The 64,461-nt window shown below is 35.7% G+C and overlaps 1 protein-coding gene and 1 long non-coding RNA gene across 2 annotated transcripts; both read right to left on the reverse strand.

The window, feature by feature from the left end:
- On the reverse strand, positions 7,449 to 7,823 carry LOC108660672. The gene has a single exon (XM_018114930.1). It carries the CDS (start codon positions 7,821 to 7,823, stop codon positions 7,449 to 7,451), a length of 375 nt encoding a protein of 124 aa, XP_017970419.1.
- On the reverse strand, positions 33,206 to 39,808 carry LOC108660855. Its single transcript, XR_001926551.1, has 3 exons — positions 39,772 to 39,808; positions 39,045 to 39,128; positions 33,206 to 33,245 (listed from the first exon to the last, which is right to left on the reverse strand). It is a non-coding gene; the product is annotated as an uncharacterized LOC108660855 (long non-coding RNA).

Below are 64,461 nucleotides of genomic sequence, written 5' to 3' on the forward strand. Positions count from 1 at the left end.
ACTTCGATCGACATTGGGTGTAAGCCTAACGATATGTGTGATGACTTCTAGACACATTGAGGATGATGATATGCCCTCATATTGGAGATTTATGGATAATGATATGCCTGATATTAGGAGATGTTTGCTAGAGCATGCAATTACATGGAAGGTGCATATGTTTTTTTTTTTATACATGTGTTTTATATAAACATATATGATTTTGTTTATCTGCACCACTTAGTGAGTATTATAGTACTCACCCATTTGTATACCATATGCAGATAAATAGGCCACAGAGCTTTGTGGTAAAGGTCATCCAACGATAGAGTGATTTTGGCATTTAGTAGGTTTTCCATTTTGGTCACTCTGCTGAGTCAGTTAAAGCCTTTCGCTGTGGATAATGTGTGTAGGCACTGAATGCCATGTTATATGGTGTATTAAGGGTTAATATGTATGAACCTATTTGGATGGCCAACGTATGGCCTTATTACTATTTATATGGAAATTTAGCCAGGGATATTGTATTTTATTCGAATTTATTATGAATATTTGATGATTAAATCCCTTGGCCTATGCATGTTTGAATATGAACTCTAAGGCTTACTGGGGTCTAGTGGGCTTGCTTGCTGGTCATGGCCTTCAGGTTTGGGTCATGACACTTTAATTCCATTAAGATGGGAAATGAGAAATGTAAATAGATTTATGAATGCTTAGGTGGAGGTAGACGTTCCTACCTTCAACCTTATGGTTTGCTTTATGTGAGAAATATTTGAAAATGTGAACCATGGTTCTTTGGGATAATATGTAATGTAGTTCCACATACCCTATAGGAAAGTTTAAAGGTTTAGCATGAGTTTACTTGAGTTGAATATGGGCTAAAAATATATTGAGATATGAGATAATGCTTTGTATGAAAATGTTTCACAGCATTTTCATACAATGTGAGGCAAACATTCCACACGTGGCAAATGCGTCTAGTATGATGGATAATGGTGTTTCACTCAGTGTGAGGTAACATTCCACATGTGGTGAATGCGTCTAGTATGATGGATGATGGCATTCCACATGGTGTGAGGTAACATTCCACATGTGGTGAATGCGTCTAGTAGGACGGATGATGGCATTCCACATGGTGTGAGGTAAGATTCGACATAAGGTAAATGTGTCTATATGATGGATGATAGCTTTCCACATTGTGTGAGGTAATATTCCACATGTGGTGCCAATGCCCAATGATGTGAGTAGAGCAATCCCCACTACATGATGGCAATGCTCAATGTGAGTGAGGTCGATGTGCCACTCACCAAGTCCTAGACGTGGGCCAGGACTAACTAGTAATCCTATTGCATTCATGAATTTCATATTACTCTTGTTTTTGTGATATTACTTGTGGTTGCTTCTTATGATCGAATGTTTGATTCAATGGTAGGTTAAGCTCTAAGTTGTAAGATAGCCAAGATATATTACTAGATAGATTAAGTTCTAATGCATTGGTTGAGTTTTACGGATTAGATATTGATCATCTAGTTTTATGGATTTATAAATGATTACTTAGGTTATATGGATCGAGAGATGATTACAAAATGTTGTAACTAAATTCTATTAGATGATCTTGAGTGCATGAGTAGTTTACATGGTTTACAAAAAGGTTGGAGTAAGTTACCCATAGTTTAGGGTTGATATGGATAAGTATCATTTCTCTTAGGGATGATCCGATAGCACAGGTAAAGTACAACTTCCTTGTTTTTCCTAACATTTTTTTGTAAGTGTTTAGCTTATAGATTTCATTATGAAAATAACACTGCTTATAACAACTCTATTCTTACGAGAAGCTTGAAATGAAGTATATTTATCTCAAGATGCATGTTTACACTAATGATGTAATTTCTTTAAAAACTCTCTCCCTTGGCTTGTCCCTTTCCCCGTATCTACTCAGAGTCTTTGGGATTGATAGTTATTTTTCGTAATTATTTTTGTATGCAGATCAATGATAGCACTCAGCTTCTGAGTGATGGAGGCATGATCCTTTCATCCTTCTTTGGTAGGTGTCTAGCAGGCACTTGATGCCTAAAGAGTCGGGTCATATTCTGTTAACAAGTCGGTGTCACATCCCATTAGTGATAGAACATGATCGATGCATGAACCTAGACAGGTATAGCGCTAAGCCCTAGCAAGCCCCATTTACATAAATTGCTGAACATTCATTAATATGGAAGCATACATAAACATCCATATGCATACAATATCCACTCATGCACATCGTCATACGCAAGATTGCACTCATATGGAACTTCTCAACATATTAGTGTAAGTGCAAACATTTCATTCATCATCAGAGTGCCACACTCCTAATGCACCATAATATTTACATGTCTCAACACCCTCGGGTGTCCATATGGGCTTTTGAGCCATTATATACATTTTAACATAACATTCATAATGTCAAGTGCCCAAACATTGGCTATATTAACATAACATGTTCATAATCCACCAAAAAGACGTTCATAGTTTGTAAACATAAACATAACATAGATGGACTCCTTAGCAGAACATAAACTGACTCACTAGGCATCAAGAAGCTAGTAGACTATGAGACCTTGACCTTTATAGAGTCATAGATAGAAGTACACGCGATACCCCAAATTAGGGGTAATTTCATCGTTTCCTTAGTAAGCCCATAAAAGTAAGATTTTAAACAATATTATGGCCTAAGTAGGCCTAAGGCATAAATGAATGATGAAAATATGGGTAAAATGACAAGGAAACAAAAATTTTGATGATTTTCATGGTAAGGGCAAAATGGTCATTTTTCACCTCGAGTTAAAATTTTTAAATTTTCATGAACCCAAGCATTTATAAACCATTATGGACCTTGTCCTAGTGTCAAAAGAGTAAAAGGATTGCATAAATGATTGGAAGAGAACAAGCTAATTTATGGAGGGGTATTTTCGTAATTTAAGTGAAGTGGATAAGCATGGGCTATAAATATCTTGTTCTGCCAACAGCTTCTTCATTCTCCAATAGCTTTTCTCCTTCTTCTTCCTCTCATTTCACGTTGCTTTCAACCCCCATGAAATCTTGATAAGAAAGCTCCACAACCTTCCTCAAATAGCTCCAAATTTCATGCTTTTGGTGCACCCTTTCCATAAACCCTTGTGCTCTTCCACTTTTTCTCCTTAAAACCCTTGAAAAAAATCTTATTTCCATACTCTCTCTCACTAGTTAGGTGTTTTAAAGAGAGAAAGAGGAAGCTTTAAAAATAGCTTGAAAGTTTTGGAAAGAATTTCAAATATAAGCTACCAAGGTGAGTAGTTTACTAGAATTGAGTTTTGGTGTTGAGAATGTTAGTGTTTAGATTTGGGGGTGAATTGGTAGTTAGGGTTGTTCATTCAATTTAGAGTGATAAGGGTAGTGAGAATAGATAGCCATTTAAATGCCCATTGAAAGCTATCTAAAAGAAAGCTTTTAGAATTTATAAGTATGTGGCTTGAATTAATGGTGATGCTAATGTGATAATAGGTTCCAACGAAGCCCCATCGGCCCATTTGGACAATTAGAGAAGTAGAGTCAACAAAAGGTTCAACAAGATATCGGTGAGCAAACTTGCATTTCAAAATTGTTTTGGGAATGTAAACTTATTTGCACAATATACTTGAATGATTTTATCTAACTTTCCTTAAAAATAAGTGCCTTGGGAACAAGCCTTTGAGAAATTGATTTTATGTTGTGACATGAGGTTGTTATGGATTCATGCACTACTACATTATGTTGGTATATATATAGATATATATATGTTGTGGATGATGGTTGATATTGTGTAATGATTATAACCGTGTGTGTGCACATGGGGGGATGCACATGCCAGTAATGGTGGTGGTGAGGGAGATGGATGATGATAGTGCTTGTGTGCACGATGTGGGGGGATGTACACGATGGCACTGATTGTGCACGATGTGGCGGGATGCACACAATGATTCCAGGTATGTGCACGATGTGAGGGGATACACATGAGCTGGATGTGATGATAGTGGTATTGGAATTTATCAATGTATGTATATGTATATATGTTTAGAGAATGAAAATTCATGTATATGGTTTATGGTTGAAATGCATATGAATTTGGCATGTTGAACTTTGGAAATCTTTATGTGTTTTATGTTGATTTTTTCATTTCAACAGGATGGCTTTTTCTTAAAAGGAAGGAAACTTTTTTCTCATTGCTCTGTTTCTCGCTGTAGCGAGAAACTCTCGGGTTAGAGGGGTAAGGCTGGCTAGAAATCTTGCTGCAGCGAGAATGTTATTGTTGCTTCTCGTTGCAACAAGAAACTTTCTGTTTTGCTCCTCATTTGGTTCGATTGCTACCCTATTTTCCATTTCTTTGATACCATAGTTGAGCATGGACTTCCAACATTAAGGAATAAATGAATTAAGTTTAAAATGAGGAGGTTTGGTGAGAAACCCTTGGCCAGTTAAGAAACCCTCGGCTAGTTGATAATTTAAGTCAAGTGTCACTACAACGAGGACCTGTTGTTTATTTGACCTGATTCGCATGAATGCTAGTAAAGTTTTCACTCTTCAAATCCTTTGTTGAGTATGGACCCTTTTCATAAAGTGATTTAGTCATGTGGGGTTTACATGAGGGATTTTAGTAAGAACTAAAACAAATCGCATTGTTTTGAAAAATGAATGCATCATGATTTCGTTAAACATTCCTTAATGTTTGCTTGTTCCATTCTTGTTCACTCACTGTGTTTATACTCACCATTTTCAACTTCATGTTTTTAGATTAGGAGGTAGTCGGTAATTAGGTCGAGGTGACCTCGTAAATTCGACTATTGGTAGGTGTCTCAACATTCAGTAGCTGTACATTTGCCCCGAGTCTCTCCACTGGAAATCGAGTCTTCTTTTTGAGATGTATAGACAACCCTGATGTAAATTATTAAGAAACATGTTATAGATAATGTATATATATATACTTGACCGATATGCCACTATGAGTTGGCAATGTTTAGTATTATTTTGATTCAAAGTTATGAAATATGACTTCAGTAATTTTGATGGAGTAATGAATAGATCATGTAAATAGGCTTGCTTGGGCTTAATGAGCTATGTCCATTAGGCCCATGCGCTGGTCATGGCCTAAAATTTGGGTCGTGACATAGACACCTACATATGATGAATGAATAGATCATGTCTCTATGACACAAGTTCGTAGTTAAAGAGCTATCATTGATATGTAACAAAATATTGAGGGAAACTAACATTTGAGTCACAAAGACTTCATGAGTGGATGCAAGGACGGGGACAAGCTAGGGGAAATGAGTTTTTTTGAAACCATGTAATTATAAATACATATGATTAACAAATCCTTTCACATTATTATGATATTCATGAAACATAGCATTTAATCATCCTTTGAATAACATTGCATTGAAATATTTTTGCATAAATCATTAGAAACCAGTTAATCTTGAAAACCTTTTCAAAATCACCTAAGAAGCCAATTCTGCAACAATTATATCGATATATTCTGGAATGTATTGATACATGCAAGGAATTTATCAATACCCTTGGAAATGTATCAATACATTTCACATAGAATGCCTTATGTAGCATTCTGTTGAAAATGTATCGATACATACTTCATATGTATCGTTACTTTTGCCATAAAGCCCACCTTTTTAGGCGTTTTCTTGAATCTAACTCATTCATAAGTCTTTCTAGAATTGAGGGATCATTCCTTAAGCTAAGGTTATGTGTAACCAAGCCAATATCACCACTTTACAGTGTGAATAACATCATCAATACTCATATAATCATAAACTAGGCATTTAAGCATAAATCATGAAGCAAAACTCATTCAATCGTTTCTCTAGCTCATTAATCTCATTTATCATAACATTCTAACTATAAATGGGTCTGTCCCATTCTAATGAATAGTGGTTTAACCCTTACTATTTTAGGTTCCTTGTGTGCTCTCGTGAATGGCACAATAGCCTCATCCTTGATCTATCAAGTGGTCTCATCCCACTTAAGCGGGTAGAAGACAAAGTCCTTACTACTGTCGAGTTCACTTTATGAGAACAAACATCATAGTCGTGTGAGTGGCACATCAGCCTCACCCACCATCATCATAAGATATATTAAGCTTAGGATCGTTCTCATCTTTAGCTTGCATCATGAACATATAACATTTCCATACATCATTATTATGCTTAGCCCATAGTGTATATGAATATCTCAACACATATATCTCATCGCAGGCATTTCATAACCTCATAAATCACTCACATGCTTAAGCCATAGTATATATGACTATCTTAACACATACATCTCATGGCATGCATGTTACAATCTCATAAATGGAACTCATGCATCCAACATTCTTATCATGCTACATCTATCTAACATGTGCATAATAACATTCATACATTAACCATAGAAACATCTCATACCGACACTGTCACTACTTGGTACTCTCCTAGAGCCCGTGACAACCGTTGCGATGTTCCGATAGACATTCATTACCCAAAATCCCAACCGAAATCCCGCAAGGCTTTAATATCAGATTTCGCACCTCCCCTGTGAGCAACAGTTGTTAAGTATCATGTTTTGAGAGATTATAAACTATTTTCAAATCAAAACAATAGAAAAATAATTTTTCGCTCACAGAGGCATTTTGGTCATTTTTCCTCGAAAGTCTCGAAACTAGCTAAAAATGTAGTATGCGAGTGGAAAACACATATTTCATAATCAAAAATAAGTTTAGATGTCTAAAACATTCATTTAAAGTGAAACTATAACTATTGGAATGTAATAAAAATATTCAATAAAATATTATATTTTATTATAAAACAATATTTATAGAGTTCCTGGTAAATAATTTTTGTAGCGTTTCCTTTCTTCCACCTCTACCCATCTAATAGTTGACGTACACCTTCATCCATATAATGCTTCAAATGGTGCCATTTTGATGCTAGCTTGGAGATTGTTGTTATAGGCAAACTCCACCAAGGGTAGCTATCGATCCCACCTGACCTCAAGGTTTATTACACAAGCCCTCAACATATCTTCCAATGTTTGTATCGTTCGTTCAAATTGCCTATCAATCTAAGGGTGGAAAGCCGTGATGAAATCCAACTTAATGCCCAATGCTTCCTGCAACTTTCCCCAGAACCGACTAGTGACTTGTGCTATTTTATCAGATACTATAGAAATGGGAATAACATGCAGTCATACTATCTCATCCACATAAACTCGAGCATACTGGGCAGCCCCGTAAGTAGTCTTAACCGAAAGAAAATGGGCTGACTTTGTTAACCGATCTACTATGATCCAAATCAAGCGTAGCCCCCTCTAGTTTGAGGCAAGCTCGTTACAAAGTCCATTGCGACATGCTCCCACTTCCATTCAAGCACTGGCAATGGCTGTAGTAGCCCTGCAGGCCTTTGATGCTCAGCTTTTATCTACTGACAAACTAGGCGCTTGGAGACAAACTCAGCTACATCTTTCTTAAGTCTTTCCCACCAATATACCTCTTTCATATCTTGATACATCTTTGTAGCGCCTAGATGTACCACATAGGCTGCCATGTGCGCCTCCTCTAATATTCCTTTCCTCAATCCATCACTTTCAGGCACATAAAGTCTGGTTCTATACCTCAATACTCCATCTTTGCCTTTAGTAAACATCTCTCCTTTCCTTCCTTGAGGATCCTCTAAAGCCTTAGCTACAAGCTCATCTTTACTTTGTGCTTCTTTAATCCAGTCCATTAAAATAGGCCTCACTCTAAAATGTGCTAGCAATGCATTTGCCTCTGAAACTTTCAAATGCACACCCATGTCTCCTTAACTATGGATCTCCCTAATCAAGGATCTCCTATCTGTAGAGATATGTGCCAAACTCCCCATAGATTTTGACTCAAGGCATCTGCCACTACATTTGCCTTACTGGGATGGTAGAGAATAGTATAATCATAATCTTTTAGGAACTCCATCCACCTACATTGTCGGAAGTTAGGATCCCTCTGCTGAAATATATACTTTAAACTTTTATGGTCCGTATATATCTCGCAAGTCTCTCCATACAAGTAATGTCTCCAAATCTTTAAGGCAAACATGATTAATGCCATCTCTAAATCGTGTGCGGGGTAATTTTGCTCATGCCTTTTAAGTTGCCTTGATGCATACGCAATCACCTTCCCATGCTACATTAATACACACCCTAAACCAACCAGTGTTGCATCACAGAATATCGTATAACCCCCTATGCCTTGTAGTAGGCTTAATACTGGAGTTGTGGTGAGACATGCCTTAAGCTTCTCAAAGCTATCCTCACAAGCACTTGACCACTCAAATTTTGTATCTTTACGTGTTAGCTTAGTCAGAGGGGCAACTATTTAGTGAAGTTCTTCATAAAACGACGATAATAGCCAACCAAACCTAAAAAGCTTCTAATATTTGTAACTGATGTTGGCCTTGGCCACTTTTCCACTACCTCAACTTTCTTTGGATTGACTTGTACCCCATCCTTGGATACCACATGTCCCAAAAATGTAATGCTTTCAAGCCAAAACTCACACTTGGAGAACTTGGCATACATTTGATGTTCTCTCAAAGTTTGGAGCATTATCTTAAGATACTGCTCATGCTCCTCTTGGCTCTTCGAGTAGATCAAGATGTTATCAATAAACACCACCATGAACTTGTCCAAATAGGGCTTGAACACTCGGTTCATCAAATCCATAAAGGCCGCAGGGGCATTCGTAAGCCCAAAAGACATCAAAAGGAACTCATAGTACCCATATCTTGTTTGAAATGCAGTATTTGGTATATCTTCATTTTGGATCCTCAACTGATGGTACCCAGATCGTAGATCTATCTTAAAGAAACATTGTGCTCCTTGTAGTTGATCAAATAGATCATCTATTCTTGGAAAGGGGTACTTATTCTTCACCATCACTTTAGTAAGCTGTCGGTAGTCAATGCACAATCTAAGTGACCCATATTTCTTATTTACAAATAATACCGATGCTCCCCATGGTGAGATACTAGGACAGATGAAGCCTTTATCCAACAAATCTTCTAACTGATCCTTAAGCTCTTTAAGCTCTGCTGGTGCCATTCTATATAGGGGAGTGGATATAGGTCTAGTGTCGGGAATCAAATCTATGCCAAATTCAATCTCCCGCTCGAGAGGCAAACCTACTAGTTCCTCGAGAAATACATCCATGAACTTGTTCACCATCGACACTTGGTTTATATCTCCAACCTTCGCCTGAGTATCCCTTAGTACAGCCAAATAACCTAAACAACTCTGTCTTAATAGCCTTCTGGTAGAAATGAGCGATATCAAATTGGTTGGAGCATTACTTTTATCCCCCTGAATACTAAATAGTGGCTCATTTGGGAAATCAAATCTAACCAATTTATGATAACAATCCACCCTGGCATGGTAAGGTGATAGCCAATCTATTCCCAAGATCACTTCAAAGTCTAAGGTGTCTAACACAACTAGATTCACCAAAGTGTCTTTGTCCTTGACTCAAACTACACATGACTCATATTCCCATTCGGCTACAAATACCTCCTTTAAAGGAGTAGACACCACTAAATGTTCTTCTCTCCTAACACTATCCTTACCTAGACGAAGTACAAAACATGGAGAAATAAAAGAATGGGTAGCACCAGGATCAAACAATACTCGAGCATCCATATTACAAACAGAAAGAGTACTTGAGACCACTGCATTGGATGTCTAGGCCTCCTGGGGTGTTAAAGCATATACCCTCGCTTGGCCCCTACAAGCAGAACTCTGATGTTTGGACCCAGACGGCCTGCTCTAGGAGGAAGTAACAGCACCTCTACCACTTGATCCACTAGCCCCCCGATCAGATGAGGTGGCTACTAAAGGAGCAAATAAAACTGGCTGAGTAGAGTTACGAGCAGAATCTTGTGATTGATGAGCCATCGGGCAATTCCTCTTAATATGCCTAGGTTGACTACACCCATAACAAACTCTCGTAGTATGGAAACATCGTCCACTATGCCACACTCCACAATTATTGCAATGATCAATAGATTGACTACCCTGCCTTGAATCTTGCTGCCTTCTCTGACTAAAAGTTTTCTACCTTGATCTAATGATGGCACTAGTCAAGTCACTCCCCTGTTGGGGTAATCATGAGTCCCTCTGTGGGCCCCGATGGTTAGAAGATGAAACACCGCTACTGAAGTCCCTGTGACCCTGATAGCCCTCTGTCTTGACCCTCTTTGCTCTATCCCTCAAAGCCCTACTATCACTGGTCCTCATCTCAATCCGTTGAGCACAATCCACTACTGTGGAGTAGGTATTGAAATCTCAGGATTCGGCAACACTAAACAATGGCTCCACTAGCCCATCCATAAACCTCTGAATCTTCATTTCCTTAGTGGAAACTAGATAAGGCACATACCGAGCTAGTTGAGTGAATTTGATGTCATATTCTGACACCATCATACCTGGGGTTTATACTAAGGCCTCAAACTCCCTAGCCCGTGCATTATGTACATTTAGTGGTAAGAATCGATCTATGAAGGCTGTACTAAATTCCTTCCCAGTTAATAGTGTTGCATCTGTTGGCCTACCTCCACACAACGAGCCATACTGCTCTTGCACTACGTCTTTTAATTTGAAGGTGACCAACTCTACCGATCTAATACTAGAGCATCCCAAGGCCTCACAAATTTTCTCAATCTTATCTAAAGAAAACCTAGGGTTTCTTCGATGCAGCAGACCCTGAAAATGATGGAGGCTTAAGCTTCAGGAAATTAGGAAGGGAAATCTCTAAATGACCCCTTTCAACCTCATGATGTTGGTGATCGGCTAGTCCTTAGGAGCTGGGGGATTCTTGTACTATAGGTCTCCCTTCCACTATCCTCTGTATATCATCTATACGGGTTGCCATCATCTCTACAACCCGGTTAACTCCCTGTAGGATTGTCATCAAGTCTTCGACGGTAATACCTCTAGTTGGTTGTCTACCCGCGTCACCTGAAGACTATCCCTCTTCGTGTCTGCTCACAGGGGTATCTGCCCTCACCAGCTTAATGGCCCCGCCACGTCTACCTTGCCCCCTACGGGTGCATGCCCGTGGCCTATTTGTCATCTCATTAGAGACATCTTTCTCCCCCATTTGTCTTGAGGTAGCTCGTGTCTTAGGCGGCATTCTTACCTAGACAAGAGCAAACAGCTTTTATTAAACACATTTTTCTATAATCATACATAAAGGAAAAGGTGGTTTCTAAGATAAGGAATCTATACGGTCCCTTGGTTGTAAAATGTGCTGCTGTTCACACTTTACAATTGAAGTTTCCACATAAAGACCCGACAATCTGCTGGATCAACAAAAAAGAAGTCTTAGAACCTAAACAACTTAGGGCTCTAAAACCAAGTCTGTCACAAACCAATTTTTGGGCCATGACCGGTGCATGGGCCTAATAGACGTAGCCCACTAAGCCCAAGCAAGCCTATTTATATAATCGTACTCATTATCCCGTTAACTATTCCTACATTTATATCTCATAATCTCAACACTTTAAGTACTTTAATAGTAAATTATAACAATCAAAACTGCATTTATATTATTCCGAAATAACATTAACTATTGCCACTCATGGTAGCTTTACCAATCAAAATGTACATATATGGTCTAAGGTATACATCTTAGTACTTTACATCACAGGTACATATTTCCAACAAAAATGACTTTGGGCTTCTAACGGAGTGACCAAGGTGAAGGTGCGGCTACAAAATGCCAAGATACCTACCAAGGATACGAATCTATGAGAATACTCAACCTAGTTACCAGCTGCCTTTTGATCTGAAAACATGAATTTAAAAAATGTGAGTATAAACTCAGTGAGTGAACATAAGAAGGGAACGAGTAATCGATAAGAAGAATTTGAAAATCATGATGCACTTGTTTCAAAAACAATGCAATTGATTTAGTTTCTTACTAAAAACCCTTCCTTTCAAAGTTTGATTAATAACCTCATAGTGTTGTAAAAACCCATGATCAATCCATGAAGTTAAATGGATGAAAAATATGTCAAAATCAAGCAAGGTAGCAAGCATGGCAGCAAGTTTCTCGCTGTAATGAGAAACAATGTTAATTTGCATGTGTTTTAGTTTTTCTAGTATATTCCCACTACAGAAAGTCTAATTGACCTAATTTTTTTAACATTAGAAAGATGAGAGGCAGGGCTACAACTTTTATGTTTACCACATTTCCCAGTTTGGACAGGAAGGTTGTCAAAATCTTCATCGAAGTGAAAGCACTACACCAGAACCTTGAGAGTTTCTTACTGTAGCGAGAATCTGGCCAGTGTGACCCCCAAAACCCGAGAGTTTCTCACTGCAGTGAAAATGAATCTCGTTGCAATGAGAAACAAAGCATTTTAAGTTAAATGGGTCTTGTTACATCAAAAACCATTTTCTTGTTGAAATGAAAAGCAATTTGAGAGCAATTAACAATACCAACACACAACACAATCACAATTATTTTCATAAACTTTCTATTGCATATATATATTTGTATATACATACATCATCATGCATGCCATCCCACCACACTCAACTCAATGCAATATTATCATTGTGTGTGCACTCCCTAGTCGCACACTTCAACATCATCATGTGTGCACTCCCTACTCGCACACTCTATCATGATCGTGTGTGCACGCACTCCTTACTCGCACACTCTATCATCATCATGTGTGCACTCCCTACTCGCACACTTCAACATCATCACACAACATTATTCATCAATACAAAACATATATTCATATATATACCTACCAACATAAAATAGAAGCGCATGGATTCATCCTTTTACATATTTCACATTTTTCATAGCATCAAAACATTTTATCATGGACTTGTTCCCTAGCACACATTTTAAAAGAAAAGTTGGATAAAATCATTCAAATGTTCATTCAAATACATTACATTTTCCTATGAAATTTTGAAATGCAAGTTCACTCACCAGTCTTTATTGATGTTTTGGTGGGCTCTAGCTTCGACTAACATTCCGAATGGAGGTGTAGGGTTTCGTTGGAACCCATCACACACAACAACATCACCATCAACCCAACTTGGTATTATTACTATTTCAAAGCTATTTTCTAAATTGGGTTCTACTAGTCATTCATAACTAGTTTCCAACTATTATTAAATGGCTATTATTTGCACCATCCTAATCACTTTAAAATGATTAAACAATCTCAACTACAAAACATTCCCAAGTCTCATCACTAGCTATTCTCAACACTTAAATATCAAATTCTAATTCCTTACTCACCTTGGTAGCTTCGTAGTTGAATCTCTTTCCAAATATTTCAAGCTATTATGGAAGCTCCTTTTTTCTCTCTCTAAACACCTAGCTAGTGAGAGAAAGTATGGAAGTAAGATTTTTTTTGAAGGGTTTTAAAGTGAGAGAGTGAAAGAGCACAAAGGTTCTATGAAAGGGTGCACAAAAGCATGAAAAGTGGAGCTAGCTTGAGAGAGTTATGGAAGCTTGAAGATAACTCCCATGGAGGATGAAGAAACGTGTGAGGGAAGAAGGAAGAAGAAGAAGAAGCTACTAGAAAATGTGAGAAGAAGCTGCTGGAAGATGATATTTATAGCTCAAGCTTATCCAACTCCACTTAAATTATGAAAATGCCCTTAGTACGTTAGCTTATTCTTCTCCAATCCTTTGTGCAATCTTTTTACTCTTTTGATATTGAGGCCAAGTCCACAATGGTCTAAAAATACTCAAGTTTACGAAAAATTGAAATTTTGACTTGAGATGAAATATGACCATTTTGCCCATACTTTGGAAATCATCATTATTTTTATTTTCTTAGTCAGTTAATCCTTATTTTCATCATTCATTTATGCTTTAGGCCTACTTAGGCCTTAAAAATGTTTGAAAGCATACTTCTAAGGGCACACTAAAGAAATAATGAAATTACCCTTGGCTCGAGTTATCGTGTCTACACCTAGTTATGAGGCTATAGAGGTCGAGGTCTCACAAGCCTCTTCTACAATCTCCTGTCTCAAATCATAAATATTTGGCACATGTACTCTAGATCCATATCAAAGAAATCCATCGATGCCTCTTGTAAACGTTTACCTTTTCATTCTTTGAGGGTCCTCTAATGCCTTCGCCACAAAATCATCCCTGTCTTGGGCCTTCTTGATTTGATTCATCAACATTGGTCTCACTTTAAAATGGGCTAATAATGCAGCAGTATCATTAACCCCAAATTGAAAGCCCACATCACCTAGCTCATGCCTACACTATATCAATGATCTCCTCCACACTAAAATGTGGGCTAAACTTCCCATAGATTTTTGACTAAATGCATCTGCCACCACATTGGCTTTGCTGGGGTGACACAGTATCATACAGTCATAATCTTTATCCAGCTCCATCCATCTACATTGCCTAAGATTTGTCGATCCCGTTAATATGTGCTAAAGGGGGGGTGAATAGCATAATTTGGCTCTTGACAAGATGTGGAACTAATTTTCAGAACTTAAGAAAGTAAAAACAAAGTACAAGGTCAACAAAAATTTAGAGTGGTTCGGTCCAAGACCTACATCCACTACCTTGATTATCGAAATAAGGATTTTCCCAACGATTCACTATGAATCTAGTGAAATTCACAAGCTTTCACCAAGCTTGTACAATGGCTTTTTGCAAGCTCAGCCAAAACCTTTACACTAGTTTTTCACGGGCTAAACTAAAACCCAAAGTGGTTTTTCAAGGCTTGACCACAACCTATAACATTCAAGCTTTTCCAAGCTTGAACAACCCCTTAGAGTGACTTCCTCACTCCAAGTATACAAGAAGAGAAGTTAAAGAAAGTGCCTATGATCACAACTTGATCTGATTGGTACAAGATTGAGTGCTAAATACACTGACAAAGAGTAGGCGTTTAAGTGCAGACAAGTGCAGTGAAGCTTTTTTGGTTTTTCTTCTTTCTAAAATTCAAATCTCATTCAAGGCTTAAAAAAAACTTGTTTCTCATTGTTGGAAGACCTTTTTATACTTAGAGATGCAACTCTGATGGCAGTTTGGCAGTTTATATCCGTTGAAAATAGTTGAGGATGAGTTCTATTTCTCAAACTCTTGAGCTCGCCATTGCTCCAATTTGAATTTTTGGTCAACTAGTGTTCTTCCTTGTTTAACCAATAAGCTTCCTCCTTCTTATTCAGTTACATCCTGTTGATTTTATTCCTCTTTTTCTTTCAAAAATTCTCTTTGATGATTTAAGAAATTAAATTCATATATTAATTTCCTGCACACTCAAATAAAGGAATTAGACACAAATAAATGAAAATGCTTTATTATCATCAAAAACTAATGGAGCCAACAATCCCCCCCTTTTTAATGATGATAAAACACTCCTTGATTAACAGCATAGTGTCATTTTAAATTCTTTTTAGTTTTCTGCAGGAATTGAGGATTGCTCCCCCTAAGTATAAGCTCCCCCTTAGTGTGTGCATATTTTGCTTATTTTATTTCAACAAGTTTTATTCTCATCATATAGAAAATGATATTGTATATTTAGAGAATATATATGTGCAGCAATATAGAGTGATTTGCATCCAGAATTTTTCAGCTGCAAGTTTTGACAGATTTTTATCTAGGTTCCAACAGCTGTCAATAGTCAATTGATTTCATATTGTGTCTACATCATCCACATTTCAATTGATATGCTATATGCTTCATCTATAACTTATTCTCATCAGATATTATAGAAATATCATCTATTCAGCATATAAATCCATATCAGCATATTAGCAGCAAATTTCGTTTATGATAATCAAAATATCAAAACATCAGCAGACTTTAGTTTACAGTAGTTAAATATCATAAACATATCAGCATTCATGTTTCATATACATCCACATAAATATCAAAAGTAGAGCTGAGTGTTTAAGTGCCACCAAGGCACAAATAACAGTTGAGTAAAAAGTATTTCGAAAATGCCCCTAGACCAGTTTTGCTTCCTATCTCCTATTTCTCTAATTTCATGCTCCCCTGATTCTACTTTCTTTCCTTTCCTGGGTTCTTAGTTCCTCTACCCTAACATTTTTTATTTTTTAAACATTATTCTAGGGTTTCTGCTCTCTTGGTACCATACTACTCCCTCTTTTAGTCAGCATCAAATGAGGGGGATTCTATTAATCAGATGAAGTAGAGGATGAGGATTCACTTCCATAGAAAGGGTTAAGAGGAAACGGAGAGGGTTCTCGAAAAGGAGATGACTTTCTAGGAGAGGATTTTGGAGAAGATTTGTTTGAAACATGAACTGGACTGTGAGGAGAAAAGGTTAAACTGGTTTGGACTTCTTTGCTAATCTGGAAGACTTTTTTCTTTTGAGAAAGGTTGTCTTGGTTGCCATAATCTTCCTTCCTTTGGTTGGTTGTTTTGCCTTAGTTGGTGGTGCTGTGGTGGCTTCTGGTTTCCCTGTTTTTGCCTTTAGTTTGGGAGTTGAAACAAGTTTCTTGCCTTTTCTTACATTTGCACCATCCTTCTGAGTTGTTGTCTTGACAGTGTCTTTTCAGCTTATTCCTCTCTGTCCATTTGATGAAAAATGTCCATAATGGAAACTTCCTCTGAATTTGGAGAAGAGGCCTGATGTTTCTCAGTTTCTGCACCAGCTACTTCAATCCCTTATTCTGAGTCATTTTTACTTTGAGGTTCAGAGCAGGGTGATTTGGCTGACTGTTCAACTCATTGTGGGGAGTCCTCAATTTGCAAAACAGGACTAGCAAACTTGTAGGTAGAGCCTTCAACTTCAGTGCCAGAACTTGCAGACTTCTCTACTGGCTCTACTGAACCTTCAGCACCTTGCTGTGCAGGTGCAGTGCTGGATGTGGCAGAACTATCTGCAGCCACAAGTTCAGATGCCATGTTTTATTTCTCCTTCAGCTTGTTTTCCAACTGAGTGATTTTATCTTCCATCTTCTGTAGCTTCACTCCTTGGTCAGTCAACTTACCATCAATCTTCATAAGCAGATTAAAAATCATCTCATTCGAAAATTTGGAAAAAGCTTCTTTAGGTTGAGCAAGCAGACTGTGATCTTTTCTTGGGCCAATTTTGGAGGTTTTAATAAACTTCTCTCCATCGAGCACATACCCCATCTTAACTAAGCTGCCATAATAAATGGCTTGGTCTCTAGTTTTCACCAGGTCTATATCATACCTTTTAGCCCATATCCCTTTCTTCTGCACAAGGGATGTAATCACATTCCCATATGGTAGATTTACCTTATCAAGTTTGCAGGCACTTCTTGTCACGACCCAATACTCCTTTCGAGCCAGTGACAACCGCCGCGATGTCCCGATAGACATTCATTACCTAAAATACCAACCGAAACCTCGCAAGGCTTATTATTAGTTTTCGCACCTCCTCTATGAGCAATAATTACTAAACATCATATTTTAAAAGATTATAAGCTATTTCCAAATCGAAACAATAGAAAAATAAAAATATATATTTTCTATCTCAAAAGGGCATTTTGGTCATTTTTTCCAAAAATTTTGAAACCTGCTAAAAATATAACACATGGGGGAAAATACACATTTCATAACTAAAAACAAGTTTTTATGTCTAAAACATTCATTTAGAGTGAAATCGTAGCTAATAGAATAAAATAAAAATATTGAATACAATATTATATTTTCTGATAAAACAATATTTATAAAACTCTACGTGAATAACTTTTACAGCGTAAAAGCAAAATAAATTCATATATACGGTAACACAGATAACCAGAGTATATAATTTAATTTACAATGACGTGTGGACCCTTGAATGACTAAAAGTAACGAAGGCTGTGAACCTACGATTTTTGAGAATGCAAATCCAACTGTAGCACTCGACGAATCAGCTATCTATTGACTATCTTGAGCCTGAAATGGGTGGAAAGGAGGGTGGTGAGTTTATATAAACTTAGTGAGTAAACAAACATCATCTAAATATCTAAAGTCGAGTAAATGGAGACAACTTAAAATAGTTCATTGTACTATGATTCATAACGTTTCAAACTCATTTCAACTAAATAAAATAAATTCATTTCACTCAAATAATCAACATGGCTTATGAATTTCTTAAAAACTTGGCTCATGCCAAAACTCATTCTCGAGGATACTTTGATCAGAGGCATCCAACCGAGTCTGCCAAGGCTGTTAAAGAAAAGACATATATCCATTAATCATATTTGTACGTTTTGAAACATAGCCGTTCCTTAGTGTTAGCTGAGTTCACCCTCACGTGGTGGTTTAGCATGTAGTGAACTCTAAAGCTTTACCTCAGGAGATACCCTCCACGCCTCTCATACTAAGGTAAATATAACGGGGTTTACCGTGCCCCTCTAATAGGCTAGTCCGCAGAAACCCGCCCACTACAGTAAACTAAATACATAACCCACCAAATCAATAATATTTCGACAACATAACATGGCTAATATAATACTATCCAACCTGTTAAGGCAAAACAAACAATTCATACAATTTCAACACAATTTCTAATTCAACCATTCATGCCAATATCACCATAAGCCATTCAATTCAAACCATAAATTTACAACACAATCAAACAGTCTCCAATTACTCAATTTCTAAAATCATCATTCAATTTCAAAATGATTTATAAAACTCATTTCATTTAATCACATTTTACTTATAAAACATAAGGATTTACCATTTAAACTCATTTTTCTATAAAATCACAAAAACGAATAAAAACTACTTTAGATAATTAAGACGATAATAAGGTTACTCACAATATCGGGAGTTCGAAATACCCTTATTCTTGGTCCTCTAGCACAATGTCTTTACCCTTGTTGGAGGACTCACCACCTATACATAATACACGACAAATAATTCAATATATTGTGTCATATCATTATAAATCTATTTCAGGCTCTATATGAATGCATGAGGTTGTTTCGATTGTCACTTAAAGATGGTGTTCACGTTGGTTTAAGGGTGATCGGAATGGATCGGTTTTCGACCTAATTCGAACTCTTCACCTTTGATTTAACCAAAACATCCAAATTGACTCCAATTTTATTCATCATGCTTCCAATGTTCCAAAATACACCAAAGCGCCTCAATAAGCTTGACTTTCTCATTGTTATTCAACTTATTCAACAATTTGGCAATATTTTATTGCCATAAATCATTAATATAACGGCATTAATAAAATAAATCATGAATTTTATCCTCAAGGGCCATGGTGGGTGCATAAACACTATGGTTTTTCGTACTTGATTTTTACACCATAAATCATTAATTCCTAACCAAATCACTTAAAATAAAATCAAATCCACCATCAACATACCATAAGGAAGATTCGACCAATGAGGGTGATGGAAGAACATGAATTTTTTCTTGTTTGCTTTTTATGCTACACATCACCAACCAACTAAAAACACTAGAATAACATGAAATCTAGCTAAATCCAAGATGAAAACCCCTCCCCCCATGTCCGGCCAGCAAAGGTATCTTCATGAAAACTTGATTCGCAATCATGGAAAATGAAAAAGAATGCATAGGAAAGGTAGATCACAAGCTAAAATCAAGAAATTTTACCTTTACTTGCTTAATTCCTTGAAATCCACCAATTTTCCCTTTAATTTTTACTCACTAGGTTTTGTTCTCTTCCTTTTTCTCTTTTCCTTGGTGAGGCAAAACATATGGGAGTGAAATGGGAAAGTCATGTGCTGATTTTAATGTAAATTATAAACAAATGAAAGCTTGCCACTTGTCACCATTCCATTGGTCCATGTTTAACACTTAACAATTAAGCTTTCTTTCTCCACCATATAAAATATCTCAATTATCCATAATATAAAATGTTAATGGATGAAATCCTTAGGCATGACAAGTGTTGGGTGGTGTAAAATTCCAATTTTGCCCTTGGGTGGCAAAATGACCATTTTGCCCCTACGTTATGAAAATTCCTATTTGACTCCAAATCAATCCTCGAACTCTGAATCACCATATTAAGTCATTTTGTGGTTTTAAAATTCTTAATTTCATCTTAAAATCTCTTTTTGGACTAGTTCAAGGCTTAATTCAGCTTAGTTGTACCACTAGGTTCACTACCGACTTTTAGCGATTTTTGGGCTTTCCAAGTATACAAATATATTATCAAGCACATGAATGACATGGCAATTATTTTATATAGTTGGGCTTGACACTGACCATTTTTTCAATCATAAATCTCCCAAATTTAGAGACACTCCATTAAAAGCATGCTCCATAAGCCAGAGATCTTAAAGGCTGATGTAGCTAAGACTTCCACTCCTCCCTTTAATATTTGCTGCAATGAAGTAATGCAGTATCCTAATCTATGGATTGATTATTAGACCTGAATTAGTTTTAGAGGAGTATTTTTCTTTCCTTCTAGTGATGATCTCCCACAGTGATGACGAATCATATTTTTCTAGAAGTTCAAATTCACCTACTTCACCCTCTAATTTTAGCAGGTTGCCTAAATCTCCAGCAGTCACAACAAACACTTTTCCATTCAAATAGACATTCAAGCCATCTTCTACATAGTCATCAGAATCTATTAATTCCTTTTCTTTTAGAGCAATGCCAGAGTAAAATTCTTTAACCAGACTTGGACTATATGACCTATTCTTAAAGGTGCTGTAACCTTTAAGTTTCAGCTCATTGAAGTACTCAGATAGACTGGTCTGGATTTCTATATTTTCCTCAAAACTCTTTCAATCAATAAACGTTCCGCAGGAGATTGGTGCATTTTCTATATTCTTGAATCTATATTCATGCAGCTTATTTCTAAATTTTGAAAAAGAAGAGAAATTGATACCTTTTTTGAGTGAGGGTTCTGTATCTTTCTTCTTGTGTATTCTTTACTTGTTTTCTCTTAGTTTCTCGACTATTTCCTTCACTGAGGTAGGCACAATTTTTTATTTCTTCTTTTGACTTTCTGTTCCAATTTCTTCCTCCATTGGCCTTTTCCCTTTCTTTTTCTCTGATACATCTTTACTCTAAGATGTTCTAGCCATTTTGGTTCTAGAAATTTCTAAATATCTGAGTTGGTTTTAGAGGCAACTAAGAAGATTTAGGTTTTTGTTTTTAGAGCAACGGGTTGCAAAGGAGAGGGAAGAAGAGGTTGGCAGCAGTTATTGCTCAGAAAACTTCTCATCTTCCTTTAAGAACTACCTTACTTTTATTTCTTTATATTTTCAAATCTCCCTATAAAATTTTGATTATTTACCTTTGGCAACTCTACTCTATTCCTCTTTACACCCGGTAAATCAAATTTTTACCACAATTTACTCCTATTTCATTAAACTTACTGAGTCTTAGTATTTAAGGATGTCAACCCACTCTTAGTTGACTAAGAATTCCTTAGTCGACTGAATGCATTCTATTTTCAGTTTGAGAGTCAAAGATTTTCTTATAATTCATTCACATTAACCATCCCCAAATTTCTTCTAATCTCACAAAATCTATCTTCACTCAGTGGTTTAGTAAAAATGTCTGCTAATTGATGTAGAGTATTCACAAAATCTATTTTAATGTCATTTTTCACTACATGCTCTCTAATAAAATTGTGTCTAATTTCAATGTGCTTTGTCCTAGAATGTTGTACTGGAATTTTTGATATGTTGATTGGACTTGTATTATCACAGTATATCGGTACATTATGCATAGTTATTCCATAGTCTTTTAACTGTTGCTTGATCCAAAGGATTTGTGCACAGCAGCTACCGAATGATACATATTCAGCCTCTACTGTAGTTAGTGCTACTGAGTTTTGCTTCTTACTGGACCAAGACACAAGCATTCTTCCTAGAAATTGGCATGTTCCACTAGTACTTTTCCTATCAGTTCTACTCCTAGCAAAGTCAGCATCTGAATATCTAACTAAGCTAAGAGTTGAGTTTCTAAAGTACCATATTCCTAGTTCTTAAGTGTCTATAAGGTATCTAAAAATTCTCTTAACAGCCGTTAGGTGTGATTCTTTAGGCTGTGACTGAAATCAAGCACACAAGCACACACAAAACTGAATGTCTAGACTACTTGCTGTTAAGTAAAGAAAAGAGTCGATCATACATCTATAGAGCTTTTGATCTACATCTTTACCTTTTTCATCTAAATCGAGTTTGGTGGATGTACTCATTTGTGTGGAAATTGATTTCAGGTTTAGCATATCGAACTTTTTGAGCATTTCATGAGTATATCTTTCATGGTTGATGAAGATTCCTTCCTCACTTTGTTGGATTTGAAGACCAAGGAAGTACTTAAACTCTCCCATCATGCTAATCTCAAATTCACCCTGCATTTCCTTTGCAAAGTTCTTGCATAAAGCTTCATTAGTTGAACCAAATACAATATCGTCCACATATATTTACACAACAATTAAATCATTTAGATATCTTTTTATGAACAATGTAGTATCGATGCTGCCTCTATCAATCCTTTCTCAACTAGAAATTTTGAGAGCCTCTCATACCAAGCTCTAAAAGCTTGTTTCAATCCATAGAATACTTTGTGAAGCTTAATGACATGATCAGATTTTTCAAAATCTTCAAAACCAGTTAGTTGTTCTACAAGAACTTCTTCTTGAATTAATCCATTTAAGAATGCACTTTTTACATCCATTTGGTACAACTTAAAATTCATGAAGCATGCAAAGGCTAGCAACAATCTTATGGCTTCAATCCTAGCTACGGGAGCAAATATTTCATCATAATTTATTCCTTCTTCTTGGTTGTAACCTTTTGCTACTAACTGAGCTTTGTTTCTAACTACATTTCCTTGCTCATCTACTTTATTTCTGAATACCCATTTAGTATCAACAATAGGATGATTTGAAGGTCTAGGTACCAATGACCATACATGATTCCTAGTGAATTGATCAAGTTCTTCTTGCATGGCCATTATCCAACTTTTCTCCTTTTCAGCTTCTCCAAAGTTTTTAGGTTCAATTAGAGATATAAAAGCTAAAAACTCACAAGTTTCTCTAGTTGTTTTCCTAGTTCTAACTCCTTGTGAAATGTCACCTATTATTTAGTCTTGTGGGTGATCTCTTACAAATCTCCAACTCCTTGGTAGATCATCATGCTGATTTTCTGCTCTTTGCAGATTTCCTAGAAATGGAGTTTCATTTTCTCTTTTAAATGAGCTTTCTTCATTATATTTATTGTTCTCTAAGCTCATTTCCTCAATTTATTTTTCTAGTATTTCTATATCATCATCATCATCACGAACTTCTTTTTGTAATGCATTTGACTCATCAAAAACTACATGCACTGATTCTTCAATGGTAAGGGTCTTTTTGTTAAAAGCTCTATAGGCCTTTGAGTTTAATGCATATCTTAAAAATATTGCTTCATCACTCTTTGCATCAAACTTCCCTAGAGGCTGTTTTCCATTGTTCAATACAAAGCATTTCCAACCAAAACTCCTAAGGTGAGAAATATTTGGTTTCCTACCTTTGTAAAGTTCATATGGAGTCTTTGAAATTAAGGGTCTTATTGAGACTCTATTAAGGATATAAGCTGCTGTATTTACTGCCTTAGCCCAAAGATATTTAGGTAGGTTGTTCTCACATAACATGGTCCTAGCCATTTCTTTTAATGTTCTATTTTTCCTTTCTACAACTCCATTTTGCTGGGGTGTTCTAGGTGCAGAAAAATTGTGATCCAACCCCTTTTCATTGCCAAATTTTTCAAACTCATCATTCTCAAATTCTCCTCCATGGTCACTCCTTACGCTAACTATGGCTAGTCCTTTTTCATTTTTTACTTTCTTACAATAACTTAAGAATGCTTGTAGAGCATCATTCTTATGAGCAAACAAATATACCCAAGTATATCTAGAATATTCATCAACTATTACAAAGCTATAAGACTTACCTCTTAAGCTAATTGTGCTTATTAGACCAAATAGATCAATGTGCAACAATTCAAGAGGTCTCGATGTTGACACTATTTTCTTAGTCTTAAAGGTTGTTCAACTTGTTTTCCTAGTTGGCAAGCATCATATATCTTATCTGTTTCAAATTTCAATTTCGGCAGTCCAACAACAAGATTTTTCTTTATTAATTTAGAAATAGCATGTATGCTCACATGTCCTAATCTCCTATGCCATAACCAGCTATCATTCTCAGCATTTGCAACAAGACATACTTTACTATTCACATCAAGGTCTTCAAGAAGGATTACATACATGTTCTTAAACCTGTTTCCTATAAATGAGATTTTATTTGTACTCATATCAATCACTTCACACTTGGTTGAATAAAAACATACTTTAAATCCTTTATCACATAATTGACTAATACCTAGTAGATTATGCTTTAAGCCTTTAACTAGCAACACATGACTAATTTGAGTTTGGGAACTCTTACCAGTCGTACCTATACCATGTATTCTGCCTTTTGAATCATCTCCAAAGGATACAATTCCTTCCTTTCTCTTATCCAACTAAGCAAACAGCATTTCATGTCCTATCATGTGCCATGAACAACCACTATCCAAGTACCAAGGCTGTTTCTTTTTAAGTTGAGCTCTTCAACATGTCTCTTTTAAGTATAGCTCATCCTACAAAATGGAATTTCAGTTTTTCTTTATAGGTACCCTTACTTTGATGGGTCCTTGAGTGTTAGTTGCAGCAAAGGATCCCTTAGGAACCTAAATTTTCTTAACTTTCTGTACTTTTCTTTTCTTAAAATAGTCATATGACAAATGACCATGTTTACCACAATTATAATAGCTAGGTAATACTTTAGCTGAATATTTATTGTGGTATGCTTCTCTTTTTGAAGATTCATTTTTCAAACATTTAAGAGCTGTGTTTTCATCAAGGGTTATTTATAAGGCTTTAGACTTGTTTTCCAACTCTTGTTTTAAAAACTCAAAGTATGTTTTTGAGTGTTCTAACTCAGCTTGTAAAATATTTCTTTGCTAAAAAATAGAGGTGAACTCTTGTTTGATTTGTTCCAAATCATTTTCAAGTAATGCAACTTTTTTCTTCAATGATTTTGTATTTGAAAAAAGTTTTTCAAATTCATCATAAAGGCGTTCATATTCATCTTGTAAATCATCATAAGAATTAATGCAAGGGGATGAGGATACCTCTTATTCATCCTCTTATCCCATTAAATGATGTTTGCTCTTTGCTCAGATTTTTCATCATCAGTTTCAAAGCTTGAAGTGTCATTGTTTGACCATGCAGCAGCCACCATTGCTTTCTTGGATTTCTTAATTTTCTTTGGTGTTTCATCTTTCAGCAATGGACATTCGGACTTGAAGTGACCAGGTTTCTTGCATTTGTAGCAGATCATTTCCTTCTTTTTGTTGGAGTCATTTTTGTTTCTTATTTTCCATGAAGCACCTTTGTCTTTCCTGAAACCTCTTCTAGTTAGCCTTCGATTTCTTCTGCTCATTAATTTTTTGAATTTTCTTGCAACTAGAGCTAAATCTTCATCATCATCACAAGAAAGCTCTTCCAGCTCTTCTTCAAGAATGTTGGTTTTAAGTGCAATGCTCTTTTTCTTTTCCTTTGCTTCCCTTCGGTCTTCTTCTTCTTCTTCTTTAAGCTCCAACTCATGAGTGAGAAGAGAACCACATATCTCATCGAGAGTGATGATATTAAGATATTTAGCCTCTCTAATGGTAGTCACTTTTGGTTTCTAAGATTTTGGTAGGCATCTAAGTAGTCTCTTAACTAATTTATGTTCAGGGATAGGCTTGCCTAGCTGACTTAATTTATTTGTAATGTTTGTAAACCTATCAAACATGCTGGTGATGTCTTCACCAGGCTCCATTTTTGAACATTTCATAATTATGTGTTAAGAGAGCAATTTTTGACTCCTTTACTTGAGAAGTCCCTTCATGGATTATTCTAAGTTTTTCCCACACTTGTTTAGCTATTCTACAGCTTGAGACTTTGTTAAATTCAGTGGGGGTCAAGGCACAATGTAATGTGTTGATGACCTTAAAGTTTATTTGAACTTTCTTAGTTTTAGCCACAGTCCATTCAGACCTTGGCTTGGGCATCAACTCATTTGTAACTACATTCACGGTTGAGGTCATAAAGGGTCCATCAGTTATGACATCTCACATTTCATAATCTATAGCTCTAATATAAATTGACATTCTAGTTCTCCAATAAGGGTAATTAGAGCCATCATATAGAGGTGGTTTGTTTGTTGATTGTCCTTCAGCAACTATGGTTTTTGTTGAGCCATTTGGATCCTCCCAAAAGACGTTAAGCCTTAAAAAAAGGGAACTAGCTCTGATACCAATTGTTGATCCTATTAATATGTGCTAGAGAGGCAGTGAATAGCATAATTTGGCTCTTGACAAGATGTGGAACTAATTTCCAAAACTTAAGAAAGTAAAAACAGAGTATAAGGTGCATAACAATTTAGACTGGTTCGGTCCAAGACCTACATCCATGCCTTGATTATCCAACCAAGGATTTTCCCAACGATTCACTAAGAATCTGGTGAAATTCACAAGCTTTCACCAAGCTTTTACAATGGCTTTTCACAAGCTTAGCCAAAACTTTTACACTAGTTTTTCACGGGCTCAACTAAAAACCAAAGTGGTTTTCCAAGGCTCAACCACAACCTATAACATTCAAGCTTTCCCAAGCTTGAACAACCCCTTAGAGTGACTCCCTTACTATAAGTTTACAAGAAGAGAAGTTAAAGAAAGTACCTATGATCACAAGTTGATCTGATTGGTACAAGATTAAGTGTTAAATACAATGACAAAGAGTAGGCGTTTAAGTGCAGACAAGTGCAGTGAAGCTTTTCTGGATTTTCTTCTTTCTAAAACTCAAATCTTATTCAAAGCTTAAAAAAAACTTGTTTATCATTGTTGGAAGACCCTTTTATACTTGGAGATGCAACTCTGATGGCAGTTTGGTAGTTTATATCCGTTGGAAATAGTTGAGGATGAGTTTTAGCCGTTAATCTATCTTGTAGTGCTCTGGCTCAAATTATAGACAGAGAACTCTTAGTCGACTAAGTTGATTCTGTTTCTGATTTGCAGATTTTGATAGAGGGCACTTAGTTGACTAAGTTGGTTATGTTTCTCAAGCTCTTCAGCCCGCCATTGCTCCAATTTGAATTTTTGGTCAACTAGTGTTCTTCCTTGTTTAACCAATAAGCTTCCTCGTTATTCAGTTACATCTTGTTGATTTTATTTCTCTTTTTCTTTCAAAAATACTTTTTAAAGATTTAAGAAATTAAATTCATATATTAATTTCCTGGACACTCAAATAAAGGAATTAGACACAAATAAATGGGAATGTTTTATTATCATCAAAAACTAATGGAGCCAACAAGATTTAGATCTTTCTGCTCAAAAATGTATTTGAGACTCTTGTGATTTGTGTAAATCTCACAAGTCTCACCATACAAGTAGTGCCTTTATATCTTGAAGGCAAATATTATGGCAACCATCTCTAAATCATATATGGGGTAATTTTGCTCATGCTTACTGAGTTGTCTCAACATGTACACTATCACCTTTCCATGTTGCATCAGCACACATCCCAGTCCTACTCGTGATGCGTTGCAATAAACAATATAGGCCCCTGAAACATATGGCAAACTCAACACTAGAGCTATAGTAAGTAAAGTCTTAAGCTTCCCAAAATTCTGCTCACATGAATCTATCCATGTAAACTTAGCACCTTTTTGTGTCAACTTAGTCATAAGAGCAACAATCTTGGAGAAATCCTTAATGAATCTCTTATAGTATCCGACCAACCTTAGAAAACTCTGTATCTCAGTCACTGAAGTAGGCCTTGGCCATTTCTTTACTGCCTCAATCTTTTTTGGGTCCACCATCACCTCATCTTTAAATGCTATGTGGCCCAAGAAGCGAACACTGTCAAGCCAAAACTCACACTTGGAGAACTTGACATATAGTTGGTGCTTCTTCAACATTTGTGGCACAATCCTCAAGTGCTGCTCATGTTCCTCTCGACTCCTTGAATACACTAAGATATCATCAACAAGCACAACCACAAACTTATCCAAATATGGTCTAAATACCCTATTTATCATATCCTTAAAAGCAATCAAGGTATTCGTAAGCCTAAATGATATTACCAAGAACTCGTAATGCATATATTTAGTATGAAAGGTAATCTTATGCACATCCTCTTGCCTAGTTTTCAACTGATGATAGATTGACCTCAAGTCAACCTTAGAAAAACATTAGGCTCTTTGGAACTAATCAAACAAGTCATCAATGCATGGTAAAGGATACTTATTCTTCGTTATCGCTTTGCTTAATTGTCAGTAATTTATACATAGTCTCATTGATCTATCTTTCTTCTTTACGAATATCACCGGTGCACTTTATGGTGACACACTATGATAAATGAAGCCTTTGTCCAACAAATCCTTTAATTGATCCTTGAGCTCTCTAAACTCTATTGGTGCCATCCGATACGATGATATAGAAATCGAAATGCTATCTTACACCAAGTCTATGCAAAACTTTGTCTCACGATTTGAAGGTAACTTGGGTAGCTCATCTGGAAATACATCTATGAACTCCCACACAAACATCTGCCATACCAACTGTCACGACCCAATTTTCGGGCCATGACCGGCGCATGGGCCCAATGAGCACGACCCACTAAGCCCAAGCAAGCCTTTCTTATGTAACCTATTCATTGTTCCGTCAAATATTTCTAAAGCACATACCATAATTCTTGATCATAAGTACCTTAATAATGTACTATGACAACTAAACACTTGCATTTATATCAACCCAAAAATGTCAATTGTAGCCAACTCATAGTGGCAACATTAATCTAAATAAACATATACGGTTTATGACATATATCATAGTAGTTTACATTACATATGCGTATACACAGGCAAAATACTTTTGACTTCCAACGAAATGAATTGGCTGAGGATACGGCTATCGAATGCCATGATACCTACCAAGGGTGAATTGCAAGTGGATGCCTGAATCTAGGTTCCAACTATTTACGAATCTGAAAACATGTAATTTAAAAGAGTGAGTATAAACCCGTGAGTGAACATAGAAAAGGAAGAAGCAAACGATAAAGAATATGTAGAAATCATGATGCACATGTTTTAAAAGCAATGCAATTTAGTTTGATTTCTTGCTAAAACCCCTCATTTCAAACTTGATTAATTAATCCCTTGATGTTGAAAATTCATGATAATCCATGAAGTTGAAAAGAATGAAAATTTCAATAACTATCAAAGCAAGGCAAGTATGACAGACCTAACAAAGGGTTTCTCGTTGCAGTGGAAAGGCATTCTCGTTGTAGCGAATTTTTGTTGTAGCAAAATTTGGAACACAATTTTTAAACCACCCAATGGTTTCTTGCTACAACGAGATTCACTTTCGCTGTAGCGAAATTCAAAGCACAGATTTCTTACCCAAACCCTAGAGTTTCTCACTACAACGAGAATTCATTCTCGCTGCAGTGAAAACCATGACAATATTTTTGCTGTAGCGAACCAGGGCCAATGTAATGCCCTCACCACCCGAGAGTTTCTCGCTACAGTGAAAATGCATTCTTGTTGCAGTGAGAAACAGGGCACTTAAGTAAAAAGGATCCTTTTGCAATAAAAAGCCATTTTGTGCTGCAATAAAAATCAAATTGAAAGTATTTAGTAATTTTCAAGATTCAACATGCAATACATTCAAATATTATAATCATAAACTTTCTATCATATATGCATATATAAACATTATAAACACGTATACCACCACCTCACTCAGCCAATGTGCACTCCTTACACGCACAAGGCACAATCATCATGTGCACTTCCTCCTCGCACATTTCAATATCATCGTGTGCACTCCCTACTCGCACAAGCAATATCATCATCCGAACTTCCGTACCCCATCATCACCGGCATGTGCATCCCCCACATCGCGCACACGCATGCCTATATTTATTATACAATATTATCTATCAATACACAATATATATATATCAACATAATATAGGAGCACATGGATTCATCATATTGCACACTCATCACATAACACGTTTCAATAAAGGCTTATTCCCATGCATAATTTCTAAGGAAAAATCAAATAAAAATCATTCACATGCTCCATCCAAATACCAATGCATTTCCCAAAACATTTTAAATGCAATTTCACTCATGGGTCCTTGTTGATTCTTAAATCGACTCCAACTTCTACTAATGGTTTGAATGGAATTGTGGGGCCTTGTTGGAACCTATCACACACAATAGCATCACAAATCAACTCAATTCACATAACCATAATTCTAAAAGCTATCCCTTAAATCATGTTCTACTAGCTATTTCTAGCTAGCTTCCAACTACCATTAAGTGGCTATCTATGTTCACTATTATTGTAGTACCCTGTACTTTTAGTACGGTGGCTAATAAAGTTTATGGATGCCAATTGAAGTTAATTACTGAGTTAAAAAGGGTAATTCAGAAGTGAACCTATGAAATCTCGATCTCTATAGACACATAACTACAAGTAGACGCGATAATGTAGACTTGGGGTAATTTCGTAATTTCTCTTGGTGAGCTCCTATGAGTGGGTTTTTTTGATGCTATAAGGCCTAAATAGGCCTAAGGAATAAATAAATGATGTGTATAATAGTAAATAAATGAAGAAGATAAAAATAATGATAATTTCCATGGTAGGGGCAAAATGGTCATTTTGCATCTCGAGTTTAAATTTTTATGTTTTTTTGAACCCGAGTATTTCTAGACTATTATGTACCTTGCCCTAGTGCAAAAGAGTAAAAGGTTGCAAAAAGGATGGGAGGAAGACAAAGCCACCATGCTAAGAGCATTTTGGTAATTTCAGTAAAAATTTGGATTAACTTGAAGCATAAATATCTAAGGTCCACTAGCTTCCACCAGCTTCTTTTTATTCTTTTTCCTCCCATGTCATGTTCCTTTTATCCTCCATGGAAGCTTGCTTTGCAACTTCCATAACTCTCTCTCTCTTTCTCTATAGCTCCAATTTTTATGCTTTTGTGCACTTTTTCATAGAACCTTTGTGCTCTTTTACTTTCTCACTATAAAACCCTTAAAAAGTCTTTGTTCAACACTTTCTCTCACTAGTTGAAAATTTTAGAGAGAGAAAGAGAGAGAGACTTTCCATGATCTCTTGAGTATTCTTGAGAAGGAATTCAACCACAAATCCACCAAGGTGAGTAATGAATGAGGATTGATTTTAGGTTGTTGATAATGGCTAGTAATTAGAGTTGTAAGTTGTTTTATTATTGAGGTTTGTTTATTTATTTCTAGAGTTACTAGAGTAGAAAGAATAGATAGCCACTTAATGGCAATTGAAAGCTAGTTAGGAATAACTAGTGGAACTTGATTTAGGAAAGAGCTTTTGGAATTATATTAATGCCAATTTAGGTTGGTTGTGATGTTGTGTGTGACAATAGGTTCCAATGAGGCCTCATATGTCCACTTGAAGCAATAATCAAAGTTAGAGTAAATTAAAGTTCAACAAATATCGGTTAGTGAACTTGCATCAAATTGTTTTTGGGAAATACATATGTGTTGGGATGAAGCATTTAAACGATTTTACTTGGCTTTTCATTAAATTATGCATGGGAACAAGCCCTTGATAAATTGTCTCTATGTTGTGACATGTGGCTGTTATGGATTCATGTACCACTACATTATGTTGGTATATATATATATGTTGCGGATTGATAATTGATATTGTGTGATAATTATAACCGTGCGTGTGCACGATGTGGGGGGATGCACATGCCGGTGATGACTGGGTATAGGAGTGTGGGTGATGATATTGCTTGTGCACGATGTGGGGGGATGCACACGATGACTCTAGCTATGTGCACGATGTAGAGGGATGCACATGAGCTGAGTGTGGCGAGATGGTATGCATGATGATGTATGTATATGCAAATATATATATGTTGTAGAAAGTTTATGAAAATAATTGTGATTGTGTTGTGTGTTGCCATTGTTAATTGCTCCCAAATTGCTTTTCATGTCAACAAGAAAATGGCTTTTGATGTACTAAGACTCATTTCAATAAAAATGCTCTGTTTCTCGCTGCAGTGAGATTCATTTTCGCTGCAATGAGAAACTCTCGGGTTTTAGGGGTCACACTGGCCTGATTCTCATTGCAGCAAGAAACTCTCAGGTTTTGGTGCAGTTTTTTCAATTCAATGAAGATTTTGACCACCTTCCCGTTCGAACTGGGGAAAGTAGTAAACATCAAAGTTATAGCCCTTCTTCTTAGCGTTCTAATGGTTTAAAAATAAGGTAAATTGAACTTCTGTAGTGGGAGATAAGATAGAAAAAATAAAACATATGCAAATTGAGACTGTTTCTCGCCGCAGCAAGAAACTTGCTATCATGCTTGCTATCTTGCTCTATTTTGACCTATTTTTCAGCGATTTAACTTCATGGATTGATCATGGGTTTTTGCAACACTATGAGGTTATTGATAAAAGTTTGAAATGAGGGGTTTTTTAGTAAGAACTTAAATCAATTGCATTGTTTATGAAACAAGTGCATCATGATTTCCAAATTTTTTCTATCGATTGCTTGTTCCCTTCTTATGTTCACTCACTGTGTCACGACCCGGTACTCCCCTTGAGCCCGTGACAATTGTCCCGATATCCCGATCGACACTCATTATCCGAAATGTCAAACGAAACCTCGCAAGGCTTTAATATCAGTTTCTCATTTCCCCTATGAGTAACCGTTGCCAAATATCATGTTCTAAAAGATTTTAAGCTATTTCCAACTTAAATCAATAAAAAAAATGATTTTTGTCTCACAGGGGCATTTTGGTCATTTTTTCCCAAAAATTTTGAAACCAGCTACAAATGTAATATGCGAGTATAAAACACATAATTCATAATCAAAAATAAGTTTAAACGTCTAAAACCTCCATTTAAAATGAAATTATGACTATTTCAATATAATAAAAATATTCAATAAAATATTTTATTTTCTTATAAAATAATATTTATATAGTTATCGGTAAATAATTTTTGTAGCGTAAAAGCTAAATAAATTCATACATACTGTAATACAGATAACCAAAGTATAAAATTTAATTTACAGTGACACATGGGCCCACGAACAACCAAAAGTATCAAAAGCGGTAAACCTACAGTTTTTGAGGATGCAAGTCCAACTGTAGCCCTCAACAAAGTGAGCTATCTACCGACTATCCTGAGCCTGAATGGGTGGAAAGGAGGGTGGTGAGATTATATAATCCTAGTGAGCAAACAAATACCATCTAAAATATCTAAAGCTGAGTAGATGGAGACAAATAAAATAGATTAGCATAAAAATGATTCACAGCATTTCGAACTCATTTTAATAAGATAAAATACATTCATTTCACCCAAATAAACAACGAGGCTTATGATTTCCTGAAAAGTTTGGCTCATGCTAAAATCATTATCATACTCAGTTATCAAGGATACCTTGGCCGAGGGCTATCCCAACTGAGCCCGCCAAGGTTGTTAAAAAGTTATGTATGCATAAATCATGTTTTTTATTTTGAAAACATAGCCATTCCTTGGCGTTGGCTAAGTTTACCCTCACGTGGTGGTTTAGCGTGAAGTGAACTCTAAAGTGTTAACCTCAGGAGTTATCCATCCGTGCCTTTCATATTGAGGTATGAATATAATAGGGTTACCATGCCCCTCTAATAGGCTGGCCCACGGAACCCGTCCACTGTAGCGACCAATTTATAACCCACCAATTCAATAAAATTCAACAGCATGACATGGCAATTATTTTATTTTACAACCTCTCAAGGCAAATCAATAGTTCATACATTTTCAGCACATTTACTAAATCCAGCCACTCATGCCCACATTATCATAAGCCATTCAATTCAAACCATAATTTACAGCATTGCAATTAGTCTCCAATTACTCCATTTTCCAAAACCATCATTCAATTTCAAGACAATTTTATAAAATCATTTCATTTAATCACATTTTGCTTTTAAAACATAAAGATTTACCATTTAAACTCATTTTCAATAAAACCAAAAAAAAGAATTAAAATTCACTTCAGATAATCAAGATGATGATAAGGTTACTCACTGTATTAAGAGTTTGGATTTCGGAGTACTCCAACTATTGATCCTCGGGTGTAATTTCTTTGCCCTTTTTCGGAGGATTCACCACCTAGACATAATGCAAAATCAAGTAATTACCACATTGGTGCTAAACCGTTGTAAAACTAATCTAAACTCTATATCAATGGATGAATCCATGATAATATTGGGTAAAATCCATGTGCTGGACAAGTGTTGGGTGATGCAAAATTACAATTTTACCCTTAGAGTGGCAAAATGACTATTTTGCCTTTATGCTCGAAAAAATGCTGAAATTAAAATTTTTCACTTCTCAAACTCAAATTATACTCCAAATGATCAATCTTTGTAAAAAATTTCATCCAACACTCATATCTTAACCTCAGGTAGCAAAATGACTATTTTGCCACTAAGTCATGAAAATTTTAATTTGACTCCAAATCGGTCCTCGAACTCCGAATCACCATTTTAAGTCATTCTGGGGTTTTAAAATTCTCAATTTCATCTTAAAATCTCTATTTGGACTAGTTCGAGGCTTAAATCAACTTAGTTGTACCATTTGGTACATTGCCATCCTTTAACGATTTTCAAGATACTCAAGTAAGCAAACATGCATTCTTATGTAGGAATGGCATAATAAACATATTGTAGAGTCGGGCTTGACAACACTACCCCCCTTAAAATAAAATTTTGACCTCAAAATTTCATGTACTAAACTCATAGAAAAGGTGGGGATATTGTTTTCTCATTTAATGCTCGACTTCTTATGTCCTCCAAGGTTAACTTCAATCATCCTTTGTTCCACTCTTTCATACGAATATAACATCATTCTCCCTTAGCCAATTTATAAATTGCACTTGAAATTACAAAACTTAAAACTAGATTCTCCTCAAGTACCTTTCAATGTTAATATGAATGTCACTCTCAACTTACAACTTTCTTTTTATAACCACATAACTTAGTGCTTGCTTTCACGAGATCCATGGCAGAACTTCTCTTGAGTATTTCCTTAGGGATATCTATCTTAAACTTATGTCTCACAGCATGTCATCACTTAACTCGTAACTTAGCCATTTATGTGGCATCCCTATCGGGGCCAACTCCAAGGTATTATTATGTCTGGATCCCCATCACTTGACTTACTCGGAACCCCGCGCCTAAGAGAGGCACCACAGGCCCTGCAGGTCCTTCTCGCCATGTTTCAAACCCCAGACCTTTTGCTTCCCCCCCCCCGAAAGGAACGCCTTTAACCATTTCAGCTTTAACTCATTCATATCGATACCTTCCAAAACCTTAAAACTCCAGTTAACAAAACTTAGAATCAAGTTCAATGACTTTAGGTTAACTCGTAAGTTCAACTTCACATCTGTCTCATTTTATTCATGCGTCCTAGACATGAAGTGTTCTTAGCACCGTGACACGATGGCTGTTGGAGTTTACTTAATCAATGTTATTCATCTATATTTAAGGTTACTACACTAATCATTTTCAACCGTTTGGTTTCCCTCCAAGCTTATGTCACAATTTCCATAACCGTTTATATTCTCTTGTACTTATCACATATAATAGGTAAAGTCGATATTTTCAAATTCGTCTCATCCTATAACACTTGTCAACAATCAATAAATCCCACTTTAGAATACTCTTTCCAAATTGTATAGTAACTTCACCATATAGTATCACGACACTATGTTCTTCCATTCTACTATCATGCATACTCCACAGAAATTAATTAAAAGATTTACGTGCCTTAACTAATGCTAATTCCATTTAATCATATCTTAAATACTCCAAACTTGTAAATTATAACTCCAAGTGTATGTCCATATATTGATAATCTTTATATATTTCATGATCATGAAAATTACAACTTACAAATTAGCTTTCTATCATATGCACACTATTAGAACATTAATTTCAACATGTTTAATTCTCCTTTGGTTGTATGTTAAGATCATTCCTGGATACATTTCCATATTAACATTGATATGCCATTACCATAGCATTTAGTGCAAATTTGATGAAGGAACTGTCTCCAAATAACTCTTAAATACATAATTATCAAATTGTATACCACTAAATGTTAAGATCTTGACTTTATTCATCAATAACCAATCACATTTATTAAGTGAATAATTTACTTAGTTATTACACCTTTCCTTTGCGATCATAAGATCAAAGTTGTCCTAAACTTAGGATGCAAAAGTTCTCTCTCTTAGAGTATATCCAAACATCAACATTTTCTAAATTTCTTACTCTTGGGAGATCGCCTTCAAGACTGATCAATCGTATCATAGGCCATACTTTAAACCGCATAAACTTTTAAATTAATTGATTTTTCAAGTAATTCGTATATTAGTCTCAATTATAGAATTTCATATGGCAGTTAGACTAGATTCGACATTTCCAAGTCATTTAACCTCAAGCTGCCAATTCCACATCTAGTCCTTTAATCCCTTGGCTCCCCCTACTATGCATAACAAAGTTCAAGCTCATCCTTAGAGCAGATTTGTTTACTAACTTCTTACTTCATGACCACACATCAATTATAGTAATCATTGATACTTACTCTCGAGTTAATTCACGTGCTTATATCCATGAACTATAATAGGTCCAATCAATTCTTGAAATCTCACAATCGCTTAATTGAAATCAACACCAGTTCCCTCTAAGCTGTTGTACCTATTCAACACATATTCACATATAAAATATTTCAAAATCCCAACACCACTTTTATATGGGCATAACAAGCTCAATTGACATAGTGTTCTTATCTTCATGCACATAAGTATGTGTTTACTCTTACCTCAATGCTTAATTTATACACTCCAAGTGAATTACAATAATCACTATTCATTCTAATCAAAGTGCGCCCCTTATTACCATTATCACATGTGCTCCTTTATATTAACCCCAATACAATCCATAGTCTCCAAATCTTTTTCCAATTGACAACCATGAGTTCAATTATAACTCCACCAAATGAATAAATTATCACAGCCTATTAATCCAACTCCAAAATTCTCCATCCTTAATCAGAGGGATATATCATTTCATTAATCTTTCATTAGAAGCATTCGTTTTAAGATCTCTCTGACACTGGCTCGTGTCACGGGTGGCATCTTAAACCCGGACAATGACCCTACTTATGACCTTTGCATGACATTAACAAGGAAGTGGATTACTGCGAACAAGAGTTCATATAGCTCACTGTCTATGACTTATGCTTCCATAAGAGCTATAAGAAGAAACAGAATGAGTCGAAACAACTCCAAATTCTATATGCAGATGCACGTATTCTATTCTATCAAACCTAACTTAACTTAATTTAACTTGGGCCACACTGACATTGTAGTTTTTCAAACAACTTTAAAACAACTTTAAACCGAAAAGGTCTAATCTTTCAAACCAAAAGCTCTGATACCACTCTAATTGTCACGATCCGGTACTCCCCTAGAGCCTGTGACAACAGCCGCGGTGTCCCGATCGACACTCATTACTCGAAATGTCAACCTAAACCCCACATGGCTTTAATATCAGTTTCTCATTTCCCCTGTGAGTAACCATTGCCAAATATCATGTTCTAATAATTTTAAGCTATTTCCAACTTAAATCAATAAAAAAAATTATTTCTGTTTCACAGGGGTATTTTCGTCATTTTTCCCCAAAAATTTCGAAACCAGCTAAAAATGTAGTATGCGAGTATAAAACACATAATTCATAATCAAAAATAAGTTTAAACGTCTAAAACCTTCATTTAAATGAAATTATGACTATCTGAATATAATAAAAATATTCAATAAAATATTCTATTTTCTTATAAAATAATATTTATAGTTACCGGTAAATAATTTTTGTAGCATAAAAGCTAAATAAATTCATACATACTGTAATACAAATAACCAAAATATAAAATTTAATTTACTATGACACGTGGGCCCATAAACGACCAAAAGTATCAAAAGCGATAAATCTACAATTTTTAAGGATGCAAGTCCAACTGTAGCCCTCAACAAAGTGAGCCATCTACCGACTATCTTGAGCCTGAAATGGGTGGAAAGGAGGGTGGTGAGATTATATAATCCCAATGAGTAAATAAATACCATCTAAAATATCTAAAGCTAAGTAAATGGAGACAGATAAAATAGATTAGCATAAAAATGATTCACAACATTTCGAACTCATTTTAATAAGATAAAATAGATTCATTTCACCCAAATAAACAATGAGGCTTATGATTTCCTGAAAAGTTTGGCTCATGCCAAAATCATTATCATACTTAGTTATCAAGGATACCTTGGCCGAGGGCTATCCCAACCGAGTCCGCCAAGGCTGTTAAAAGGTCATGTGCGCATAAATCATGTTTTTTATTTTGAAAACATAACCGTTCCTTGGCATTGGCTAAGTTTACCCTCACGTGTTGGTTTAGCGTAAAGTGAACTCTAAAGTGTTATGCTTAGGAGTTATCCATTCGCGCCTCTCATACTAAGGTAAGAATATAATAGGGTTACCGTGCCTCTCTAATAGGCTGGTCCACGGAACCCGTCCACTGCAGCGACCAATTTATGACCCATAAATTCAATAAAATTCAATAGCATGACATGGCAATTATTTTATTTTACAGCCTCTCAAGGCAAATCAATAGTTCATACATTTTGAACATATTTACCAAATCCAGCCACTCATGCCCACATTATCATAAGCCATTCAATTTAAACCATAATTTACAACACAACAATTAGTCTCCAATTACTCCATTTTCCAAAACCATCATTCAATTTCAAGACAATTTTATAAAATCATTTCATTTAATCACATTTTGCTTTTAAAACATAAAGATTTACCATTTAAACTCATTTTCCATAAAATCACAAAACGAATTAAAATTCACTTCAGATAATCAAGATGATGATAAGGTTACTCACTGTATCAGGAGTTTGAATTTTGGAGTACTCCGACTATTGATCCTCGGGTGTAATTTCTTTGCCCTTTTTCGGAGGATTCACCACCTAGACATAATGCAAAATCAAGCAATTTACCACATTGGTGCTAAACTGTTATAAAACTAATCTAAACTCTATATGAATGCATGATATGGAACGCGAATTGTTCGGATTATCGTCTACATGCGGTGTTGGCCTAACTCGATCTATCACCCGATTAATTGGCCAATACGTCCAATTCAACTCCAAATAATTCCATTTCTCTCCCAATACTTCAAATCACCAAACACAAGTCAAATAACATAAAATTTAGCAAAATCATCCTCACATTTCTTCTTGAGAATTTCGGCCATGGTGAGTGCATCAATACTATAATTTTTCCTACTTGATTTTCTCACCATAATTCATCATTTCCTAACCAATTCACTTGAAATAAAATCAAATCCACCATCAACACTCTACAAGGAAGATTCGGCCAATGATGAACTCATGAGGAATATGTGAATTTCAAGCTTAATTCTTACACTTAACACCATAAACAACTAAAAACATCCATATATCTTAAAAATCTATCTAAATCATCATCAAATTCTCTCTCCTAGGGTTTGATCAGCACTCTATCCTTCATGATATCTTGTGATTCAACCAAGAAAAATCCAAAATAATGCATAGGAAAGATAGATCACAAGCTAGAGTTAAGAAATTTCACCTTTGATGGCTTGATTACTTGAAATCCATCGATTTTCTTTTGAATTTTCACTCTAGGGTTTTTGTTCTTCTTTTCCACCTTTGTTCTTGCTATGGCCGGCCATGAGAATGAATGTCGAAGAGTTCAAATTGGCTTTATAAAGGAAAATATTAAATGGACAAAAATTTACCATTTGTTACCATTCCATTGGTTCATGTGTCATACTTACCCATTAAGCAATCTCTCTCCACCATATAAATTTTCTCAATTATCCATGATAATATTGGGTAAAATCCATGTGTTGGACAAGTGTTGGGTGATGTAAAATTACAATTTTGCCCTTAGGGTGGTAAAATGACTATTTTGCCCTTATGCTCAAAAAAATGTCGGAATTAAAATTTTTCACTTCTCAAACTCAAATTATAATCCAAATGATCAATCTTGGTCAAAAATTTCATCCAACACTCACATCTTAACCTCGGGTAGCAAAATGACCATTTTACCCCTAGGTCATGAAAATTTTAATTTGACTCCAAATCAGTCCTCGAACTCCGAGTCACAATTTTAAGTCATTCTGAGGTTTTCAAATTCTCAATTTTATCTTAAAATCTCTATTTGGACTAGTTCGAGGCGTAAATGAACTTAGTTGTACCATTTGGTACATTGCCGTCCTTTAACGATTTTCGAGGTACCTAAGTAAGCAAACATGCATTCTTCTGTAAGAATGGCATAATAAACATATTGTAGAGTTGGGCTTGAAACACTGAGTTTTTTACTAACGCTTTTAAGCTTCATGTTTTCAGATTCGAAGGCAATTGGGACATAGATTGAGTGTCCACATATGCTCATCCTTTTGGTAGGTACTATGGCATCTTAGTAGCTGTACCTTCATCCACGGTCGCTTCGCTGATGGCCAAGAGTCTTATGCTTGTGTACATGTATAAGTAACGAAGACCTCTAAGATTCATGTTAAAAATCAAATATGTATATTTGATTATTGATGCCACTATAAGGTGACAAATTAGTGATACTATGTTAGCATAATACAAAAGTGAATATGGATTGCTATAAAACGTTACTGAAATATTTATAGTTGAGAATTGTAATATGTGGTTTTAGAAATGATGATTAGGATTGCATAAAAAAAAGAAAAAGGCTTGCTTGAGTTTAGTGGGCTATGCCCATTGGACCCATGCGTCGATCATGGCTTGAGGATTAGGCTGTGATAAAATTGTTATTAGAGCTCTAGGTTTAGTCGAGTCCTAGAGATTCTCGTGTCAATCAGTGGAGTTGTCAGAGTTAATGTAGAGTCTTGTTTATGGTTTGTGATTGCAGCACAATTCATAAATAAAACGCTATATAAACTTCTATTTCCAGTAACCTACCCTCTTGCTAACATTACGCAAAGGTCATAAGTGGTACCGTTGTCCGAGTTTAAGATGCCACTTGAGACACGAGCTGTTGTTGGAAAGATTTTAAGCAAATGCTCCTAATGAAAGGTTAATGTAATAACAAATCCCTCCGATTAAAGATGGAGGAAATTGGAGTTGGACTAATAGGTCCGTAATGACTTATTCATTCAGTGGAGTTATAACTTGAGCCTATAATTTTCAATGAGAAAAAATTGGACGATATTGGATCCTTATTACGATCAATATAAAGAAACATATACAATAATGGTACTAGGGGCGCACTTTGATTAGAATGAATAGTGATGATTATGATTCACTTGGAATTTATAAATTTAAGGATTGGGGTAAGAGTAAGCCAATTCTTATGTGCACGGAGGTAAGTGCACTAGGTTAATCTAGCTTGTTATGCCATATATAAAAGGAGTTGGTTTTGATTTTAATTAAGTAATTGCAAGATCCCAAGGTTCGATTTGAACTATTATGTTTGATAGTTATAAGTACATGAATTAGCTTAAGGGTGAAATTCAGTGACTATTATAATTGATGTGTGGTCATCAAGTAAGAGGTTGATAAACAAATCTTCTCTAAGAAGGAGCATGAACTTTGTTATGCTGTGCGTGAGGTCAAAGGATTAAACGACTAGATGTGGATTTACCAGTTTGAAATTAACTGACATGGAAATGACAAAATTAGTCAAAGTGCCATATGGAGTTCTATATGAAGATCGATATACGAATTGCTTTAAAGGTTAATTTAAAAATATGCTTGGTTCAATATGCAACCTATGATGTAAATGATTTGTCTCGACCCAATTTCTGGGCCATGACCGATGCATGGGCTCAATGGACGTAGTCCACTAAGCCTAAGCAAGCCTATTAATATGACCTGTTCATCATTTCATCAAAAGCTGCTAAGTCACATTTCATAACTTTGAATCAAATTAATACTAAGCATTGCCAACTTTTAGTGGCATTACCAATCAAATATACATGTATTGTCTAAAACATATGTCTTAATAATTTACATGGGGTTTGTCTATACACAACAAAAGAGTACTCGACTTTCAGCAGAGAGACTCGGGCGAAAGTACAGCTACTAAATGCCGAGACACCTACCAAGAGTTAAATCTATGAGGACACCTCGTACTACTTATCGACTACCTCATAATCTGAAAATATGAAGTTGAAAACAGTGAGTATAAACCCAGTGAGTGAACAAAGGAAGGGAACAAGCAAACAATAAGGAAGACTTAAAGAAATCATGATGCATTTATCTTTAAAATAATGCAATTTAGTTTAGTTCTTATTAAAAGCCCTCATGTAAACCCAAAATGAGTATATAACTTGATGAAAAAGGTCCATGCACAACAAAGGTTTTGTAGTCTTAAACGAAAGAAAATGGGCTGACTTTGTTAACTGATCTACTATGATCCAAATCGAGTCATAGCCCGTACTAGTCCGAGGCAAGCCCATTATAAAGTCCATTGCGACATGCTCCCACTTCCATTCAAGCACTCGTAATGGCTGTAGCAGCCTTGGAGGCCTTTGATGCTCAGCCTTAACCTACTAACAAACTAGGCACTTAGAGACAAACTCAACTACATTTTTCTTAAGTCTTTCCCACCAATATACCTCCTTTAAATCTTGATACATCTTTGTAGCCCCTGGATGTACCACATAGGCTGCCATGTCTGCCTCTTCCAATATTTCTCTCCTCAATCCATCACTATCGGGCACATAAAGTCTAGTTCCATACCTCAATACTCCATCTGTGCCTTTAGTAAACATCTTTCTTTTCCTTCCTTGAGGATCCTCTAAGGCCTTAGCTATGAACTCATCTTTACTTTGTGCTTCTTCAATTAGGTCCATTAAAATAGGCCTCAATCTAAAATGTGCTAGCAATGCATTTGCCTCCAAAACTTCCAAATGTGCACCCATGTCTCCCAAGCTATGCATCTCTCTAATCAAGAATCTCCTATCTGTGGAGAGATATGCCAAGCTTCCCACTGATTTTTGACTCAAGGCATTCGCCACTACATTTGCCTTATCGGGATGGTAGAGAGTAATACAGTCATAATCTTTTAGCAACTCCATCCACCTACCTTGTGGCAAGTTAAGATCCCTCTGCTAAAATATATACTTTAGGCTTTTGTGCTCCGTATATATCTCACAACTCTCACCATACAAATAATGTCTCCAAATCTTTAAGGCAAACACGATTGCTGCCATCTTTAAATCATGTGCGGGGTAATTATGCTCATGCCTTTTAAGTTGCCTTGATGCATACGCAATCACCTTTCTATGCTGCATTAATACACACCTTAAACCAACCCGCGATGCATCACACAATACCGTATAACCCCTTGTGCTTTGCGGTAGGCTTAACACTAGAGCTGTGGTGAGACATGCCTTAAGCGTCTCAAAGTTATCCTCAAAAGCATCAGACCACTCAAATTTTGTATCTTTACATGTTAGCTTAGTCAGAGGGGCGACTATTTTAGAGAAGTCCTTCACAAAAAGATGATAATAACCAGCTAAACCCAAAAAGCTTCTAATCTCCGTAACTGATGTTGGCCTTGGCCACTTTTCCACTGCCTTAACTTTCTTTGGATCGACTTGGACCCCATCCTTAGAAACTACATGCCCCAGGAATGCTACGCTTTCAAGCCAGAACTCACACTTGGAAAACTTGGCATACAATCGATGTTCTCTCAAAGTTTGGAGCACTATCTTAAGATGCTGCTCGTGCTCTTCTCAGCTCTTCAAGTAGATCAAGATGTCATCAATAAACACCACCATGAACTTGTCCAAATAGGGTTTGAACACTTAGTTCATCAAATCCATAAAGGTTGCAAGAGCATTCATAAGCCTGAACGACATCACCAAGAATTCATAGTGCCCATATCTTGTTCGAAATGCAATCTTGGGTATATCTTCATTCCGGATTCTCAACTAATGGTATCCAGATCGCAGATCTATCTTAGAGAAACATTGTGCTCCTTGTAGTTGATCAAATAAATCATCTATTGTTGGAAATGGATACTTATTCTTCACCCTCACTTTATTAAGCTATCGATAGTCAATGCACAGCCTAAGTGACCCATCTTTCTTCTTCACAAATAGCACCGGTGCTCCCCATGGTGAGACGTTAAGACGGATGAAGCCTTTATGCAATAAATCTTCTAACTGATCCGTAAGCTCTTTAAGCTCCGTAGGTGCCACTCTATATGGCGGTATGGATTTAGGTCTAGTTTCGGGAATCAAATCTATGCAAAATTCAATCTCTCATTTAGGAGGCAAACCTAGTAGTTCCTCAGGAAAGACATCCATGAACTTGTTTACCATCGACACTTGGCTTATATCTCTAACCTTTGCTTGAGTATCCCTTACCACAGCCAAGTAACCTGAACAACCCTGTCTTAATAACCTTCTGGTAGACATGACCAAGATCAAATTGGTTGAAGCATTACTCCTATCCCCCTAAATGCTAAATGATGATTCACCAGAAAAATCAAATCTAACCAATTTATGATAACAATCCACACTAGCATGGCAAGGTGATAGCCAATCCATTCCCAAGATCAGGTCAAATTCTAAGGTGTCTAACACCACTAGATTCACCAAAGTGTCTTTGTCCTTGACTCGAACTACACAAGACTCATATTCCTATTCAGCCACAAATACATCCTTTAAAGGAGTAGACACTACTAATTGTTCTTCTCTCCTAACACAATGTTTATCCAAATGAGATGCAAAACATGGAGAGATAAAAGAATAGGTAGCACCAGGATCAAATAAAACTCGAGCATGCATATTACAAACGAAAAGAGTACCTGAGACCACTGCAATGGATGTTTGGGCCTCTTGGGGTGTTAAAGCATAAACCCTCGCTTGGCCCCTACGGGCAGAACTCTGATATCCGAACCCAAATTATTTACCCTAAGAAGAAGTAACAGCACCTCTACCTCTAGATCCACTAGCCTTTCGGTCAGATGAGGTGACTACTGAAGGAGCAGATGAAGTTGGCTAGGTGAAGCCGTAAGCAGAACCTTGCAATTGACGAGCCATTAGGTAATTCCTCTTAATATGTCTAGGTTGACCATATAAGAAACAAACTCCCGTATCACGGAGGCATCTTCCTCTATGCCGTCCCCCACAAGTATCGCAACAACGGATAAGTTGACTTCCTTGCCTCGAATCTTGCTACCTTCCAACACTGAAGGTTCTCTGTCCCGCCCTAATACTAGCACTAAACGAGTCTCTCCCCTGTTGGGGTAATCGTGAGTCCCTCTAAGGACCATGATGGCTAGAATACGAAATACCACTGTTGAAATCTCTATGACCTTAGTAACCCTCTATCTTGGCCTTTTTTGGTCTATCCCTCTCAGCTTTACTCTCACTAGTCCTTATCTCAATCCATTGAGCGCAATCCATTACTACGGACTAGGTATTGAAATCTCGAGATGCCATAACCCTAAACAATGGCTCCACTAGCCCATCCACAAACCTCTGAATCTTTATCTCCTCAGTGGAAACTAGTTAAGGTGCATACCCAGCCAGTTGCGTGAATTTGATGTCATATTTTGACACCGTCATGCCTAGGGTCTGTACTAAGGCCTCAAACTCTCTAACCGGTGCATTACATACACTGAGTGGTAAGAATCGACCTAAAAAGGCTGTATTGAATTCCTTCCAAGTCAACGGTGTTGCATCTGCTGGCCTACCTCTTCGCAATGAGCTATACCACTTTTGTTCCACGTTCTCTAATCGAAAGGTGGCCAACTCGACTAATCTAGCACTAGAGCATCCTAAGGCCTCACAAATTATCTCCATCTTATCTAGGAAAATTTGGGTCATTTTTGATGCGTCAGACCCTGAAAATGATGGAGACTTAAGCTTGAGAAAATCAGGAAGAGAAATCTCTAGATGTCCCCTCTCAACCTCATGATGTTAGCGGTCGGCCTGTCCTTGGGAGATAGGGGATTCTTGTACTGTAGGCATCCCCTCTACTATCCTTTATATATCGTCCATATGGGTCGCCATCATCTTTATAACCCGGTTGACTCCCTGTAGGCCTACTGCCAAATCCTCAACTGTAATACCCCCAGTTGGTTGTCTACCCACATCACCTGAAGATTGTCCCTCCTCGTGTCTACTCATAAGCGTATCCACCCTCACCGGCCTAATGGCTCTGCCACGTCTACCTCGGTCCCTAAAGGTGGATGCGTGTGGCCTATCTGTCATCTTATTAGGAGCATATGGCTCCCCCATCTGTGTTGAGGCAGTTCATGTCTTAGGCGGCATTCTTACCTAGGTAATAGCAAACACCCATTATTAAACACATTTTTCTATAATCATACATAAAGGAAAAGGTGGTTTCTAATATAGGGAATCTATGTGGTCCCTTGGTTGTAAAATGTGCTGCGATTCAAACTTTACAACTGAAGTTCCCACAAAAAGACCCGACACTCCGCTAGACCAACAAAAGAAAGTCCTAGGACCTAGACAACCCAGGGCTTTGATACCAAGTTTGTCACGACCCAATTTTTGGGCCATGACCAGCGCATGGGTCCAATGGACGTAGTCTACTAAGCCCAAGCCAGCCTATTAATATGACTTGTTCATCATTTCATCAAAAGCTGCTAAGTCACATTTCATAACTTCGAATCAAATTAATACTAAGCATTGCCAACTTGTAGTGGCATTACCAATCAAATATACATGCATTGTCTAAAACATATGTCTTAATAATTTACATGGGGTTTGTCTATACACAATAAAAGAGTACTCAACTTCCAACGAAGAGACTCAGGTGAAAGTACAGTTACTGAATGCCGAGACATCTACCAGGATTTGAATCTACGAGGACACCTCAACCTAGTTACCGACTGCCTCCTGATCTGAAAACATGAAGTTGAAAATGGTAAGTATAAGCCCAGTGAGTGAACAAAGGAAGGGAACAAGCAAACAATAAGGAAGACTTAAAGAAATCATGATGCATTTATCTTTAAAATAATGCAATTTAGTTTAGTTCTTATTAAAACCCCTCATGTAAACTCCAAATGAATAAATCACTTGATGAAAAGGGTCAAAAAAGAATGCCTTTCCATTGCAGTGATATTAGGCTCCAATTATTAATTGGCCGAGGGTTTCTCTTTAAAATTCCTCATTGAAAACTTAATGAAATAAACCCCTAAATGTTGGGAGTCCATGATCAATTATGGTGTTGATGAAATGGAAAAATATGGCAAGAATCAGCAAGATAGCATACCGGACAAAAAGTTTCTCGCTGCAGCGAGATTCAAGTGGCCAAAACAGAAAGTTTCTCGCTGCAGTGATAACCAGGTCAAGCAAACCCCTTAAACTCGAGAGTTTCTCGCTACAACGACAAACAGAGCACCAAAGAAAAGTTTCCATTCTCTCAAGAAAAAGGTCATCCTGTTGAAATGACAAAATCAACTTGAACATGTTTTATATATCAACATGATATAGGAGCACATAGGTTCGTCCTTTTACACATTTCACATTTTCACAACATCAAAACAATTTATCAAGGGCTTGTTCCCCGACACACATTTTTAAAGAAAAGTTGGAATAAATCATTCCAACGTTTCATACAAATACAATTATATCTCCCAAAATGATTTTGAAATGCAAGTTCACTCATCGGTATTTTGTTGAACCTTTAGTCGACTCTAACTTCACCAATGGTCCAAATGGGGCTATGGGGCTTCGTTGGAATCTATTATCACATTAGCATCACCATTAAGTCAATTCACATACTTATAAATTCTAAATGCTTTTTCTTAGCTAGCTTCCAATTGCCATTTAGGTGGTTATCTATGTTCACTATCCTAATCACTCTAAAGTGAATGAACAACCTCAACTACCAAAATAGCCACAAGTCTAAACACTAATAATTTTCAACACTAAAAATCAATTCTAGTTCACTACTCACCTTAGTAGCTTTGTATTTGAAATTCTTTCCAAAAACTCTCAACCTATTATTGAAGCTCCTTTTCTCTCTCTCTAAAACACCTAGCTAGTGAAAGTATGGAAATAAGATTTTTTTCAAGGGTTTTAAAGTGAGAGAGTGAAAGAGCACAAGGGTTCTATGCAAAAATGCACAAAAGCTTGAAAATTGGAGCTATTTTGAGAGAGGTTATGGAAGTTTCATATTAAGCTTCCATGGAGACGGAAACAAACGTGAGATGGAAGGAAAAAGAAGAAGAAGAAACTACTGGAGAATGAAGAAGCTACTAGAAGAAAAAGATGTTTATAGTTCAAGCTCATCCAACTCCACTTAAATTACGAAAATGCCCTCAACTAGTTAGCTTGTTACCCTTTATGCAATCTTTTTCTTCTTTTGACACTAAAACAAAGTTCATAATGGTTTAGAAATGCTCGAGTTCGTAAAACTTAAAAATTTTGACCCAAGATGAAAAATGACCATTTTGCCCTTACCATGGAAATCATCATCATTTTTATTTTCTTTGTCATTTTACCCTTATTTTCATCACTCATTTATGCCTTAGGCCTACTTAGGCCTTAATATTATTTAAAAACTTATTTTTAGGGGCTTACTAAGGAAATGACAAAACTAACCCTAGCCCATGTTATTGCGTCTATGCCTAGTTACAAGCCTATAGAGGTCGAGGTCTCACATGATTAGTCTTGAATGTGATTTCTCCAAAGGTAAGGAACTTAGAACATGTGGATTTTTAGATATGCTTTAACAAAAAGCTTCTGCATCTTAAGCTTAAAAAATTTTGATCTTATGACTGCAAAAGCAAGATACAAAAATTTAGTTAATTGTCTATCTTATGGATGTAATTGATTAAGAATTGATGAGTAAAGTCAAGATCTTAACACTAAGTGGTGTACAATTTGATATATGTGTACCTAAGAGTAAATTTGGAGATCATTGCTTAATCAATTTGCACTGAATGTTGTGGTAAAGGTATATGAATGTTAGTAGTGAAGTATGTCCAAAGTGAGATATGTGGAGACTAATGTTCCGATCGTAAACTTGGGATAGAAAGCTAGTTTTGCAAATTGTAATTTTTTTACCATGAAATATATGGAGGTTATCAATATGTAGGCATACACTTGGAGTTGTACATCTTGTGATCCCCATGCATCATATGGAAAGAGATATCTTGTAGGGGAGTTTACCCTGATTTATGGTTACATGACTATAGGCTTGGCATGAGATTGAGAATGCCTTGGCATAAACGTGGAATGTATTGTGAAAGGTTGAAAAGTCACATATATACCTTAACAAGGTTAATAACTTGAATGAGGGGGAAATATGGATGTTGATATGCTAAGAGCTTAAGGATAATTAATGCAATTATACTAACTTAGATGGTATGATCCGAACTAAGAACACGAACACCTTAGGAGATTTTAAAATAAAGTCCAGTGGGGTCAGTGAGCTAAAGTGTTATCGGGCATATAATGAACGATTAAAGTTATGAGTGGCTTTAAAGATAAGCCTTTGATTGATTAAGTTCTCAATGGAACCCTATTAAAGGAAGTGTTTAAATGTTTTGGAAGTGTATGGAATAGCATAAGAGAATATATTAGCTTGACTTGCTATAGGAGGTTGAATTTTGATGGCCATGAGTGGCTTGTGAATAATCAAGCAGTATAAACTATGTGCTCATAAAAGGAGCTATGATTGGTAGATAAAGGTGGAACTTTAGAATTTCACTGTCATAGTTATTAGATTATATTTTGTATTATATGATATAGTGTAGAACTTTAATGATGGGATAGTGTTAAATGCTTTAAGCCTTGAACTGTAAGTTATGGACACGTATCCACCTTGTGAATACCCTGATGAGATAAATTTGAAAGATTTTTCACAATGAGAAAACATTAAAGCTCAAAGAGCAAATGGCTATATAGTCAAGTTAGGCTCATGACTGATATGTCACATAAGTATGAAGATATGACACAAGCATAAGTATACTTAGAAATGCTAATTTGAGGCAATGATTATCCTACTGTTTTATGGACCTAATGAGTTTCTGGTCTTGACATAATTGTAGACGCAAGGCATAAATTGTGAAATGTGCTTCCCCCACAAGTTCCAATTTATTTTGAGTAATTATCAAGGTAAAGTGCTTGGTAAGGGTAGGCAAAGGTTGAATTGTGTTTCAAATGGTTAGAGAACGAGGGTGACACGGGTTGATTAAATGATACTACTACTAGCGTGGGAATAGAAATATGCTACGGGAATGGCAGAGATCTACTTAAAAAATATTTAATGATTTGAGAATTCAACTACTCATATACGAGTAAAGATTTGGTAATGGGACATGACCTAAAGTTTGAATACTGTAATATGAATTTTGACTAAGAAAATCGACTTATAAAAACGTGGTGTTTGGAGATGGTGCCAATTAGTGGTTGACTCTTATATGAGAATAGAATATTGAAATCAACTTTATATATTCACCACAAATGATGAGCATGATCTAACCAACCAAGAGAAGAAATGATTCTAAACTTGGTTGTTGGTTATTTTAATTTTACAGATGGCTTATTATGCTTGAAATGCCTAAGGCTACCCGAAGTTAAAAATTTTTGGAAATATATATGTTGCATATTGGTATAAAAGCTCATGCAGAGTTAGTTATAATTTGATTCAATGATGATATTCTATCAATGTTTATAGTGCTAGACAATGATTAAGATGATTTATCGCTAATTTTGGCAGTGAACAAGTGGATTATAATGTTGTTAGCTTAAAAGTAAGTGTTTATACTTTTTGTATGAGTTCATTAAATTCTATTATATCGTGATAAAACTTGGTGTTTTGATATAGCCTGAGAGGCTTGACATATGAACTAGCTTAATTGTGAGCTATAAATTGTTAGGTTATTATGAAGTACACAAATAGAGAAGTATGACACGAATTTAATATCCTAAGGGGCAATGAAAAATGATGTATCAGTTTTTGTATAGCTTCAATATATATAGTTTTGATATATAAAGATGTGGGGAAAGGTTTATAGCTTATGTGTAAAGGTGTGCATTTGAATTTGTATAATTAAAAGTGTAAAATCTACCTTGATTGGTATAAAGCTCATGATTCAAAATGAATGATTATGGATTTAATTTTCTAAGGGAAAAAGGACTAAAAGAAGTTAATATCAGAAACATCTTAATAGATGATTCTTAAATTTTAAAGTGAACTTAAGGAGAGATAAATGTTTAATTTGATCTTCGGATTCATAAACTAATGAGGCCATGAGATCTGAAGTTTAGAGTAAATTTGAGAAATATCAAGTTAGATCTGTTGTAGGTGATTGATGACGAGCAAATTAGCTATGACATTGGAAATATAGAAATGATTAGTAATCAAAATGAAACTTGGAAAAGGAACTTTAAAGGAAAAATTTTGAGCAACTTTAACCTTGAGAGGTTGAGTTATTGATTAAAGAGATTGGTTAAGATTATAAGGGGTTATGTGGAATGTCATGATTTATTGAAATGCCTTGTGGTATAAGTTGAGATTTATCTAGTGAGCACTCGACCATGAAGGTATTAGAGTTTGTTTTTGGGAATATGATGACTAATGGTTGCTAGATTTGAATCATCTTTGATATTAAAAAAAAATAGATGAAATGAATAAAGAGCATTTGATCCTTATGTATTGTGAAATACTTAAATGGAATTTATATGGGAGAATGAAAAATGAAATAGAGATTGGTTGACAAATTATACCATAGTCAATGGTGGAATAGATGCTTGAATATTGGAAGGTTTGATAAAGAAGCAAGGCAGAGGAGTTGTGGATGGTTAAGTAAACATGCATAATTGATGATTTAAGGACGATTTGATTGAGGTGTGACCAGAATTAATAGCTTATTTTAATTCTCTTCATAAGATGAAGGATGATATTGTTTCTATCCAACAAGAGTAATGCACATAACCATATACTATGACATTGTCGAATTTTTTATAAGATTGGAAGTCGATATGATGCATAAACCAAGATTCTATGCTCAGAATGCCTGACAAAAGTGATGTGGTAGAACTTTAGAACTTCGATTATTCAACCTACGTCGATTTGAATTCGAGGACAAATTCATTTTAAATGGGGGAGATTGTAGTACCCCGTATTTTTTATATGATGGCTAATAAAGTTTACGGATGCCAATTGAGGTTAATTATCGAGTTAAAAAGGGTAATTCAGAAGTGAACCTGTGTAATCTCGATCTCCATAGACACATAACTAGAAGTAGACGTGATAATGCAAACCAATGGTACTTTCGTAATTTCTCTTGGTGAGCTCCTATGAGTTTTTTGATGCTATTAAGGTCTAAATAGGCCTAAGGAATGAACAAATGATGTGTATGATGGTAAATAAATGAAGACGATAAAAATAATGATAATTTCCATGATAGAGGCAAAATGGTCATTTTGCATCTCGGGACTAAATTTTTATGTTTTCGTGAACTCGAGTATTTTTAGACTATTATGTACCTTGCCCTAATGTCAAAAGAGTAAAAGGTTGCACAAAGGATGAGAGGGAGACAAAGCCACATGTTAAGGGCATTTTGGTAATTTCAATGGAAATTTGGATTAACTTGAAGCATAAATATCTAAGCTCCAAGAGCTTCTTCTTCTTCCTTCCATTTCACATTCCTTTTATCCTCTATGGAAGCTTGCTTTGCAACTTCCATAGCTCTTTCTCTCTAGCTCTAATTTTTATGCTTTTGTGCACTTTTTCATAAAACCTTTGTGCTGTTTCATTCTCTCACTTTAAAACCCTCAAAAAGTCTTTGTTCAGCACTTTCTCTAACTAGCTGGAAATTTTTGAGAGAGAGAGAGAGAGACTTTCCATGATAGCTTGAGTATTCTTGAGAAGGAATTCAACTATAAATCCACCAAGGTGAGTAATGAATGAGGATTGATTTTAGGTTATTGATAATGGCTAGTAATTGGAGTTGTGAGTTGTTTTATTATTAAGGTTTGTTTATTTAATTCTAGAGTTACTAGAGTAGAAAGAATAGATAGCCATTTAATGGCAATTGGAAGCTAGTTAGGAATAACTAGTGGAACTTGATTTAGGAAAGAGCTTTTGGAATTATATTAATGCCAATTTGGGTTGGTTGTGATATTGTGTGTGACAATAGGTTCCAATGAGGCCTCACATGTCCATTTGAAGCAATAATCAAAGTTATAGTCAATTAAAGATTCAACAAATATCGGTGAATGAACTTGCATCAAAGTGTTTTTGGGAAATACATATGTGTTGGGATGACGCATTTAAATGATTTTACTTGGCTTTTCATTAAATTATGCATGGGAACCAGCCCTTGATAAATTGTCTCTATGTTGTGACATGTGGCTGTTATGGATTCATGTACCACTACATTATGTTGGTATATATATATATATGTTGTGCATTGATAGTTGTTATTGTGTAATAATTATAATCGTGCATGTGCACGATGTGGGGGGATGCACATGCCAATGATGACGGGGTATGGAATTGTGGGTAATGATATTGCTTGCGCACGATGTTAGGGGATGCACACAATGATATTGCTTTGCACGATGTGGGGGGATGCACATGATGATATTGCTTGTGCACGATATGGGGGGATGCATATGAGCTGAGTGTGGCAGGATAGTATGCATGATTATGTATGTATATGCAAATATATATATGTTATAGAAAGTTTATGAAAATAATTGTGATTGTGTTGTGTGTTGGCATTTTTAATTGCTCTCAAATTGCTTTTCATGTCAACAAGAAAATGGCTTTGGATGTAATAAGACTTATTTCAATAAAAATGCTCTATTTCTCGCTACAGTGAGATTCATTTTTGCTGCAGCGAGAAACTCTCGGGTTTTGGGGGTCACATTGGCTTGATTCTCACTACAGCGAGAAACTCTCAAGTTCCAGTGCAGTTCTTTCACTTCGATTGAAGATTTTGACCACTTTCTGTCCGAACTGGGAAAAGTGGTAAACATCAAAGTTGTAGCCCTTCCTCTTAGCATTCTAATGGTGTAAAAATTAAGTAGATTAGACTTCTGTAATGGGAGATATAATAGAAAAACTGAAACATATGCAAACTAAGATTGTTTCTCGCTGCAGCGAGAAACTTGCTACGTTGCTTGATTTTGACCTATTTTTCACTCATTTAACTTCATGGATTGATCATGGGTTTTTGCAACACTATGAGGTTATTGATCAAAGTTTGAAAATAGGGGTTTTTTAGTAAGAAATTAAATCAATTGCATTGTTTTTGAAACAAGTGCATCATGATTTCCAAATTTCTTCTATTGATTGTTTGTTCCCTTCTTATGTTCACTCATTGAGTTTTATACTCACGTTTTTAAACTTCATGTTTTCAGATTCGAAGGCAGTTGGGACCTAGATTGAGTGTCCACATATGCTCATCCTCTTGGTAAGTAGTATGGAATCTCAATAGCTGTACCTTCACCCATGGTCACTCTGCTGACGGTCAAGAGTCTTATGCTTGTGTACATGTATAAGTAATGAAATCACTAAGATTCATGTTAAAAATCAAATATGTATATTTGATTACTGATGCCATTATAAGGTGGCAAATGAGTGATACTATGTTAGTATAATATAAATGTGAATATTGGATTGCTATAAAACATTACTGAAATATTATAATTGAGAATTGTAATATGTGGTTTTAGAAATGACGGTTGAGAATGATGATTGGGATTGTATATAAACAAAAAGAAGGCTTGCTTGGGTTTAGTGGGCTATGTCCATTGGGCTCATGGGTCAGTCATGGCTTGGGATTTGGGCTGTGACAATTCTAGTCACATTAAATGAATAAACCACCTCAACTACAAAACACTCACAAATCTAACCACTAGTCATTCTCAACAACCAAAAAAAAATAACTCAATTTCATTTCTCACCATAGTAGATTGGTAACTAAATTCCTTCTCAAGAGTCCTCAAGCTATTATAAAAACTCTTTTTCTTTCTCAAAAAAAAGTAGCTAGTGAGAGACAGTATGGAGGTAAGACTTTTGAGGGTTTAAGGTGAGAGTAAAAGAGCACAAAGAACCTTGTGAAAAGGTGCACAAAAGCATGAAAATTAGGGTTAACTTGAGAAAATTTATAGAGGTTTAAAAGCTAGCTTCTATAGGAGGTGAGAAAATGTGAGAAGGGGAAAAGAGGTGGGGAAGAAAAAGAAGAAGCTGTTGGAAATTAGATATATATATCTAAATTTTATCCAATTCCTCATATAAATTACAAAAATGCTCTTAACAAAGTCACTTTCTCTTCCGTTTGCCTTTATACAATCTTTTTGCTTTTCTAACACTAACACAAAGTCCATAATAGTCTAGAAATACTTGGGTTCACAAAACTTAAAAATTTTGACCTAAGATGGAAAATGACCATTTTACCCCTACTATGGAAATTATCAATATTTTTATCTTCTTCATTCATTTTACCATCACTCATCTATCCCTTAGGCCTACTTAGACCTTGATAACATTAGAAAGCTACTTCCAAGAGCTCATATTGAGAATGACGAAATTACCTTAGTCCGTGTTATCGCGTCTACTTCTAGTTATGGGTCTATAGAGGTAGAGGTTCCTCACCAACTGCTTCCACTTAGGTGTCAGTCACCATGACCAAAAATCTTGGACATCCATGTCTTATTTAGTGACTAGTAGTCATAGCCGATATCATGCTACTTTAGGCCACGCTGCATTATCCCTATGTTTAAAAGGATGTCTCTTCAAGGTAGTCAAACTTAACCCTTTTGTGGTGACAATCCACATTGCCAATCCATCCTAAGAATTACCTCAAACTCTAGTATGTCCATCAATATCAAATTTGCTTGGGTATGCTTTTTCCTTAACTTGAAGCACACAAGCTCTACATTCATATTTTGTCACAAATATCTCTCTTAGGGGTGTGGTGACTACCAATTCCTCTTCATAATCAATATTTTTCTTTATCTACAATGTCATGACAATACCTTACGCCATGATTTATAATAAATATTGGAGACTTACATAGTTTCCCTAAAATAAATGGCTACGATCCACATAACATCACAAACCATGATCCTTGAGATCTAACTTGGGTAATACTACCCTATATAGTTAATGTTACCATAGAGCAATTTAATCGTTTAATAACCATAAGGCCAACACATTACTTATGCATGGTTGGAAACGAAGCTCTATTATTGCACTATGCCATTAATACCATTTAGAAAACAAGATTGATAATATTCCCAATTGTCAAGCTCAACATTTCACACTTAAAACTCTCATGAGTCATTAATTTATCTATAGTGATATCCGTTGAAATTTTATCAATAAAGGCTAGTCCTACAGAAGACCTTTGGATCAAAATCCTTTTCTACCATGTCTTTAGCACAAGGTATCTATCTCAACAAGAATCAAGTAAAAACATCCTAGTCCTTTATCAACCAATCAAGCCTTTCAACTTCCCATAGGTTCTTATTAGCAATCTTTTCTCAAGGGAGTGTGTACTCTAATCCTTGAAATCAGTAATAAAATTTTCATTATGCTTCACATCTAGGTTAACATGAAGGTGTTGTGTATCTCTCATACACTAAAATTAATTAGTGTCTACGTTTTAATGCCATTATCAATTACCCATAATTATTCATTTAATCATCCACGGTTGTACTCAACCTAAGGGTCATCATTGACACCTCTTGACCAAAATAAATAGCTTTACCTTTTTTGTCTATGCTCAAGCATTTCTAGCAGTTCTACCCCTCTATTTGGTCACCATAATTCACATATATCACCTTGTCGTTGTATCATTAAATGTCTTATACTCTAAAAATTTCTTTTAATCATGGCTTGATTTCTAGGTGACACCTTCGCTTAAACTATCACATGTAATTCATGAGTTCAAACTATAAGGAACATCAACTCATCACAATCTCAACTACTACCTCAAGACACTGTCCCTCTGTCTATGCACTAGTAGGGTTATTGGTCATCCTCAAATTGGCGACCCTACGGCGTTTGCCATGGCCTTAAATAGTACGCATATGTGGCCTATCTATAACCTTTACGAGAACCTCGCATTTTACTATGTCTACCAGGACCTCTCTTTATAGGCATACATGGTCTAGCTGTAGCATTTGTGAGAATCTCAAGTTCTACTGCATCTTTAGTACTAGCTCATGTCCTAGGTAGTATATCTCACCTAAACAAGAGCAATCATATATTGTAAGAGTCAACATTAAAGACTTACAATAAATTAGACATAACTCTCAAGCATGTAATGGGTAGACAAACAAGGAATTATATGTGGGTCTCATGTTCTCGATTTATGCCCAGGTACACAAAACAAATACAGGATTCCTACACATGACTCCAACATTCCGCTAACAACCAATGAATACCTAAGACTCTATGAACCTAGAGCTCTAATACCAACTGTGTCACATCTCATTTGTGATGGAACATGACCAGTGCATGAACCTAGACAAGTATAGCTGCTAGGCCTAAGCAAGCCTCATTTATATACATTATTGAACATTCATCAATGTGGAAGCATACATAAACATCCATAGGCATACAATATTAACTCATGCATACCGTCATATGCAACATTACACTCATATGGAACTTCTCAACATATTAGTGTAAGTGCAAACAATTCATTCACCATCAGAGTGCCACACTCCTAATGAACCATAATATTTACATGTTGCAACACCCTTGAGTGTCCATATGGGCTCTTGAACCATTATATACATTTTAACATAACATTCATAATGTAAAGTGCCCAAACATTAACTACATTAACATAACATGTCCATAATCCACTAAAAACATGTTCATAGTCTGTAAACATGAACATAACATATATGGACTTGTTAGTAGAACATGACCCTGCTCGTTAGGCATCAAAAGGTTGTAGACACTGACCAATAAGGAATAAACAGATCACATTTCTATGACACAAGCTGTTAGCAAAAGAGCTATCACTAATCTATAATAAAATAGTCAAGGAAAATAACATGTAAGCCACAATGACTCTGTGAGTGGATATAGGGAAGGGGACAATCTAGGTGTTATGAGTATTTTGTAACCATTCAATTATAAATACATATGATTCACAAATCTTTTCGCATTACCATGATATTCATGAAACAGAGCATTTAATCATCCTCTAAATAACATTGCATGGAAAACATCTTTGCACAAATCATTAGAAACCACTTAATTTTGAAAACCTCTTCAAAATCACTTGAGAAGTCAATTCTACAATAGTTGTATTGATACATTCTAAAATGTATTAATACATGCAAGGAATCTATTGATACCCTTGGCAATATATTGATACATTTCACACAGAATTCCCCCTACAACATTTTGTTGAAAATGTATCAATACATACGTTTACCACAAAATCTAACTTTTTGGGTATTTTCTTGAATCCAACTCATTCATAAGTCTTTTTAGCACTGAAGGATCATTCCCTAAGCTAAGGTTATATATAACCAAGATAATATCACCACGTTACAGTGTGAATAACATCATCAATACTCATATAATCATAACCTAGGCATTTAAGCATAAATCATGAAGCAATACTCATTTAATAATTTCTCTAACTCATTAATCTCATTCATCATAACATTCTACCTATGAGCAATTCCACCCTAATTTGGCAAATAGTGGTTTAACCGCCACTATTTTGGGTTCCTAGTATGTTCTCATGAATGGAACATTAGCTTTATCCATGACCTATCGTGTGATCCCACACCACTCAAGTAGGTAGTGGACAAAGCCCTCACTATCGTCTAGTCCACCTTGTCTAAACAATCATCATACTTGTTTGAGCAACACAATAGCCTCACCCACCATCACCATAAGATCTCTTAATCTTAGGGTCATTCTCATCCTTAGCATGCATCATGAACAATAACATTTCCATACATCATTATCATGCTTAACTGATAGTGTATATGACTATCTCAACACATACATCTCATCGCATGCATTTTATAACCTCAAAAATCACTCACATGCTTAGCCTATAGTGTAAATGACTGTCTCAAAACATACATCTCATGGCATGCATTTCATAACCTCATAAGTCACTCACATGCTTAGGCCGTAGTATATATGACTATCTCGACACATACATCTCATGGCATGCATGTTACAATCTCAAAATAGGAACTCATGCATCCAACATTTTTATCATGCTGCATCATATCTAACATGTGCATAATACAATTCATACATTAACCATAAAATAACTCGTACCCACACGAGCTCGAAGGTCGGAGTAATCGACTGTACCACAGACATGAAAGGATTTGTCCCTCATTGTCGAAAACTGATACATAGTAAAATATTTACATACATGGTAGATTTGTAAACAATTTGAAAATCATTGTGGCACACATATCACAATCATTATCAAATCAAGTCATTTGAACATTTCCTTGCAAACTTCGTAAAACCATGTAGTTCAAATCCTTTAATAAACCATTTATGGAAATAATTTTTCAACATGCTTAAACAAACATTTCCATAAAAATCGTGCTAGCTTTACATATTAAAATACTTGAAAAGGTATAACCACTCACCTAATTGGACAGTCGATTCCTAGCTCCAATCACAACTCTATTTTGACGATATTCATGGAGTTTTCAATTGTTCTTATCATACATCAATCATCACAATCATTTCCTAGAATAAAAATCTTGCAATAATCATTATAGGTACTTTTGAAACTACTTGCTTTTAGCTAAACTAATTTTTTAGCTAAAATCTATACTTCAAAACCCATAAATCTTTCATCCTTACCTTAGATGAGCTAAGATGCTTAAGAAGATTATAAAACCTTTAAACTTTAATCACTAACTAAAAATCTAGGCAATAAAACAACAATTGAAGTTCTAGAAATCCAAAACCAAAATATTATAAGCTAAAAATGTTATCCTTTTCCATAAAAACCCAAAACTAAGCTTTAGAATCATAAAAATGGAGTTTTAAGTTAAAAATGAGTTAGAAAAGGTTAAAAGTTAGGGTTTTACCATGCCAATGAGGTTGAAGGATGCCAACCTTCAAAAAATGTGGTATATTTATAAGCTAAGGTGTGAAAATACGTTTTTACCCCTTTTTGTTTTTCTGAAATCGACAAAATGTATTGATATCTTCGAAATGTATCGATACATTGGCCCATGGATCGATACATTTGGTTTTAAAGAAAATATGTCAATAGATTATGAACATTTATCAATACATGTTCATCAAAAACCCATTCTAGGCTAAATGTATCGATACATCGTGAATAATTATTGATACATTTGAGATAGAATGCACTTTCTAAGACAGATTACCTATAAAACCTTCTTAGCTTAATTACATTAAATATGATTTTTTGTAAATGTCTCCATTTTTACTTTTTCCCTTTTTACTCTCCATTTACTTAAGATATTTAATGTAAATAAGCAAACAAGTCCCAATTTGGGTTCAATAAAAATATCAAAAAAATCAAAATCCATTAAAATCAAAATCTAAACTTTTGTTTCACGAACAAAATTGAAAAAAGTTCGATTGAAATTAAATTTTTGGCTCCCATTTGCCATAGAAACATACTTCAAAAATTATGGAAAAGTCATTTTTGGTCATCTAAAAATCAAGGGAATCATTATCGTCATTTTTTATTTCCAAAAAATTGTTCTATAAAAATCACATGTTTTGACCCTTTCCAAACTTAGAAAATTTTCTGCTTCAAAAGTGAAAGACAACTAAAAGTGTCAATGAATTCTTTTGAAGGTTAAAACTAAGTTTGATGTTCAAAATATGTAATCTATATGCTAACCTATGGGTTTCGTAACTTATCTTCTTACTCAAGGTGGGATTTCACAGTCGATCTTTACTTTATGGATATTAAACATGTTTATAATGATGTAGTCAATGTTTGGCATTTTATTGATAACTTTTATGGATAAATGTGCAAAGGTGGCTTGACAGGCTACATGGACACCCGAGGGTGTTGACAAATGATTATGGCATGATGTTTGAGTTTTTAACTCTGACTAAGTTATTGAATGAATGCAGTTAGACTATTTATGTTGAGAAGTTCCATAATTGTGTAATGTTGCCTATGGATTCATGCTTGTGCTTGATAATGTATGCCTTCATGGATAATGATTATGTTTAATGGGCCAAGTTATGAATAAATGAATGTAAGGAGGCTTGCTTAGGCATAGCGAGCTATACCCATCAAGGTCCATGAATTGGTCATGCCCCACCAAAAAACAAGATGTGACAAATTTGGTCGTAGAGCTCTAGGTTCATAAAGTCCTAGGTTTTCTTTGGTTGTTAGTAGAATGTTTGGAGTGGTGTATAAGAAACTTGTTTTTGTTTTTCGTACTCGGGCACAAACCAAGAATGGGAAACCTACACACAATTCATTGTATGTTTAGCACTATATGCTTAAGAGTTATGTCTAGTATTACAATGAGTCTATGGGATTGAGTCTTACAGTATATGATTACTTTTGTGTAGGTGGGATATGTCGCTAAGGACATGGTCTAATACTAGAGGTGTAGTGAAGGCAAATGTTCTTGCAGCAGCTAATGATAGACCATGTACGTCTACTACTAGAGGTCGTGCCACACATGGGAAGGCCACCCATTTAGTGAGGGCAAAGATGCCCGTTAGTGAACAGGATGAGGGTTAACCTCTAATGGTAGATGTTGAGTTCTCAGTTCAGCATGTAACTCTAAATAGTGTTGCAGCTGAAGTACATAACCTTAATCATACTATGGAGATTGCAAAGCGGAAACATTGTGTCACATCCCATTTCCTAGAAGGATCGTGACCTCGTGCATAAACCCAGAGAGGTATAGCTCATTAAAACCAAGTAAGTCGTCTTACGTTCATTCATCATAACTCGACCATTAACCATAATCATTATACAAAAACGAGGTAATATTAGACTCATGCATGCAACCGTAGGCACCTATGCACAGTTTTATAACTTCTCAACATAAGCTAAGCAAGTGTATTCATTCATAATAAATTCAGAGGTAACAACTCATTCATCATGCCATAGTCATTTGTAAACACTCTTAAGTGTCCATAAAAGCTCTTGAGCCACATTTGTACGTTCATCCATAACATTCATAAGTATATGCCAAGCATTGGCTACATCATTATAAACTTTTTCAATATCCATAAACATAAACATAAACATTAAATCGATTCGTCGCGGAATATGACCTAACTCTCTAGCAATCAACTAAGCTACTAGACACCTACCAAAGAAAGATGAACGGATCAAGCCTCCGTGACTTGGGAGCTAAATGCTATCACTTATTTGCAAATAAAAATATTTGGGGAAAATAACGTGAGTCATAAGGACTCCGTGAGTGAATACGAAAAGGGGACAAGCTGAGGGGGAGAGTTTTTGTAGAAATTATATTGTTAATGTAAATATGTATTTGAGATAAACATACTTCATTTCAAATTTATGATGAAATAGAGTTGGCCCCAAAAGATATACTTCAATAGAGAAGCAAAACATTTACAAAAAACCCTATGGAAGAAAAAGAAAGTTGCACCTTACCTATGGTACTGGATCCTTCTTAAGGGAAATGATACTTAACCATAGAACCCAAGCTAAGGGTGGTTTACTCAAATATTTTCATAAATCATATGAGTTGCTCATGTACTCAAGATTCACCAAAAGAAACCAATCATAACATTTAGTGACCAATGTCCAACCCATATAACTCAAGTAATTATTTTTCAATTTATATAACTCAATGATCAATAATCAATCTATGGTACTCAAGTGGCCATTCTTTGTTTATAATCCTTAAGCTCTGTGAGTCCTAAACCTCTATAGGCTTGTAACTAGGCATAGACACCATAACACGAGCTAGGGGTAGTTTCGTCATTTCCTCTAATAAGCTCCTAGAAGAAATTTTTATTATATTTTAAGGTCTAAATAGGCATAAGACCGCATAAATGATGTGTAATGATGAAAATACGAAGAAAACTAGAAGTTTCAATAATTTTCACAATAGGGGTAAAATGCTCATTTTTCACCTTGGGTTAGAATTTTAAGTTTTCATGAACCCGAACATTTCTAGACCATTATGGACCTTCTCCTAGTGTCAAAAGAGTAAAAAGATTGCATAAAAGATTGGAGGAGAATAAGCTAATTTATGGAAGGGCATTTTGGTAATTTAAGTGGAATGGATAAGTTTGGGCTATAAATATCTCTTTCTTCTAGCAGCTTCTACATTCTCCAATACCTTTTCTTCTTCTTTTTCTTCTTCTCTTTCATGTTGCTTCCCCACCTCCATGAAAGCTTGATAAAAAAGCTCCACAACCTTCCTCAAATAGCTCCAAATTTCATGCTTTTGGTGCACCCTTTCCATAAACCCTTGTATTCTTTCACTCTCTCACTTAAAAACCCTTAAAAATTCCCACTTTTATACTTTCTGTCACAAACTAGGTGTTTAGAGAGAGAAAAAAAAGAAAAAGCCTCTATAATAGCTTAGGAATTATTGGAAAGAAGTTCAAAGTTTTAAAGCTATTAGGGTGAGTAGTAAATTTGAGTTGAAATTTTTGTGTTGAGAATGACTAGAGATTTGAATTGTGGATATTTGTAGTTAAGATTGTTAATTCACTTTGGAATGATAGGATAGTGAAAATGGATAGGCATTTAATGTCCATTTGAAGTAAGTTAAGAGAAAGCTTTTGGACTCTATAAGTAAGTGAATTAACATAATTGTGATGTTAATGTGATGATAGGTTCCAACAAAGCCACACCGTCCCAATTGGACCATTAGGGAAGTTAGAGTCGGTTAAAGGCTCAATAAACACCGGTGAGTGGACTTGCATTTCAAAAATTGTTTTGGGAATGTAAACTTATTTACACTATATACCTGAATGATTTTATTCAACTTTCTTTAAGAACGAGTGCTTTGGGAACAAGCCTTTGATAAATTGGTTTTATGATGTGACATGTGGTTGTTATGGATGGTTGAACTACTACACTATGTTGATATATATATATAGGAATAATATTGTGTAATGATATTGACCTGGCTATGTGTGAGTAGGAGTGCACATAAGCCGTTGCTGACCCAGCTATGTTCAAGTGGGAGTACACATAAGCCGTTATTGATCTGGCTATGTGTGAGTGGGGGTGCGCATAAGCCGTTGCATATGAGATGATGATAATGGGAGGGTGTACATGATGATTGATATATATATATATATATATATATATATATATATATATATA

Source organism: Theobroma cacao, chromosome 2, assembly GCF_000208745.1.
Source record: "Theobroma cacao cultivar B97-61/B2 chromosome 2, Criollo_cocoa_genome_V2, whole genome shotgun sequence".
Taxonomy (NCBI): domain Eukaryota; kingdom Viridiplantae; phylum Streptophyta; class Magnoliopsida; order Malvales; family Malvaceae; genus Theobroma; species Theobroma cacao.

What these genes read in the sequence shown, in the direction of transcription:
- LOC108660672 (XM_018114930.1), bottom strand. Translation starts at nt 7,823, where the DNA reads ATGGGTGTGCATTTGAAAGTTTCAGAGGCAAATGCATTGCTAGCACAT.